The sequence below is a fragment of the Hoplias malabaricus genome, chromosome 17, assembly GCF_029633855.1.
Source record: "Hoplias malabaricus isolate fHopMal1 chromosome 17, fHopMal1.hap1, whole genome shotgun sequence".
NCBI lineage: Eukaryota > Metazoa > Chordata > Actinopteri > Characiformes > Erythrinidae > Hoplias > Hoplias malabaricus.
This window is the reverse complement of record NC_089816.1, coordinates 31568780-31629727: the sequence shown is the minus strand read 5'-3', so window position 1 is coordinate 31629727 and position 60948 is coordinate 31568780. Positions and strand designations below refer to the sequence as shown.

The 60948-nt window shown below is 39.0% G+C and overlaps 4 protein-coding genes across 5 annotated transcripts in view; 1 reads left to right on the top strand and 3 right to left on the bottom strand.

The window, feature by feature from the left end:
- Window positions 1–813: 813 nt before the first annotated feature.
- On the bottom strand, window positions 814–16469 carry sil1 (SIL1 nucleotide exchange factor). Of its 2 annotated transcripts, none has more exons than XM_066649408.1 (10): window positions 16361–16469; window positions 16091–16194; window positions 11499–11637; window positions 8117–8225; window positions 6666–6765; window positions 6384–6572; window positions 4517–4638; window positions 4334–4430; window positions 1382–1546; window positions 814–1226 (listed from the first exon to the last, which is right to left on the bottom strand). In XM_066649408.1, the coding sequence occupies exons 2-10, from the start codon at window positions 16166–16168 to the stop codon at window positions 876–878; spliced, it is 1350 nt and encodes a 449-aa protein (XP_066505505.1). In that variant the 5' UTR covers window positions 16169–16194; window positions 16361–16469; the 3' UTR covers window positions 814–875. The 2 variants fall into 2 exon arrangements, with proteins under 2 accessions (XP_066505505.1, XP_066505506.1); XM_066649409.1 differs by having other exon boundaries at window positions 6666–6735.
- A 7562-nt stretch (window positions 16470–24031) lies between these two features.
- On the top strand, window positions 24032–40824 carry tmem129 (transmembrane protein 129, E3 ubiquitin protein ligase). The gene is made up of 4 exons (XM_066649266.1): window positions 24032–24301; window positions 29104–29578; window positions 29671–29830; window positions 37749–40824. Exons 1-4 carry the CDS (start codon window positions 24097–24099, stop codon window positions 37998–38000), a joined length of 1092 nt encoding a protein of 363 aa, XP_066505363.1. The 5' UTR covers window positions 24032–24096; the 3' UTR covers window positions 38001–40824.
- A 5879-nt stretch (window positions 40825–46703) lies between these two features.
- Window positions 46704–57479, bottom strand: LOC136673729 (probable polypeptide N-acetylgalactosaminyltransferase 8). The gene is made up of 11 exons (XM_066649396.1): window positions 57239–57479; window positions 55121–55406; window positions 50729–50895; window positions 50010–50193; window positions 49351–49548; window positions 49025–49139; window positions 48419–48604; window positions 47893–48030; window positions 47633–47728; window positions 47313–47480; window positions 46704–46940 (listed from the first exon to the last, which is right to left on the bottom strand). Exons 1-11 carry the CDS (start codon window positions 57429–57431, stop codon window positions 46806–46808), a joined length of 1866 nt encoding a protein of 621 aa, XP_066505493.1. The 5' UTR covers window positions 57432–57479; the 3' UTR covers window positions 46704–46805.
- A 778-nt stretch (window positions 57480–58257) lies between these two features.
- Window positions 58258–60948, bottom strand: part of ndufa9a (NADH:ubiquinone oxidoreductase subunit A9a) — a 5597-nt gene continuing 2906 nt past the window's right edge. The window contains exons 5-11 of the mRNA XM_066649558.1: window positions 60785–60926; window positions 60541–60643; window positions 60370–60440; window positions 60170–60246; window positions 59494–59589; window positions 59336–59402; window positions 58258–58534 (exon numbers count right to left, since the gene is read on the bottom strand). Coding sequence (XP_066505655.1) covers window positions 58364–58534; window positions 59336–59402; window positions 59494–59589; window positions 60170–60246; window positions 60370–60440; window positions 60541–60643; window positions 60785–60926 — 727 coding nt within the window. The 3' untranslated portion in view covers window positions 58258–58363. The remainder of the gene's footprint in view (window positions 58535–59335; window positions 59403–59493; window positions 59590–60169; window positions 60247–60369; window positions 60441–60540; window positions 60644–60784; window positions 60927–60948) is intronic.

Below are 60948 nucleotides of genomic sequence, written 5' to 3'. Positions count from 1 at the left end.
CCCCCTGAGAGCCTTGGTTCCTTCCAAGGTTTCTTCCTCATGTGAAGGAGTTTTTCCTTGCCACTGTCGCCCATGGCTTGCTCACCTGGGTATTTTTACATTTCATGTCAAAACTTTGTCTTACCGGAATTCTGTGAAGCTGCTTTGTGACATCTGTTGTAAAAAGCACTATGCAAATAATTTTGATTGATTGGCATAGGATACATTATGCCTTATCCTGTGTATGATTACAATTAATCACCTTAAGAGGGGCTGGGAGGGGTGAGTCCCCTGTATTTAACCAACCTTTTGAGGTATTGTCAGACTGCTTGGGGTTGTAAGGCAGAATGCTTTTTGAAGCAGGCTACATGGTGTCATCTCAGATTGCTTGGGTGGATGCTCAGACTGCTTGGGGATGAGATGCAGACCCACTTGATTTATCTGCACTCTTTTCCAATTAAATATCTCGTCTGCTTACAACCCAGTGTCTCCTGACTCATTGGGAAATACCTACCAACAATCTTGACATCACAAACAACATTGGGGGTCTATATTCAATACAATACTGGCATAGCCAGCAGGATGGCCGGCCGGTATATAAACTTACAACAACAGACATGAGTCAAAGAAAATGGTCAATATTAAAAGTTTGTAAAAAACTTGGATGTGCTTATTTTATAATCAAATTTGACCCCAGCTAACACTGATGAATAAGGAGAACTGTATGTGTTTATAGTATAGTGTGACTTCTTCTGCAGTAGTGCAGTCCCATTGACAACACCAGTGACAATTCTTAAATTATTATTAGAAAAAAAGTATACTTTCCCATGCACACTCAAAACAAGCTTTTTTTTTATTGACTACTAAATTACACAACTGTAGGTCCCTTTGAGTTCTTAGTGTATTTTTACCACAAGAGAGTCAAGAAGGGACAAGATCTCATTAAAGTATCCATCCTTTTCACCCTGGGTTTCCTCTGTGAGAGCAAGTGTTTGGTATTCCTTTTGCAAAGAGATGAGAGAGTTGGTCAGAGAGGGATTCTGTTGATACTGAGTTTGACAATGTGGCCTCATGGCCAGAAGAGTACGCACCGCCTTTTCCCTCTGGTCATGATCAGTGGAATTCAGCAGTTCAGGCACTAGGTTGCACCATCCTTGTTCAACTAACATAGGATGGAGAGAATATTTGGCATACTGCTGCTGAGTGGAATTTGGCACAGCTTCTATATCAGTCTTGAACACCAGCTCCTAGAACACATAATATAAAAAAAATCCCAAACTCAAAGTCTCTGCAAATTTTAAATAATTGGTCTTAAAATAACATTAAAATATAATAAGATTATTGTAATATTTATATTTTTCATTTAAACAATGTAATAGCACATCCATGCACTAATACTGACCTTCTCTATGATCATGTCATACAGCATGGTGATGATTCTCACACGGAGACAGTCAACCCCTTGTTCTTTGAACAGGTCACCAAGCACTTGCATTCCTCCCAGCTCCACAAAGTGACTTTGAGCAAAGGGGAAGTGACGCAGCAAACAAGCCAAGGCAAACAGTGCCTGAAATTTTTTTTTAAAAATAGAAAATTATTTGCATGCGTTTCTGCACTTGAAATTGCAGTAAAAATTATTATATATTTTACAGAACAAAAACCATGAAAAATACATAAAACAAATTTTTGCTTAAAATAGTTTAGGCCCTTTAGAAAAAAAATACATAACTGGATGATCACAGCAAATATTTTCCAAAACTACTAAGTTATTTGGAAAATATTTGCTGTGACCATCAAGTAGAGTTCTTCTGCTAACCCACGACTGCTCTCCATCACACACCTCCAACCTCTTCATCAAGTTTGCAGATGACACAACTGTGGTAGGCCTCATCAGCAACAACGATGAGTCACACTACAGGAGCGAGGTGAGATGGCTGGCCTCTTGGTGCAAACACAACAATCTCTCTCTGAACACTGAGAAGACCAAGGAGATTGTTGTGGACTTCAGGAGAACTCGCACACAACATGCCCCTCTATCCATCAATGAGGCTGCTGTGGAGAGGGTGAGCAGCACCAAGTTCCTGGGTGTGCACGTCACAGAGGACCTCTCCTGGACCATCAACACAGAATCACTGGCCAAGAAGTCTCACCAACGGCTTTACTTTCTCCGCAAGCTAAGAAGAGCAAGAGCTCCCACCCCCATTATGATCACTTTCTACAAGGGGGCCATCGAGAGTATCCTGACTAGCTGTTTCACTGCGTGGTACGGGGCCTGCACAGAATCCTGCCGCAGAACCCTCCAGCGTATTGTGAGAACTTACGGGGACTTATACAGCACCTGCCTCCAATGAAAAGCCCTCTGCTTGGCAGGTGATCCCACCCACCCGCTACACAGCTTCTTCATCCTCCTGCCATCAAGGCGGAGACTGCGTAGTCTCAGGGCTAGGACCAGCAGACTGAGGGATAGCTCCATCCATCAGGCTGTGAGAATGCTGAACTCTCTCCCTGCTCTGCCCCCCCACACACACACTACTCAGCAACTTCATCAATTACCACCAATACCCAACTGTGACTTTGAAAATCAGGCAAGCACTCCCTTTAACCAGCCTCCAGGTTTCATATCCCTGTATTTGCACTACTGTTGACACCGGGTCTGTTTATATTGGTACTGCCACTTAAGCTCCTCATCAGACCCAACTGTGACTTTTTCAATCGGTATGCACTTGTTCACTTTATTTAGTTGTTATACGATTATCTTACAATTACCTACTTCCGTCTATTACAATTTTTTTTGCACTATTGTTTACACTGCCTTGTACATCCAGTATCCTACCTCCAAATCAGGTTATTGTCTTCAGTCAGTGTCCCATTGTCTCATGTATGTCTATCAGTGAGCTGCTGTTATCGTATGTCCTGCACTTGTCTTCTATTTGTTCACTTTCATATATGTATATACTTAGCTTAGTTGAATTTAGCCCATTTTTTGTAAATGTTACTGCATCTTGGAGAGGAGAGTAACGTAATTTCAATCCTTTGTATGTCCTGTACATATACAGAATTGACAATAAAACTCTCTTGAAATGACATGAAACCAAGCGTGCTGATGGTGAAACTGAACAAATCCATATTAAATGTTAAAAACTCGGTTTATTTCTAATGTTTTGAGTCAATTCTTTTCATTGCCAACATTCACCCATTTTCTTCCATTGCAAATCACATGACTGTATCAACTTGGCCTGGTGAAGACAAACACATGCTTCCTCTATAACAATTCACTAAATAGCACTAACACAATCAGAAGAACACAAAATGGGTAATTTTACTGTCATCTAAGGCTACATTCACACGACAGGTAAAAGTGGCCAAAATCTGATTTTAAGCGCAAAGGACGATGCTTCAGGCGCTGACCAGAAAGAAATGTCCATCTGTTTTATTCAAAGCACTTTCTTTTTTGAAATGAATTAATGGGACTCAACTGTGCAGCACGGTATCACAAAACCTCCCTTTTCTTATTCCATATGAGCTCTATGTTAATAACAGCATATTAATTAAAGACTGTAGAGAATATTAAAACATGAAACCATATTTCTTTCACTCCAAGCGCAAATCTCCCGCGTCTCTCACGAACACAAGGTCTCCAAAGAGAAGCAGACGAGTGCTGACATAACGAATTTAATATCTCCATGATCCACATTTATACAGCTTCATACCAAAAATATCAATATAAACTGATCAAGAACTACAAAAAAATAAGCTCTTATCCTGTATGTTTTATAAAGAAACCTTTAAACATGAGTTTTATTTTCTCATAAATGAGAGACAGAAACCTGGATTAAGGATTTTCACATGTTATTTGTTTCCCAATATTTTTTACAAAATGAAAATGCTTTTACTTGGCCATTTACACATCCTAAACACCTCAAATTAAAATGAAAAAATGCTTTGGACCGTTGTTCGGACATCATTCTCAGTGGCCGTTCAGACAGAGTGACATTGCCACACATAGGATAGGGATCAGATCTCAATACCACATATGAAAGTGGCTCAAATCTGATTTTAAAAAGTCAGTTCAATGCAATTTGTGCCGTTCACACAGCGACACAAACAACACACATGTTACATATGACAAAACAGACCGGATTTGGGCCACTTTTTTTTACCTGTTGTGTGAACGTAGCCTAACTTGCAGTTAGGGAGGGCCACCCTACTTATTCAGAGAGAGTCATACTCTGCTCACTTGTACTCCTTGAGTTAGGTCCTTGAGTTAGCAGTATGATTTAACACGATAGATAATGCTGGCTGAAGTGGAAACAAAGTCAGAACAACAATAGAGATTTTCAAAGAATAACTTTACCTTTTTCTTAACTGATACTGGATGAGGGGTTGCAAGCAAAGTCAGGAGTTTCTGTAAGGCACCACCCTCTAAGGCCTCAATTTGGACTGTTGGGTTACTGAAAAAAAAAAACAGTACTAACTAAACCAAACAATCATCTTCTTTCACTAAATATAGTAATACAAACATTCCTTAAAAACAAACCTTGAAACAGCTGATCCTAATACAAATGCAGCACTTTCTTGAATCCTAACATCAGTATTGTTCAAGGCATCAGTTACCAGCTTCAATCCACCCATTGACACTAGATTCTTTGCATTATCCACCTCAAAAATACAAAAAACAAAACAAAAAAAACCCTTCAGTACCCACTTAAATCTTCATACTGCTACCACTACAACCCCTGGCAAAAATTATGGAATCACCAGTCTCTGAGGATGTTCCTTCAGTTGTTTAATTTTGTAGAAAAAGAGCAGATCACAGATTTGACAAAAAACTAAAGGCATTTCAAATGGCAACTTTCTGGCTTTAAGAAACACTAAAAGAAATCAAAAAAAATAATTGTGGTAGCCAGTAACCGTTAGATTTTTAGGACAAGCACAGGGAATAAATTATGGAATCACTCAATTCTGAGGAAAAAATTATGGAATCACCCTTCAAATTTTCATTATAAACACTAACACCTGCATCAGATTAACGCTGCTCGTTAGTACGCAGGTAAAAAGGAGTGATCACACCTTGGAGAGCTGTTGCAACAAGTGGACGAACATGAATCATGGCTCCAACACCAGAGATGTCAATTGAAACAAAGGAGAGGATTATCAAACTCCTTAAAGAGGATAAATCATCACGCAGTGTTGCACAAGATGTTGGTGGTTCACAGTCAGCTGTGTCTAACATCTGGACCAAGTACAAACAACATGGGAAGGTGGTTAAAGGCAAGCGTACTGGTAGACCACGGAAGACATCAAAGCGTCAAGACAGAAAACTTAAAGCAATACGCCTTGAAAACAGAAAATGTACAACAAAACAAATGAGGAACAAATGGGAGGAAACTGGAGTCAACGTCTGTGACCGAACTGTAAGAAACCGCCTAGAGGAAATGGGATTTACAGAAAAGCTAAAAGAAAGCCATCACTAACAACTAAACAGAAAAAAAAACAAGGTTACAATGGGCTAAGGAAAGGCAGTCGTGGACTGTGGACGACTGGATGAAAGTCATATTCAGTGATGAATCTTGAATCTGCATTGGGCAAGGTGATGATTCTAGAACTTTTGTCTGGTGCCGTTCCAATGAGATTTATGCAGACAACTGTCTGCAGAAAACATGCAGATTTCCACAGTCATTGATGATAAGGGGCAGCACGTCAGGGAAAGGCAGTGGGGAGATGGCTGTCATTACATCTTCAATAAATGCACAGGTTTACATTGACATTTTGGACACTTTTCTTATCCCATCTATCGAATATGTTTGGGGATGAGGAAATCATTTTTCTAGATGATAATGCATCTTGCCATAGAGCAAAATCTAACGGTTACTGGCCCCCACAATTATTTTTCTTGATTTCTTTTAGTGTTTCTTAAAGCCAGAAAGTTGCCATTTGAAATACCTTTAGTTTTTCGTCAAATCTGTGATCTGCTCTTTTTCTACAAAATTAAACTGAAGGAACATCCTCAGAGACTGGTGATTCCATAATTTTTGCCAGGGGTTGTATTTCATCATTTCATTCACATTCATCACTGAAGGGGTACAGAATATCCCATGCAATCAAATTTACATCTTCCTATATAATGTACGTGATGTAGCACTTCTCTAAGTATGCGTCTTCTTACTGCACCTACGAATATATTTGTTTTCTGTCTACCATTTTATATGTTATACTATTACATTCATGTCAAATCTATAAAGATTTAGTGAAGTAACTGGGATTTACAAGGTGTGGGAGTCTCACTTAGGAAATAAGCAATAAGAAAAATAGCACATGTTGTAAATAATATGAGACTTTGAGGGTTAGAACATGAACTTGATTTTGGCTGAAGGGATGAGACTGTGAACAAAATTAGTCATTACCTGGTGAACAAGGTATTCTAGATCAAGCAGAGCAGTTACTCTTTGGTCCACTGTATTGCTGGTGCTGTTAAACTTGGACAAGAGTTTATGCATAATCTCAGCATCTGTTTCCATTAGAAATTCTAGTGCTTCCATGTCACGTTTCAGTTCATCCACTGAGCGAAACTGAGAACTTGTGGAGGTGTCAGCCTGTAATCAGACACTATTAATAAGCTCAAATCAAATGCAAGTATATTTCAGTACTATTGTTTAACCTTTATTAGATGACTAACACTAGCATACCTGTCCAGCTTCCTTTTTTGAAGGGTTATCTCCTTTGTATTTCTTTAGTGCCTCTTTTAGCTGCTGAGCTCTGAAAGTTGACTGCTTGTTAATTTCATGTCTGACTCATTAAAAGAAAAAAAAGAAGTGCATTGAATTAGATATAATACTCATAGCTACAAATAGGGACAAGGCAGGATAGGCCACATTTGCAGACAAATGAACATTATAATTACTGCATCAAAGAAACTGCCAGCTCAAATATATATTACATTTCCTGAAATTATATCTTAAGTTTTTTTTTTAAAACGTAAAACGGTAAAAAAAAAAAACATAAATAAATAAGTAAAATGTTAAATAGGCTTGTAAGCTACAGCTCAGAGTGCTTGGTTTGATGCTGTTCTTTCTTTATAAATTAATATTTATATACAAGTAAGACAGTGTCAGTGGAGACTTCCTTCAACATCTTTACGTCATTGCTATTTAAAAAACCATAACATAACTCTGCATTCCTATGATGTAGTAATGTACAGGGTAGGTCATATATATGGATACACCTTAATAAAATGGGAATGGTTGGTGATATTAACTTCCTGTTTGTGGCACATTAGTATATGAGAGGGGGAAAATATTTCAAGATGGGTGGTGACCATGGTGGCCATTTTGATGTTGGCCCACGACATTTTATTTAATATAAATAACAAGACTACAAGCAATTGAAAGCAAGGTGAGGGGGACGGTGGGGTTGCATTCAGGTCCTTTCTAGTTCCTTGTCCAGCTACCTGAAAACTGCTTATGCTTCATTACAATAACAGTGACATTGTGAGGGCTGTTTGCAGTTAGGTTATATTTAAGGTATTTTACTGCAACCCTGGAATGGAAGAATCAGAAAAGGTGATGATTTTATGTTTTTATTGGTTAGATTTATTTAGTTTTTTTAAACAAAGTTAGCTTCGTTATTTTTGTTGTTTTCTCCTATCCTCCTGTCTTCTTGTGTTATTTACATTGGGTTTTATATGCTCCAACCTCAGAGGGATTAAGACATTCTGCAATCTTTCTATTTATGTTATGGCCTAACCTAGACTGGGTAACAGCAAGGCATTTTAAAAGTTGTCCCAGTTCCTCATTTGACTTAGTGAGATTAGCTTAAACATGATGCTAGTATTTGCTTGGGATGAACTGTGTGTCATTCAGAAAATAGTTGTTCAACAGAAAGGTGAGAATTGTGCTGTTATTTGGTCCTAGTGGTATTTTTAGAGGTTAAAATTGTATTAATCAAATAATTTATTAAATCACCCAAAGCCATTTTTAAAAAGTTTAGTCAGATCAAGCCTGGCACATCAAAACCACTAGGAATTAATATAATGACAGCTTCATTATGCAATAAGAATCACTGGAGAAAATGGATCATTGATCCTTTCTTGTAAGCATTTAGCCCATGTGTTATCTGTTCTATATTTATTCTTTAATACCTCTGCCCATCTGTCCAGTATTTTAGACCTTCCTCTTCTCCACGTTTGGCTTCTCTCAATCCAGTCTGCATGTTCAACCTGACGTGAGAGCCTGGTGGTACAGCTTGATCTGTAATAGTGTGATAATGACATACATAAAATAAAGCCAACTTTACATCTTAATCTGCATTATACACACACAAGGCCCATTTCCAATATATCTGGGATGCTGTGCAATAACTAAATGCAAAGATCTTATCTTTTCCACTTAATCCATATCAGGCTTGTGGTTTAACACAATGATGTACAAATTATTTAAACTCTATATTTCATTGAAGTTCAAAGCCAACATTTAATTTTTTTAAAGGTTTTGCAGCAACATGCTGCCAAATAGATCTTGTCTTTTCAGGGAAGGCCTTGCTTATTTTAGACCAGGGGTGTCCTAACTTTTTTCAAAGGGGGCCGAATTGGCTCATATAAAAATTCTTAAGCCCTTAAGCCCATGTCTCTCTTATCAAACATTATTCAAAAAATATAAATATGAATATAAATAATTGTATTCAAAATGTGAAATACACATATTTACAAAAGACAGTTTAGATTTATTAGCTACTGAATTTCATTTAAAGCATTAACTGCTGCATGATATCAAAAAAGTGTAAAATCCAAAATTTTACTGCAGATTTTACTTCTCTCTCTCTCTTGAAATCACCTGTTGTCACTATCAACATTGTATTTTTTTGCTGCTGCAATCACCAAATGTCATTCTGTGAATTACTTTGCTGGCCCAGAGAAATTAATTAAAGTTTAGCTTAGTTCATTAACACAGCGGGGCAATATCCTATGCATTTGTGCACTGCTGCCATCATCAGGTCAAAGAAAAAACTGCCAAGTGACAGCAGTGCACTAATGATTCTTAAAAGTGATGCCGTGGGCCAACAGGCCGCATTTGGCCTGGGGGCTGGACACCTCCGTTTTAGACAATCCACTTTCTGTATGCATTACAAAGAGCATTGTAACATAGTAAAAGAGGTGCCAAACTATTTTCAAACATGCTAAAAACATTTGGACACATTATGAAATTAAAAATACTACAACAAGTGTTAAGTAGTTGAAATCCTATATCGGGCAAAAATGGGAAAACATTATGCTTCCAAACTAAAGCAACTGGTCTACACAGTTCCCAAACGTTTAGGAGTTAGCCTTTTTTTTGTCTTTTTAAAGAACAAGAAGCACACTCATTTGACAGCTGTGACTAACTCCAAGCACTGTGTTGGTTTCACAGACACAGAAAGTTGAGATTTTCTGTTGTGAATGAAAGGTATTTCATTTCTAAAATGCATTGCAATCCATACATTATCCACCGCTTATTCGAGTCCGGGTCGCAGGGGAAGCAGTCCGAGTAAAGAAACCCAGATCTCCCTCTCCCCGGCAACTGCTTCCAGCTCCTCCGGGGGTATACCGAGGCGTTCCCAGGCCAATCAAGACATGAAGTCTGTCTAGTATGTTCTGGATCTTCCTTGGGGCCTCCTCCCCATTGGACATGCCTGGAACATCTCACCAGAAAGGCGTCCAGGAGGCATCCGAACCAGATGCCCGAACCACCTCAACTGGTTCCTCTTAACGTGGAGGAACAGCGGCTCCACTCAGAGTCTCTCCCGGACGTCCGAGGTCCTAACTCTGTCTCTAAAGGAGAGACCAGACACCCTGGGGAGAAAACTCATTTCAGCCACTTGTACCCGCGATCTCGTTCTTTCGGTCACTACCCAAAGCTCATGACCATAGGTGAGGGTTGGGACGTAGATTGAACGGCAAATCGAAAGCTTTGCTTTTCTGCTCAGCTCTCTCTTCACCACAACGGACCAGTACAGAGCCCGCATTACTGCTGACGCTGCACCGATCCACCTGTCAATCTCCCGCTCCATATTTCCCTCACTCGTGAACAAGACCCCGAGGTATTTAAACTCCTCCACTTGAGGCAGGATCTCACTTACAACCTGGAGAGAGCACTCCACACTTTTCCGACTGAGTACCATGGACTCGGACTTGGAGGTGCTGATCCTCATCCCTACTGCTTCACACTCGGCTGCAAACTAGTCCAGCAAGAGCTGGAGGTCCCAGCTCGATAAAGCCAACAAGACCACATCATCTGCAAAAAGCAGACATGGAATCCTGAGACCACCAAACCAGACACCTTCCGCCACTTGGCTATCATTTGGACTTACTGCCAGCCACACGAACCAGACTCCTGCTCTGTTTATACAGGGACTGGATAGCTCATAGCAAAGAGCCCAGTACCACATACTCCCAGAGCACCCCCCACAGAATACCCCGAGGGACACGGTCGAATGCCTTCTCCAGATCTACAAAACACATGTAGACTGGTTGAGCAAACTCCCACGCACCCTCCAGGATCCTAGCGAGGGTAAAGAGCTGGTCCTGTGTTCCACGACCGGGACGGAATCTGCATTGTTCCTCCTGGATCTGAGATTCAACTATCAGTCGGACTCTCTTCTCCAGTACCCTGCATGGACCTTACCGGGGAGGCTGAGGAGTGTGATTCCCTATAGTTGGAACACACCGTTCCCCCTTCTTAAAAAGAAGAACCACCACCCCAGTCTGCCAGTGGAGATGGAAGACGTGCTGGTGGGGTTGAGAAGATGCTCGAAGTATTCCTTCCACCGCCTAATGACGTCCCCAGTCAAGGTCAACAACCCCACTGTATACAGTGTTGGTGAACTCTTTCTTCAGCTTGACAGAGCTCCCTCACCCAGGGTGTCCACCACAGAGTGCGGGGTGATCAGTTGACAGCTCAGCACCTCTCTTCACCCAAGTGTCCAGAACATATGGCCGCAGGTTCGATGATACAACTATAAAGTCGATCACTGAAATGCGGCCTTGAGTTTCCTGATGCCAGGTGTACTTGTGGACACCCTTATGCTCGAACATGGTGTTCAAAATGGACAAACTGTGACGGGCACAAAAATCCAATAACTGAATACCACTCGGGTTCAGATCAGCGGGACCATTCCTCCCAATCACACCCCTCCAGGTCTCACTGTCATTACCCATGTGAGCGTTGAAGTCCCCAGAATGAGTGTTCTCTTTTGAGTCGCCAATCCACCTACCAACATGTGTTTTGGACCGTAGAAGGAAACCGGATCACCCGGAGGAAACCCATGCGGACACTGAGAGAACACACCACAGATCTCCTCACAGACAGTTACCTGGCGTAGGATTTGAACCCACAACCTCCAGGTCCCTGAAGCTGTTTGACTGTGACACTACCTGCTGCGTCACCGTGCCTCTCACAAAAACAATTAATGAAAATAAAAAATTGAAGACATCACAGATTTGGCTAATTTCGTTTACTAAACATGTGTACTCAAATATGTGCACTAACTTGGTTTGAGAGTCTGCCATTCATCAGTAGGATTGAACACTTCAAGATCTTCAGGATCATGAGCCTCATGAGTGTTATGGCTCTCCTCTTTCTCCTCAAAGCGATCAGAATGCTCTCTTATTGTTAGAGCTGTAGGAAACTGTATGGGAATAAAATTCTAAAGTAAAGACAATTTATACACTCAGCACTTTGTGAATTAAATACACTAGGCCTTTACAGTTCATGGACACCTGCTCATTCAATATTTCTTTTATTTCCAATATTAAGGATATTAATAGTTAGACTGTATTGCCAAATGTTTGTGGACACATGCTTTACTACAGTTTAAAACAGTAAAAGCCTTGATGGTTATAAGAAACTGTACACTGCATACTATAACAATACTGTGGGAATTTTAATGCAGTGAGACACATAAACCTAGGTAATTTCAGGTTACTGAAGTTGGACGATTTCTGTAGGATTAAATGCCACCTCAACTCATCACAAAGCTACTGGATGGAATGCAGAGATCTTCAGAGAATGCAAAATGTTCCGAGAGGTTTTCCTGCCACTGTCACCTGGACTTGCTTAATTAGAGTAGCGACCTGGAATTTTGTATATCTGCTTTGTGAAAATTAGAGGTAAAAAGTGCTTTAAGTACAAGTGTACTCAACTGAACGTAATGAGAAAGGACAGCAGTAAAGACATTACTATATGCTATATCAGAATTATAATACATTTATCTAGTTATATAGTTATATATACAGCGGGTGAAGCAAGTATAGAACATGTCAGCAATTTTCTAAATAAATATATTTCTAAAGGTGCTATTGACATGAAATTCTAACCAGATGTCCGTAACAACCCATCCAATCCACACATGCAATAAATAAATAAATAAATAAATAAAACCATAGACTTGCATAAATTAAATTATGTGTGATAATCATAAAAAAGTCACATGGGAAATGTATTGAACACAATTACTGAAATTTATTTAAAATCATTGGGTGCAAGGCGGGAATACACCCTGGAGGGGGCGCCAGTCCTTCACAGGGCAACACAGACACACACACTCACTCACACCTACGGACAATTCTGAGTCACCAATCTACCTACCAACATGTGGTTTTTTTTTGGTTTTTTTTGGACTGTGGGAGGAAACTGGAGCACCTGGAGGAAACCCACGTGGACACGGGGAGAACACACCACACTCCTCACAGACAGTCACCTGGAGCGGGAATCGAACCCACAACCTCCAGGCCTCTGGAGCTGTGTGACTTCGACACCTACCTGCTGCGCCACCGTGACGCCCTTCAATAAGATTGCAAAGATCTTGAGAGAACTCACTGGTTTTACCAAGAGCCATATAGAGTGCGAGTTGCACCAACGGTCCAAAATGCTTGGTGATCACGTGACTCATGCAGACTCCAAATAGTTCCAGATGGCCAATTTGAATGCACACAGTCAGAAGAGTAATTGCGCATTTTTGGTCATTAGTCTTCAATAAATGCACCGATTTAAAATATTTTACATCAACCAGTGTACATGGTTACATATACTGTATGCTAAAAAATTTTTTATATATATATATTTCAGGAGTGTGAAAACCTGTTCAAATGTTACATCATACGGTTTCCGTCTTCTATACCTGGCAATACACTGCCATTCTCTTGGTCTGCACTATTGACTGAGGAATTTGCATGGATGTACCTTTAAATTTCACCAGCATGATTGTCTGTAATGTGTGGCTTTTGGAATACCAGTTGAGGAACCTGGCTCAAGATATTGTTTGTACACACTCTTCATGTCGGAAGATCAGCAAATCCAGAAGAAAACAGCAGCAGAATAGACTGGACAAAAAGAAAGCACATTAAACTATGATATCAGAAATATCGCAAACTAAAGATTACCTACTACGCAAATGGCTTAGACATTTAAGAAAATGATAGGTAATACTATGTATATGAGACAATTTCTAAGGCCTCTTGGTTTGTTAACAGCACAATGTAACTATGTAATTAACTATAATTAAAACTATGTATATGAGAACCAAAGTAACATTATTAAAGGAAAATTCCAATTTTTCAATTTGTCTGCAGAATTAATCAGAAATATAAACTAATTTCTTTCTTTACCAGACGAAACCATCAGTGAACATGCACATGCCTTCTGAGGTGTGTATGTATTGTTGATTATAATGAAATAGTGAAAAATCTCACCCCCCAAAAAAAGAAAAAATGCCAAAACACCCTGCATGAATGAATAGATTAAAAAAAAAGAAAGAAAAGTGTTTTAAGTCAACATGCTACCTCAAAAAACAGGTTTCAAATATTTCTAAACATGTCATGTCATAATTGCCTGTGAATAAGCTTTTAGTGGCATTAAATATCAGTCGGATTCTTATCAACATCACAGTGAACAACTCTGACACCTTTTCTTTAAAACAAACAACTCTGAATGACAACTTAACCATCTGATTTTGCAGAAAATGTTTACATTTTTAAGCTTAGCCTATTTGATGGAGTGTAAACGCCGAAGGTTTATCTAATAATTTATTGTGTGGAATCATGTTTTATATAGACCTAATTCAACAACATTTTTAAACTGTATCCCCTTAGAAAAAAGCAACCTAAAGCAAAACAGTCATAAATAAAAACATTGTTTCTCCTCAGTTTATTCAGTTCAGGTCATTTATTATTTTAAATGTAGCTAATGTGTGTAGAGGTTTTGTTGGTGTATACTAAATCCTTCCTTTCAGCACTGGCAAATTATCTGTGTATATCCTCTCTAAACAACATAAAAACCGAAAACACAAGATCCTTTCTACTATATACACACACACACACACACAGAGAGAGAGAGAGAGAGAGAGAGAGAGAGAGAGAGAGATGAGGACCATTTAGCAAATAAAAATGTCAGGTAGGTACCATTAGTTGAAACATAATCAAAGCCTAATATTCTGACTTAATAAACTCAACAGAGCAAATTACAATTGTCAGCTATGGGATGAACACACCTAAGAAAAATTCTAATTCTGTGTGGCTATTTACAATGTCACGTTTCACATCATTGTCATGTCATTTTAATCTTAACTATTTAATTATCAAAAACATTTGAAAACATTTTAGATTATTCCCTATTAACCACAATAACAACAGAAAGTTTGCAGATTTACATACATTTACAACCAGATTTTTGTGGTACTTAGTGACAAAAATAATTTTACATACCTTATAAATACCTAATAAATTATATACCTTAACTAGAAACATGTTTATGTTTCAGCTCCATGGATTGTTTAAATTAGGATCTATCTTTTTAGCTGGATTAGGTGTGTTAGAGTATTGTCTTGGATTGACACAGAGAGAATTGTCATTCATTCATTATCTGTAATCCTTATCCAGTTCAGGGTCGCGGTGGGTCCAGAGCCTACCTGGAATCATTGGGCGCAAGGCAGGAATACACCCTGGAGGGGGCGAGAATTGTCATGTGTACCACCCAAATTTGCTCTTAAACTGTGTCCTATAGCAGTGATCTCATGCACTTGCCTTGAGCACCTCACTCCTTTTAATGTAATAACAGGTTTTAATATTATTTACAGGTTTGTTTTCAAGACTGGCTGAAGAAGCAAAACATTGGAGAAGCACATTTGAACTCAAGGGCAGCCAAAGTTGGGAAATACATATCAGAAAATATGATGGACATTAACAGATAACTTTTTTCAAAAGAGACAACTTAATTTTTCCAAAAGAAAGAACACAAACTGTAGATAAGCAATATCTATGCAAAAGGTTCAATATGTACTCTATATATATAAAGTATTTACATAGATACAAAATACTTCAAATTTATTATATATTTAAAATGAATCACATGTAATTATGTCTTAGCCTAGCACTAAACATACCCCTAATCTTAATATTAATAACTTGTTTTCTCTGATGTCATACATGTTGTTTTTATTAACATTTTGGAATGTATCCCCCTCTTGTTTTGTTTGATTTCATTTAGTTCAAGACAAAATCTTGTCAAATATGCAAATCCTATGAAGCTGGAGTTAAATGCAGAGGGTATGCTGCCCATCACATATCCTCATGGTTACAGTTGACACTGCTCAAGCTGGTAATCAAGCTGGTTGACCAGTTAAAACAAGTTCTAGCTGTTAAGCTGGTAAACCACTTTGAAGGCTAGACTGTCAACTGGTAGATGGTCAAGCTGGTCAACCAGGTCTCAAAACCTACCTTAAACTGGTAAACTGGTAACCAGCTTAAGCTTGTCACACTGGATATTCCAGCAGGGACAAATTTCTGATAGATTTCAGCTTTTTCCCTATGTAATTTTCCATTATTACACATAATTTATGTACCTCTATGGTTTGATTTCCTTGCATGTGTGGATTGGATGAGTAGTCACCGACTTCTGGTAAGAATTTCATGTCAATAGCACATTTAGAAATATATTTACTGGTGAGGTGTTCAATACTTCTTTCACCGGCTGTATTATTTGGGGTGGAAATAGGTTTCCATATTAATAACAATAATAATACCAAATAGATTTCTTTCCTCGTCTCAAACATGGTCATAACAATAACGTATAAGAATATCACTAACCTTTTCTGTGTGAGCAAAAGCGGTGTGTACAGAGAGAGAGTACCAGACAAGTGCCAGGTTAAGTAGGCTGGTTTTCATTATGCCTAAAATTACAGAAATAACTGCTGTTGAAAGAAAGAAAGAAAGAAAGAAAGAATCGAGTATTAATCGCAGCAAACTGTGCCCATTAACACGAATAAAATGTAATTTCATATATTCGAGCAAGGCTATGTTAGGTTGCAGTCACGGAACACTGAGATAAACAGAAATAAGAATACATATTTCTCTCACCACTCTTCACCAGCTGGTTACGCCATTAAACAACGCACACTAGTGATGTGTCGGTCGCGAACGAACCGATTCAAAGAGCCGGCTCTTGTAAGTGAACGATGAGAGCCGGTTCCCGTCTAAGACCGAGCCATTTTTAATAAGGCTTGTCATTCAACCAATCAGAGAACAACAAGCAAGTTCCAACCCTCCAACCCTCCGAGCGGAGACACTTGGTTTTCCTGAATGCCAATCTGCCTTCCAAAACATAGTTGAAGAAAATGTTAAATCAGTTAAGTGTTTGTTGACAGTTGTGGTTGTTTTAATCACTACCGTTGAATGCTGCTGTTTTGCACTTTGCAGAGTATTTGTTTATTTTATTTCCCAGAAATGGATGATTATTTAATTTAATAAGCTATTTTGTAATACCTACCTTTCGGGTTCCATTGGCCTTACTTCAGAGTTTACAAGTGAGTTTTTATTAAGGTGTTTAAATAAAAATCCAGTTATTTATACAATTGAATGTGTGAGTGCAATCAGTGAGTTATTACAAGACAGCCATAAAACAATTGGCCATTGCAACACTATTTATTATTTTTAATATTGAACAATAATATCTTGTCCATATAGTCATGTAAAATGTAGGAAATATTGTTCTGTACCAGTGGAAATAAGTGGTAAAACAAAGAGCCATTTAGGAGCCGAAAGAGCCGGCTCTTCATGAAGAGCCGAGCCAAAAGAGCCGGCTCCCCAAAAAGAGCCGAAATTCCCATCACTAACGCACACAACAGTCGGCGAACTTCCGCATGCGACAATAACACCAGAACCAATCAAATTTCACCAGACGTCAGACATCTGTGGCAAGCCGTTTTAACATTAAATCTTGTGACTGGATTTTCATTAGAGATATTTAATTAATTTATTACTAGACATAAGTCTAAATTAAAATATCTCTAATTATATTTTGACTAGTGTAAATGACGTCACATTTACCATTGATTTCAATGGAAGCTCCAATTCAAGATATCTGAAATTCGGTGACTATCTTAAATTTTCATTTCAGATATCTAAAATTAAACTATGACTAGTCAAAAAGTAAATTAGAGATATATTGCCTTTTGTTCTGACTAGTCTTAACTCCAATTAAAGATATTTTAAACCCTTATTTCCATGACTAGTCAGAATGTGATTGTAGATACATTTTAATACGTAAATTATTACTCTGACTAGTCAAAACGTAGCTGACTTACATAACACATTTTCGCGCAAAGTAAAATTTGCTAGGTCTGCATATTATAATGAATTTTGGTTTTATATTTACAGTAAATTAGCTACAAATATTGGTAGTCGTGGGTTGTTGTTTTTAGCTTGTAGTTGCCTTTTTGGGCTTGTTTCATCTACAGAGATCATCATCATCCTCTTTATCATCATCTTTTCCATAGTATCAAATTCGAATTCGACTAGTCCAGGGGTCGGCAATAGTGATGGGAATTTCGGCTCTTTTGGCTCGGCTCTTCATAAAGAGCCGGCTCTTTCGGCTCCTAAATGGCTCTTTGTTTTACCACTTATTTCCACTGGTACAGAACAATATTACCTACATTTTACATGACTATATGGACAAAATATTATTGTTCAATATTAAAAATAATAAATAGTGTTGCAATGGCCAATTGTTTTTATGGCTGTCTTGTAATAACTCACTGATTGCACTCACACATTCAATTGTATAAATAACTGGATTTTTATTTAAACACCTTAATAAAAAATCACTTGTAAACTCTGAAGTAAGGCCAATGGAACCCAAAAGGTAGGTATTACAAAATAGCTTATTAAATTAAATAATCATCCATTTCTGGGAAATAAAATAAACAAATACTCTGCAAAGTGCAAAACAGCTGCATTCAACGGTAGAGATTAAAACAACCACAACTGTCAACAAACACTTAACTGATTTAACATTTTCTTCAACTATGTTTTGGAAGGCAGATTGGCATTCAGGAAAACCCAGTGTCTCAGCTCGGAGGGTTGGAGTGTTGGAACTTGCTTGTTGTTCTCTGATTGGTTGAATGACAAGCCTTAGAAAAAAAATGGCTCGGTCTTAGACGGGAACCGGCTCTCATCGTTCACTTACAAGAGCCGGCTCTTTGAACCGGTTCGTTCGCGACCGACACATCACTAGTCGGCAACCTTTACCACCCAAAGAGCCATTTGGACCCGTTTCACACAGTAAAGAAAACACTCGGAGCCACAAAGTCCTTTTGAAATTCTAAATTAAATAACACTGCATATAACAGGTTTTTTTTTTTTTGCCTTTGTGGTATGTATAAACAAACAATACTGTGTTACATTTATGAAATTAATGAACGACTGCAGAAAAATGAAATAACATTTCTGCATGCAACAAAACATTTTTAACTCCGAAAAAAAGACGTTGGGTTGACGGTTAAGTAAAATAATCAATGTCTATTTGAGTCCTTGTAGTAATGGAAAAAAACGCCGAACTGAAATTATCCACTGGCAGCAAAGAAAAACGCTGTCCTCTCTCTGCGTGACGTCATTATTTCACTGGCGCCGTGCAGTCAACTGTCAAAAAGTTCAAGAAACCACACACTGGCGGGTGTCGCACATTGGAAGTTGTGACGTGTATTAAGAGCGACAAAATATTTTAAATATTAAATATTTTAGCTGTTACAAGATCGACATAATCTTCATAGAATTACATTTTGAAAATGAACGAACTAAAATAAAATACATTTTAATTAAATACTCAGTAATTATTTTCAAAAGCTGAGCCGCATCAGAGGGATCAAAGAGCCGCGGGTTGCCGACCCCTGAACTAGTCAAAAAGACATTTCAGATATCTGAATTCTAGTCTATTTATTTTATATTTAAATATTGCACTGTGGGCACTTTAAAAGAGCAGCTTCCAATTTCGTTGTACTGTGTATGCTGTGTATAATGACAATAAAGGCTTTCTATTCTATTCTATTCTATTCTATTCTAGTCATTGCGTGCTTGGTCCCCCTCATGTGCTTCTGTATGGTTGCCAAGTGTGCTCATGATTTTGGGCTCATTTTTTCTGTAGAATTATAAGTTGCGTTTTCATTCCTACCCTTCCCAACATACATCAAAATTAATCATAATAACACCAGTCGATGCTCCATCAGTGAGAAATTTTTATAAGCCTATTTACATGTCAGGGACTGGGAGAAATGCAGAAAAAATCTACAACGCTGGTTTCTTATTCCGACTTTCTGTTCCACCTTAAATGGTGCAGTAATGTCAATCTGTCGCCAATAGAACATATGAACATGACTTCCATACCGTGGAAATATTGCCCAAAAGTGCAACTACATTTTAGAAACAAACTCAAAACTGCAACCCACTACTACCAATATTTGTAAGTGACTTTACTGAAAATGTCAAACCAAAGTCTCCTATAATATGCAGACCTGGCAACTAGAGGTGGGCGATACCGGGAGTTTTGGTATCGATCTGATACCAAGTAAATACAGGGCCAGTATCATTTATTGATTTTTATGTACTGTTTGTATACATTGCCATTGCTGTATGTTTACATTGCTTCAAGGTTGTATGAAAAGCACAGTTACTGATCTCATTTCATTTAAATTGGCTTTAAAAATATGTATGTAAATTATTTAATAACATTAACTTCTGGCTCAAACTTGGTTGTGGTCCGGTTATCGTGATTCAGTTATGGCTTGCTGGACTAGGGCTGAGTTATTTGAGCCGTGCCTCAGCCGCAACTCTGGGCTGAGAGTTCCCCAGACTCGGGCCAGAACTATCAGCCGAGACAATGCCAACTCCGCGTGCCAGCATGCGTAATACGGCCCAAGTGTGGGCCGATATAATGGGTTGTGTCATGCTCTCAAATGCTCTTAAATGATGACATTTCTATCTATTTTATACTAAATTTATTAAATAGGAATTTATATCATTTAAGGCATTCTTTGTCATTGTAAAATAAATGCACTTTACGTTAACGCATTTCTGTAACTTTCATTTCAAGTATAGTTTATTATCAAAAGGACAATTTTACCACCTATATAGAGGGAACATATATAAATATAGTATTGTTTTAAGGTTTAGTCATCTCTTTATATTCCTAACTTTTTTTTATGAGAATAAAAAATATAGTATGCCAGTGGTGTCCAAACTTTGCATAAGTCTGACAAATAAAAAAAAATATTTAGGGGAAATCTATTTTATTTGATTTATTAGCCTCATTCAGAAAGTCATAATGTCTTGGTTGAAATGACAGCTTTCAAATACCTGACATTCAGCTTTGCTACAACCATTTCAGGATTTCTACAGGTGTAGTGACTGTGATTCCAGAAGTGGAGAATGAGAGTGGAGAAAGAGGCAGAAGCAAGTGAGACTGTAATGTCTCACTGGAAGTCCTGATCAATGTTTTGACCACAAAGACCAAATAAATAAATAAATAAAATCCAAGAAGCCCTTCTTTCATGACTTTTGTAAAATTATGAATCAAATTCTTGAAATCCTTGATGTAAAGTCTAGTTTAAATAGATTTCGCTCCTGTGTGATATTTCCAGCAGATGTTGCAAATGGTTACTCGTTCCAATCCTCTGTTATTCAGACACTTGATTAAGATGTTTTAACACACACTACAACACACAGCACCTCATCAGCTGACAACAGCATGACTGATCGTGTAATGGCTCATTTATTTACAAGGCAGAGAGCCACAGCAGTGGGGCTGAAAAGATGCGGGTTGCCGACACTGGATCTAGTCTATGACCAGGGTAGTTTTAATGTATTAGCTTACTCCATCTTAAATAGCATTCATTAAATCAACAGGTTAAAAAATTATTAAAATTAACTCTTTACTCTAACAAATGACAAATTCTATTCTAGCATCACCCAAAAAGTGCAACAAACATGATGCACGGCCTATAATGTGCAACCTTTTAAAACACATCAATTTATTATTGTATAAATATTTATAAATAATAATCCATTCATTCATTATCTGTAACCCTTATCCAGTTCAGGGTCGCGGTGGGTCCAGAGTCTACCTGGAATCATTGGGCACAAGGCAGGAATACACCCTGGAGGGGGCGCCAGTCCTTCACAGGGCAACACAGACACACACACACCTACGGACACTTTTGAGTCGCCAATCCACCTACCAACGTGTGTTTTTGGACTGTGGGAGGAAACCAGAGCACCCAGAGGAAACCCACACAGACACGGGGAGAACACACCAACTCCTCACAGACAGTCACCTGGAGCAGGAATCGAACCCACAACCTCCAGGCCCCTGGAGCTGTGTGACTGCGTCACTGTGCCGCCCTATTTATAAATATATTTTTATTTAATTTAACCTTTATTTAACCAGGTTAGCCCCAAGGGAGACCTGGTCAAAAATGGCAGCAACACAGAGTTATAACAAATAATACACACAAAAACATATCCAGATAAATACCTTATATTTTATACCTTATCTAATGTATAACATTTACACAGTGGTAGTCTGGACTCAATGGACTTCACCATAGACTTAAAACTGTTCAAGAATAAAATATTTTCAATCTTAAGTGTGTTTTGTAAATTATTCCAGGCAAATGGTGTGGAAAACATGAAAGCTGTTTTTCCCAATTCAGTCCGAACTTTGGGAATAACAAATCACAGCACATCAAGAGGACAAAGATGGTGGGTTCCATGCTTCACATTTAAAAGAAAAGAAAAATGTTTACCAAAAATGGTTTTGTATATAAAAACATAACAATGACTGAGATGCTGTGCACCCAAGGAAGACCAATCCATTTTTTAATATAACACACAATAATGCGCAAGAGGACCACACTTTGTAACAAACCTTAAAGCCCCATGATACACACTATCACATATATGTAGACACCAGTGGCGGAGGCTGGTCTTTCAAGGAGGGGAAGCTCAATTTCGGCCTACATCATAAAATGTGTCGGTTTATTTATACGTAAATTCTACCCTCAGTTCCTTTTTAAGAAAATGATCTGTGACCCTGTCGTACCAACAAGGCGTCTTTTCCAGGGACTTTACTAGTGTCCTCTCAATGGCCAGCAGAGCTAGGCTGCTTAAACGGCCTTGGCCCATGTGAAGTGTGTCCGCCTGTGAGTGCTTTGTGACGGTGGAGGGGCTCAGCAGCACCCGCTGGACAGAAACTGCGATAGAAGTCAGAAAGAGTGATAGAAGTCAGTCTTCAAACACAAGCAGCTACAAAAAAACCCACCAGAAATAGAAGCTCGATTTGTCGCTTTTTAACAAAGAAAATGCTGCTAAGAGGATTAAGAAAGTCTCTGGTTCAACTCAGAACAGAATGAAAATGTAATGCTCCCTCGGATCTTTACACCAAAGGATCGCTGATTCGCTCATTTCACTGTCAATCAAAAAGGGATTCAGCCTCAGACAGATCATCCAATCATCATGCAGAACCTGAGCGTCCGGCCCAGCCGAGGCCAGCCCACTGCCCCATAGACCCCCAGAGACGCTGAGCGTCCGATGGGCGGGACAAAGCCCAGCATTTATCCAATGACTCGTCTCGTTTCGCTGCACTTCGCTGCTTCGCTATTGAACTCTGTGGACGGTCAGCGTCCTCACTGTTTAAAGCACCGTGAAGCTGCGGGAACGATTGAGAGGAAAGCCGCGTCTTTACCAGTGATAAGAAGCTGAATCTGAACAAAAGTTGAGTGCGTTGTAGTGCATATTTATTCAATGACATGTACACACAACAGTATATATTTGATCACTTATTGTTTTACATTTTAGGGGAAGCTGAGCTTCCCTTTCAGTCTTAGAGCGATCGCCACTAGTAGACACTGAGCAGAAGCATTCTGTCACACTTTTGCCCTGTGTCTTGTTCTAAGCTCTGTTTCTGTTTTCTTGATTGCCAAGTGCTCAGGAGCACATAACTGTTTGTTTTATCCCCTGGCTCCACCCTCTCGTCAGTGTCTCCACCTGTGTCTCCTGTAATCCTGCCCCCTCGACATTTATTTCAGGTCTGCTCAATGAGTCCCTATTTAATTTTGTATAAGATGATTTTAAAAGTTGGGAAAACTTAACTGCTGCTATTAAATTGAAACCACACTATGTTTCCACAACATTTTTGATGTCTGATTTTTTGGAGTGTGGATTTCGAATGAGATGACTTTCTGAGTACAAAGCCTAACATTATTCTGGGTTTTGGATTTGTCAGCTGTGTGGCTATATTTTCATGAAAAATAATATCCCTAAAAATTAATTAATATATGTTGAATGGTAGGTAAATATCATACACCTTAATCAAAATCGTATAATTCCATTCCTGTTTCAATGTTTTCAAAACAGCACTTCTTGATTACGTTAATTTGTAAAAAGCAATTTTTTTTATCATCTATTGGAAGAAATATTTCCGTGTAAAGAAATAATTCTTCTTAATTATTACTGTGTAAAATCAAATATGTGAGATGTTTATGTTTCAGGATTGTTGTATAGGTGTTTTGAAATTTGAAAAGAAAAAAAACAAGCGGGGTGGGGAAAAAATCCAAATATTGATTACTAGCTGAGGTCATGTCAGTCCTGTAGTCTGCGAGACTCCTACATGTGCAGCGCTTGTTTGGTAGAAAATTAATATAGCAATTAAAATAGCCATATGTTTACTAATGTGAGTGTCTTTTATTTTGAAAACGCACTTCCTGTTGACGTCTGAAAAAACTAGCTAATGTTATCGCTACTGTGTTCACGTTGCTTGCAAGATTATGGATCGCTCAGATGCAACGTTTAATTTAGTGTATATCGTATTTGTTATCTGTATTGTATTTACACCTAATGAATTTCGCTCGGCGGGTTTGACGATACAAAACCTTTTCTCAGAATGGCTGGGCAGCGAAGACATGTCATTTATTCAGTTCCACACAAGAAGAACAGCTCTAAACGTATTAATCCACTGTTCATTACCTCTGGGTAGGCTAACGTTTACATTCTACTGACATTTAAATTAAATATAATTTTCATTGAGTGCTTGGGAATAGTGCTCCACGATGATATTATTTATTTGTAAAACGAACGAAGCATATATGTGTGGTCTTGTATTTCTCGGACTGCATAACACCAAACCTCAGTATTTTAAAATGTTGTATTCTAATCACACGACTGGGTTCAACGTTTAGATTTGAAACTGATTTTCTCAATCCGACCAGGTCCATTTCTCATCAATTGTAAATGTTCTTGCTGTCCTCTGTTTTTCTAGGTCTCACTCTCACCAGATATATGAGTCTAAGCTGTTCACCTATGTAGTGATACCTTGACAGGAATCAATTATGGAGTTATATTAGCAAAACACCTGAGCACCTGTGACAGGGTAATTTGTAGTTTTAGAAAGTCACAAGTGTGTATCAGGAATTTGAAGTGTGAGAGGAAATCAATATCAATATATATATGTATATATATTGCATGTATATTTATGGCTTGCATAAGGTTAGGTGACATATATATGTAAGAAACAAAGGACTGCTGGAAATTTGTATTCCAGTTAGCAATTGTAACACGTGACACCAAATATTACTAATATGTGTTTTTGTTATATCACTTCAATTTTCACATACACACGTCAGTGTCAACTGGCGTCCCCTCCAGGGTGTATTCCCGCCTTGCGCCCGATGATTCCAGGTAGGCTCTGGACCCCCCGCGACCCTAAATTGGATAAGCGGTTACAGATAATGGATGGATGGACACGTCAGTGTCACTGCAGTGCTGAGAATTATCCACTACACAAATCATATCCGCTCTGTGCTGCCCTTAGAGGAAAGCTTTTATCTAGGGATTGTCAGAAGACCAGAATCAGTGGGTCTGAGTACACTGTAAGAATACCCTATTCATGAAATGATTAATTGTTTTAAAACTAAATCCTTTGTAGTGCACATCGTAGGGCATGCAATAATGGATCCTGCCTTTGATGTAGTGCAGCGTAGGCTGAATTACAAAACTCGGTTGTTTGTTTACATCTTTCATTCAAACTAATGTCTTGTCAGATGTCCACATCCCTGAAAAGATCAGATTTGAGTCACATTAGTGAAAAACTATATAGATATTTGTAGATAGAATTGCGAAGGATATATACACAGTAGTGCTGGGTGGTATGAACAAAAATGTGTAATTTTGTTTTTAATGATTGGGCTTTTATATAGGTTTTTGGTTTGTTCTCCTGCCAGGAGTATGTAGAATATAAAACATTGATGCTTTAAATGAAGGCTTTGATTACTATAGGGTTCAGTTTGTGCCACAAAATTTCACAATACATGAAGGAATCAGTATGCATTTGCTGAAAAACAGTTGCAAAATGTAAAATATTTTTATGGTGCAGACTGCAGCGTATTCAAAAGTATCAAGTCCAAGTTGATTCTTAAGTCTCTTATGGTTGAAAAACATGAATGCCATCTCGACCCAGCGCACATTATTGCATTGCTATGAGTTTAAACATGCACAGTCATTTTTAGAGCACACAACAGTATCAAAACTGATCAGATATATGATCCATTTTAAAGGTATGTTTTAGTGAAAGATGTAGAAGTTTTCTTGGCTGTGTAGCTCAGGCATCTCATGCCTAATGTTTTTCAGTGTTTGAAGAAAAAGAACTATTGTAAATAGGACTTTGGGGAACCAATTTTTTATTAGATTGTTAGAGATTACTGTGCACGGCACGGTGCCTCATGCAGCACATCTGGTGGAAACTAGAAGAAAGCTGCGTTTGCCTTGTGCTTGTGTTTGACTCACGGAACTGTCGAATAATCATGGAGAGTGTTTTGTGGGTGATTTATGCTTTTAATTCGGTAGATTGTGTTGTGCTGCAGACAGCGTAGTAAAAATAAACATCAGTCTGCTAAATTAACCAGATAATTACAAGTGGATATATACAGCCTATGGGCTAGTACTGTATTCCAGCAAAATGTAATCAATAATAATAATTAATAATAAAAAGTATATGTTATAAGCAAATTCAGTTACAAAAGGCTCAGCTCCAGCGGGTGAATTTGCTGCTGCCGTGGCCAGTGCTGATGTCTGTAGTTGCGCGCATGTGCTGAGTTGCGCATGGCATGGTGGGAAATGAACACAGGTCACCAAACAAACACAAAATATATATATTAAGATAATGATAATAATAATTATAAATTACATTGTTACACAAAGATTTCTTATCAATCCCAAATCTTCAGCGTTTTAATCATTGCTCTTAACCCGTTCCTCTTGACTGTCTGTAGTGGGACCATTTCCTTGCTCAGGTGGATTGTTACTGCATTAGTAATGTCGTTCCATCGCTTGCTTTTCCTTTCATATGCAGTGCCTCGAAAAAATGAAGCGATGTCTGATCCTTTGGCTCAATGATTTCACTGCCACTACTTGCTGATAGTGTCAATCCTGACAACCGTAAGCGCAAACATTCTTGGTATTCCATCATGTTTTCTCTGAGGTTATGGAGTAAGTTGCTAGTGTTACTACCAGCGGCAATGACGGTGGCTCCAGAACCTTTACAATATATAGCCTTTTGGCCTGCGTCTGATTTTTCAAAGCCAAAAATCTTCCAACGTGTAAACAGAGCTCCTATCTTGGGCACAAGTTCTTCTTTTGCATTTCCATTCTCACTTTCTTTATACTCAATCTCTGTTTTCTGTTCTTTAATCTACCCTCTCCCAGCTGTTAACTAACAGGCTTTTATGCTACCTAGCTAGCTAATGAGCTGTCACATTAAAAAGAAATGCCACCTAAAAAGTCTCCCATTATATTTAGATTACCTCATTCAGTCCGCTTGTTAAGTGTGACGCTACGCGTGCCGTTTTGCCGTTTCCGGGTCCAATTGCGCTTTTGGTCCCATCTCATACATTCATGTTGAGAGGGATGTTTATGGTTTGAATAAAGCTGAACATCTTAATCAGTTATGTCATCTTGGATCAGGGGTTCTTCAAAAGGAATAAATTAAAAGTGAAGAGAAGCAGACGTATATTTGGCAGCACTGTTTGCACATTCGAAGCACATTCTGATCTGTTTGATCTGTTGTGCGGACTGACTGACCTCCACCTTTGGGGGATAGAGCTGCTGCAGCTCTGTCTCTGGGAGCCGATGAACTGCAGAGAGAGAGCTGTCTCTATGTGTATGAGTCTGTGTGTGTTGTGTATGAGGGTCTGTGTGAGAGTGGCAGTTAAATGTTCCGGAAAGTTCTGCCATTCATTTCCTATGAGGGGACCATGTCCTGTTTGAACGGGCGCTGTATGAAAACTGTACCCCACATTGCTAATCTAATCACTTTTTATGAGAAGGAACCCTTTGTTGGTAGGGTTGGTGTAAGACTGTGCTGACTGAGCAAGAATTGTTTGTGTTATGGCAATGTAAACACACACAAACATTTTTAAAAAAGGTGCGCTCACACAGTCAAAAATTGAAGTCTATGGGGCCTGGGACCCTCTCTAGTGCTGAACAAACACTCGTAACTCAAAAACTCTACTGTGATGTGCTTTCAGATTTATGTGTTAGAAAGGGAAATTTTCTAGTTTCTAGTCACAAGTTTCTATGTGAAAGTATAAGGATTTTAGAAGAAAACGTTTGGATGCACATGGTCCTCCAGAATGGTTTGGTAGTCCTTGGCAGTGACGCGCCCATCTAGCACAAGTGTTGGGCCAAGGGAATGCCGTGATATGGCAGCCCAAACCATCACTGATCCACCCCCATGCTTCACTCTGGGCATGCAGCAGTCTGGGTGGTACGCTTCTTTGGGCCTTCCCACACCGTAACTCTCCCGAATGTGGGGAAAACAGTAAAGGTGGACTCATCAGAGAACAATACAAATTTCACATTGTCCACAGCCCAAGATTTGCGCTCCTTGCACCATTGAAACCAATGTTTGGTATTGGCAACTTTGTTCTTTGAATCTTATTTTTTTTTTCAATACAGTCCTAGCTCCTTTTTTATGTTTTTTATTTTCCTTTTAAATGCACAGATTTTTTTAATATGAGATTTTTTAATGCTCATATATTTATTTAATGCACACATTTTATAATGTGCACATATATTTGATGTGCATCTTTATATTTAAATGTGCAAATATGCAAAATATTCAAAATATGCTTTGTTTTGATGTGCATGTTTCTTTTAATGTGCCTCAATTTTTGTGCATCCATATATTTTTAATGTGTGTCTATGTCACACATGGGCAGTACATATTTTAACATGTAGTTTTCATGTGCATCTATTTTTTTAATGTGCATCTATACATTTTTAATGTGCATGTGCCCTTCAGGGCCACTGTACAAAATATTTAGTTCTCATGCAGATGGTAAAATAGAAGAAGTAGAAATGAGGAACCCTGAAATATTTATCTTTCTGTGCACCTATGTCAGTCATTACTGACTACCAAATAGTGCCATACACCCTACATAGTGCTACCCAGTGTAGTAGTTTAACAAAAAGACATGAAATGGCCGAATATAAGATTTTAATCTTATTAATAAGCATTTACACCTCCTCATGTGACTATTTTCTGAATTGTATCATGAAAAAAGTTTAGCCACATGCAATTCATCTAACAATATGCTTTAATTACCTCATTAAGGTATTACCTAATTACCTTACTATACATTTGTGCTACACTGTGAAGCCAGTTAATCTTTTAATTTTTGTTAATGACTTTTTAAAGTATTGTAAGCATTTATTAAGTATTTTTTCATATATTTTGCATGTGCTTTTATGTGTTCAGCTACTTATGTTATCTTTTGCAGGTTACTACATAGGAATGTGTTTTGCTGCACCAGAAGAAAATCTTTTGTACATCCATCAAGCAAGTCAGGGATGGCAAATTTATTTTGGACTGTCGATGGCATTTCTGCTTTTGAGCTTTGCTCTAGTGTTCTATTGGGCTAAAAACCAATGGTCAAATCATCCGATATCTAAGACCCTTGCCATATATGCATTACCACAGTGCAGCTGGAGGGCTGTTGCATCATCTGTCAACACAGAATTTCGCCGGATTGAAAAGTTTGCAACAGGGCCACCTGATGCCAGAGTGATTGTCACTGACACTTGGGTGATAAAGGCTACAGTTTACCGCTTGCATATTATTCTACAGCAGGATGCACACTTAACTGTGATAGACTCAAGGCAACATGACCTCTCTCCTGATTCAAACGCTCCCTTTCAGATACTTACGATTATGGTTGGCAGCCTTAATCCCCAAGTCAAAAATTTTGATATAAGGTACATGTACACAGTAGCAAGACTTCAGCTTTTTTCATTCTCATTCTGAGTCTTATTCAAATGCATAATTAATTATCTCTTGTTTTCTCCAGAATGTATTCAACAGAGTATGCAGAGTTACGTGAGAAATTGAATTCCCCAATCAGAAATGCTACCAATGTCGTTGTCCATTTGACTCTGAGTGAGCTCTTCTTGCAGACCTTTATATCTCAAGTGGAGATGAATCAGATATACAGATATACAGGTGCACAGGTGAGATATGTCTTGTTTCTGTGTATATTAGTTTGCTTGCTTTTTTAATGTGGTAGTGAATTAATCAGTGGACAGGACACTGCCTGCAGGATGCTGTTGGCTGGATATTTTGGGTTTGTGGCCTACTCTCAGTCCAGAAGTGACACAGCAATGAGGGCTTTAAAAATGGCAGCAGCATTACTTTGTCTGATCGTTTCATATCAGCACAATACACAATAACACACTATCAACACATTAGTGTCATTTCAGCACTATGAACGATCCAGTACAAATATCATACTTGCTATGCTGTAGAACATAAGAGAAGAGCAGGGTGAAAGGGGGCAAAACTGCAGAGCAACAAAAGAATAATAAATCTGTAGTGTGGTACTTATGACAACTGGCACGTTATAATCATCTTCTTGTAGTTTTATTTATTTTAAAAAATTAGAATATCTTTATTTGCTGAGTGAAAATTTCAGGGGGAGTTATAGCATTGAACATATTATGAAGCTCAAACACAGACACTTTCATGAAGAAAATTATCTACTGCGGTGCAGCTTATGGCTCAAATATGCCCCAGTGTGCCAGTGTGTGTTTGTAAGTTTTCGTGACAGTGAGGGAGAAGAAGGGATAGGGGTAAGAGTGAAAGTAATAGTTTCATTTTAATTTGTCTTTAATGATTAATTATTCCAGAGTAATTATGTAAAAGTTACACTTTAAAATAAGAACCGTTCCTGTGTAGTAGGAATGTAAGTATTGTGAAATTACAGAAATGTATAATGGATATAATTAGCTTACCATGTTACAACACAGTTATTCTTCAGTAATTATGCAAAAGTTACACTTTGAATTAAGTGGACAGTTCCTGTGTAGGTACTGTGTAATAATTGAGTGGTAATATAGACATTGCTTAAGGGTAATAATGCATTTTCATAAATGATACACTGAAATAATGGACATCCACTGAAATCACATTACAGAATGGTTTAAAGCTGAAACTGGTTACAATATCTCGTCAATAACATAAATATTAGTTAAATGTTAGAAACTAGATCACCAACCACCACAACAATAACTCTACAGTGCATTTCCCCACCTAGTCTATGTTGGCCTTATCCACAACCAGCAATAATAAATAGTGAACAGGCTATGTACATAAATGTTATACTGTTTATAAATATATATTTGACAGCATGGGAACCTGACCTCAAACTGCCTCCTGAAAAGAGCTGTGCCCATTCTGAGGAGAGTGTAAAACGCTTTACGTGTCTTAAAGTACTAAAACAACAAAAAGTGCTCTCTAGAACTGAATCAATGAACCTGTGACACAAATGGAAAGTAACAGTTTTACATTAAGCTTTTTTCCCATTTTAACACATTGTAAGGAAACAGCTTAAATTTATTTCTTTCCATTTGCGTCAAAGTTTTATTGTTTCAGCAATAGGGAGCATGTATGATCAGTAGTGATTTAAAAAATGTTAGTGTTCCTAGGTCATTTTTTAGTACATTAAGCCATGTTAAGCTCAAGTTAAGCACTTTAGACTCTCCCTTTGAATGGTGCAGACCTCAGGGCTTCTGAAGCTAAAGCTCACTTCACTCAGGAATATTTATGGCCATATTCTTTGAGGTTAACCACATTTAATGTGAGGTTCACTTTGTCCACTTTTGTGAACTTTTTTTTCCGTTGGGTTAAGGTTAACTTGAAAGTGGTTGGGAAGAACTACAACTCGAGTTGTCACAAAGTGGTAGGCCGTATAAAATGACAGAGCAGGGTCAGCAGATGCTGAGACACGTAGTGTGCAGAGTATGCAGAGTCAGTTGCTTCTGACCTACAAACTTCATTTGGCCTTCAGATTAGCTCAAGAACAGTGCGTAGAGAGCTTCTTGGAATGGGATTCTATGGCCGAGCAGCGGCATCCAAGCTTTACATCACCAGGAAATGCCAAGCATCGGATGCAGTGGTGTAAAGCTCACTGCTACTGGAATCTAGAGCAGTGGAGACGTGCTCTCTGGAGTGATGTATCATTCTTCCTCTGGAAAGCCAATGGAAAAGTCTGGGTTTGGTGGTTGCCAGGGGAATGGTACTTGTCTGACTGTATTGTGCAAAGTGGAAGTTTTGGTGGGGTGGGGGTGGTTTCATGAGTTAGGCTCAGAATATGTAAGGCTCTGATAGTGTGCGGGAGATGGGGCGCATACCAGTAAATCTCGCCTGACCTAGTGCAACATCCGGAAGGTTTTGCCATAATACCTCATCATGTTCTAGGTATTCAGGGCGGCATGGTAGCGCAGCAGGTAGTGTCACAGTCACACAGTTCCAGGGACCTGGAGGTTGTGGGTTTGAGTTCCGCTCCGTGTGACTGTCTGTGAGGAGTTTTTGGTGTGTTCTCCCCGTGTCCGTGTGGGTTTCCTCCGGGTGCTCTGGTTTTCTCCCACAGTCCAAAAACACATGTTGGTAGGTGGATTGGCGACTCAAAAGTGTCCGTAGGTGTAAGTGAATGTGTGTGTGTTGCCCTGTGAAGGACTGGCACACCCTCCAGGGTGTATTCCCGCCTTGCGCTCAATGATTCCAGGTAGGCTCTGGACCTACTGCAACCCTGAACTGGATAAGCGGTTACAGATAATGAATGATTGAGTACTAGGTATTCCTACACACTACATTACGTTGCATACAAATAACAACCTCTGGCAAAAATTAAGGAATCACTACTATTACAACCCCTATTCCAATGAACTTGGGATGTTGTCTAAAACACAGATAAAAACAGAATATGATGATTTGCAAATCCCTTTCATTGTTTTTTTGCAAATATTCACTCATTTTGAATTTGAGGCCTGCAACACGTTCCAAGGGAGTTGGGACAGGGGCAACAAAAGACTGTGAAAGTTGAGGAATGCTCAAAAAAACACCTGTTTGGAACATTCCACAGGTGAACAGGTTCATTGGAAATAGGTGAGTGTCATGATTGGGTATAAAGGGAGCATCCCAGAAGGGCTCAGTCGTTCACAAGCAAGGATGTGATGAGGTTCACCATTCTGTGAACAACTGCGTGAGCAAATCGTCCAACAGCTTAAGAAAAATGCTTCTCAACGTACAATTGCAAGGAATTTAGGGATTTTATCATCTACAGTCCATAATATCATCAAAAGAGTCAGAGAATCTGGAGAAATGTCTGCAAGTAAGGCAGAAACCTGTAACCTTCGATCCCTCATGGCAGATGAATGTTTTATTGATTTCTAATAAAAGAAATTTGAGTTTTTGGGACTTTAATACTTAGAATTTAGATGGTCAACTTCAGAGACATTTGCCATTCCACCAAATCAGATTGGAATCTGATAAAACACCCAGAGAGTGTCGTAAAATTATTTGATATTACATTTAATAAACCAATTATATGATAAAACAAGTCCTTGGTTATTTGTTTGTATGTGAACCTTTCTTGTACTGAATTATTACTTTTGGGTCAGATTCAGTTTCAGAGCAAAGAACCTACAGAGGATCAATGAGCATAATAATTCATTAATACTAATGAACTAATTTTGCTATATTATGTGTAATGTCGCTCAGCATTATAGCCTACTTGTCCAAGCTGACACTGGACAGGTAAAGACACTACATATTACTTAATGGCTCCCAACCATGGAGCTTAACAAAATGAATTAAATAATTAATTATTAATAAAATGATAGTAAATTATCACTCTGCTACATCGGTGAATAGTTTGTCGCTCCATTTACAAGTGCAAAACTCTACCATGCAAAGTGACAGCCATATATCAACAACACCCAGAAATGCCTCCGGCTTCTCTGGGCCCAAGCTCATCTGAGATGGACTGACGCAAAGTTGAAAAGTGTGTACTGTGGTCTGATGAGTAATTGTTTTTGGAAATTATGAACATTGTGTCCTCCGGACCAAAGAGGAAAAGGATTGTCCGGATTGTTATCAGCACAAAGTTCAAAAGCCAGCATCTCTGATGGTATGGGGGTGTGTTAGTATCCATCCAGAATGTGGGGAGACGAAGCGTAGATACGGCTTAACTTAGCACGAATTTCGATGTCTGCTATTTACACTAATGGTAACTTGCTAAAGCTACAATGTGCTAATCTTAAAAGCTCACTATAAAATAGCAAAAATGGAGTCAGTTCTTTTTGGAGATTTTGGATCCTCGAGTGGTGGTTTCTTTTTGCTGATGCTGGACTTTTGCTGTTGTGGTTGACTCTGTAATTGCTGTTGTTGACTCCTCTCTCACTCACTGTTCTCTCCGACTGACTCTCCGCTTGACTCAACTCTGATTCTGACTGACTGGAAAACAACTGGACAACTACTGCTGCATGACCCTTTTTCAAGAGTTCTAAGTTTCTGTCTCAAGGGAGGAGTCTGTGCACCGATTTAACCCTGGGGGTTTGGCAGAGCCGCAGGTGATTGGCCCAGAGTTTTTCAGTCACAGCTTAGTCCTAAAGTCCTGCCCTCTGGATTTGGTGAGAATTTTAGACTAAGGGATTTGTCAGGCTGACTTGCTAGTACCATGATCCTGTAAGATTTTTGTGATAAAAATCTTAATCACTTTATATTTCTCTTGGTGGGTTATCCCACATGTCATTGCACACAGCATATAAAAAAACTTTTTTAACTCAAATATAGGATAATACATGAAATACGAGAAAGGATTTCTTTAAAACCAAGCAATTAGAACTCTATCCATTCACGTGATTTAGAATACATTTCTCCTGTCTTGGATTGCTGACTGGGTCATTGATCTTATTAAAAAAATATTAACACTTGGTAGTTGAATACTTTTTTTATTTTTTTTTGCATTTTTATAGCAGAGCTACGGCAATAAACACAAGGGCAGAAACAGCAAATTCCAACTTATAATCTTGATGAGTTACTCAGTGACTCAGTGAGTTATTTTCTTATGGTTATATAACCTTAATTTAAAAGACTTACTCATATTACAACAGAGGAGATATATGCAAAGAAAGGTATACATGAATTGCATCAGTGCAGGAACAAAGGGAATTCTTCACGTAGCATTGTCTCTCAGGGTGCATACTGGAGGGCGCTCTCGTTCCAAGTGTGTATGTAAAAAGACTTGAACAAGTCTTTTTAAATATGCTGGTGGACCTCTTGGCTCTTAGGTTGTCTCAGGTGTATCTCGAGGTGTGAGAAAAGAGCTCTGAGATTTTATTCAAAGTGTTAGGGGAATGTCTCCCCTAGACTTTGATCTTGGAAGGAAGCAGACAGTGATTTGACCAAAGGAGTCTGCCCCCTCAAGATGAAAGAGATCCTGATCAGATCAGTCCTAAATCCATTACAATTAGCAAGAAAACGACACAGACGATTATTCTCTCCTTACATATCCTGATTGTTTCTTAGGTTTTGCATTTTCTAGGCGGTACTGGTAACAAGAGGTGATGCCTTCACCCCACTGAAGTTGCACAGTTAGTCCAGCTCTTCCAGGATGGCACCTCCAGTTTCAAGAGCATGGAGGGATACCAGAAAATGGGTTGTTACACAAAGAGAGCTGGAGAGGGCCCTAAAAATCATCAAACTTAACATCTGCTCCTTTGTGCAACAAGCAGCACAAAATTACCTCCATACAAAATTACCTCCTGCAGGCTACTGGTGTGTGTGATCAAGCTGTCAGAAACAGATGAGGGTGACAAGAGGGCCCTCTACTGGGACCTGTGCCCACAGCCCAGCACCACCAGAATTGGCAGGTCCACAATTGTGGCCCGGTTCTCTTCACAGATTAGAGCAGATTCTCACTGAGCACATGTGACATATATGAAAAAGCCAATGGTTATGGAGTGAGATCATTTTGCGAGAGTGCAAAAACGACACTAAATCGAGCAAGTCAGACTCAACGAGCGCACAGAATCAAGAAAACCAAGCCAAAACAGCGACAGCAAGAGTAGAAAAACAAGCACTGTGCTCACTTCCTGTATCTCCGCGCTTGTTTCACTGTTTTCAGTGCACGTTACAGTTTTTTGCGCTCGCTTCTCAAAAGTCTGCTCACTTCTCAGTTTTAACAGGAAATGTGTCACAGATTCAAGACCTGGTAACCGATTCCTCAGAGCGTGTGCTGGACAGCTAGTCCATGACTTTACAGATATTTTCAACATGTCACTGGCCCAGGCTGTTGTTCCCACATTCTGAAAGACATCCACCATTGTAACGGTGCCTAAATGACCAGCTGCGGCATGTCCAAATGACTTCCGCCCTGTTGCACCCCCAACAGTTTGCATACCCCACAAACAGATCAACTGAGAATGCAATTTCTACTGCCCTCACCCATCAGGACAACAGGACGATATATGTACGTATTTTGTTCCTTTAATTCAGCTGCGGTTTCAACACAGTTGTTCGCACCAGGCTGGTCATCAAGCTCAGTGTCCTGGTTATCAGCACCCACCTGTGTAACTGGGTCTTGGACTTCCTAACAGACCCCAGTCATGAGGTTGGGCAATCACATGTCCTCCAGCCTCACTCTGAAAACTGGTGTGCCACAAGGCTGTGTGTTGAGCCCTCTGCTCTTCTCCTTGTTTACACAAGATTGTGCCCCGCAGATGCAAAGTCATCATTAAGTGTGTAGATGACACCACTGTGACCGGACGCATCAGTGATGATGATGAAACAGCCTACAGGGAGGAGATCCTGGACCTGGCTGTCTGGTGTTCCACCAAGAACCTCTCACTCAACATCAGCAAAACCAAAGAGCTCATTATGGACTACAGGAAAACCAAGCGCTGCACACACTCTCCTTCAAATAAATGGAAAGTGCGTGTTTCCAACTTCAATTGCCTAGGTGTTCACATCCCTTTCATTGATACACACAGCACATCCCATCTGGTTAAAAAGTGCATCAACCTCTTCTTGAGGTGATTGAGGAAGGACAGTCTCTCTCCTCAGATCCTCACAACTTTTTACCACTGCACCATCGAGAGTGTCCTGACCAACTGTTTAACAGTATACTATGGCGGCTTCACTGTGGCTGCCTGTAAGGCTCTGCAGAAGGTGGTGAATAATGCCCAGCGCATTATTGCTGTACAGCACCCTGCCATTGGCGACATTCACCACTAGCGCTTCCTGCGCACAGCCCACAGCATCATCAGGGACTCCTCCCACCCCAACCACACACTATACATCCTCCTACCATCTGAAAGGAGGTATAGGAACATTAGTGCCAGAACCAGTCGGCTCAGGTCCAGCTTCTTTCCCTTCACCATCACCCTGCTGAGCTCCATAATAAACCGATAATCACTACTGACCAGAAACTCAACTGTCCATACACCGGCACATACTGTAAAACCTAGATTTATTTATTTAGCATTCACATATACAATACATGTATCAATACACACACATTTTTAAATAAGAAAAATGTATTTTATAAATAACAAATAATGTATAAAAAGTAATACGGCAATATCAAAAAACAGCAATGCCTTCACAGCAAGATAAACAAGTCAACTGAATGCTTGCTGGGCTACCTAGTGACGGGTGGCATAAGCTCACTCTGTCGTAACTCAGATCTCTGCTTGCATCATAAAACAAAACATCGACAGAACAATGGCTTGTATTTTTCACTCGTAAGTCAATGTTTCACTGTACATGTTTAGTGTCTCATATCTTGTGTATTTTATGTATTATACATATATAGTTTATATTATGCATTGTATACTTCACACACACACACACATATATATAATGCTGAAATCCTGGTACATTGCCCAAGAAACAAGTGCCCACTGCACACATCAAGTTTATCCTAATTAGTAGTTTATATTTATTGTCTTAAATGTGTGTTAAACAATCAAAGTTTACATAGAGCTATTATACCATTTTTTTCTTTCTACTTCACATAAAACTGGGGAATACTTGATGTTTAAATTATTCCTAAGTTAACCAAAATTTATTCTCTGATTTTTGTCTCAGGAATTGGAGCCCTGTATTGGATGCATGCAAGTGAACGCCAACATAAAGCTTGTTCGATCCTGTCAAGATGATAGCGCTGATGGTGAATGCCAGCAGTGTTACTGCCGCCCCATGTGGTGCCTTAATTGTATGGGCAAATGGTTTGCCAGCCGCCAGGACCAGGCCCGACCAGAGACATGGCTTAGCAGCAGAGTTCCATGTCCCACTTGTAGAGCTAGGTTCTGTATTTTAGATGTTTGTCTTGTTGAATGAATTCATTTTTATAATAAAGATTTAAAGATCCCTGGCAGTAATGCATATATATATGTCAAATAATTCAGATTCATTTTAAAATCCAAAAATGTTTATCCTCTTTAAAATATAATGTTCTAGCAATATCAAATTCTATCATTTGCTGTATTTTAACTTTTTTTTTTTTGACCTGTAAATGATTGGTAAACGACTGATCAGTATATACTTGAGAAACCAGTACCAAAAATTTGAATAAATATAAAATAGTCTTGTGTATGAGATGTTTTTAATGAAAATTTTGTAATATCATTTTAATATCTGAACTAAAACGAACGTGTGCATGAATTTAGTTCTGGTCCCTTGCAGTATGTTCTCAAGTGAAATTTATTGGTTTTCCAGGTCTTTTATAATAGACTCAGAGTAATTATCTTTGCAAAAGGAGGGAGCACAAAGTATTATTAAATTAACTGGTGCGTCACACCAGTGTATTTCAATGAATTAGAATATCATCAAGATTTTAATTCATTTCAATAATTAAATTCAAAAAGCTAAACTCGTGTATAGATGCTTTACAAACAGAGGGATCTATTTCAAGTGTTTATTTATTTTAATGCTGATGATTATGGCTTACAGCCATTGAAAACCCAACAGTCATTATCTCAAAAAATTATCAACACATGCAAAGGTTTCCAAAGCCTTTCAAATGGTCCCTTAGTCTGGTTCAGTAGGCTACACAAGGGGAAGACTGCTGACTTGACAGATGTCCAGAAGGCAATCATTGATACCCTCCTGCTGTATCCAAGCATATTAATGGAAAGTTGAGCGGAAGCAAAATATGTGGTAGGAAAAGGTGCACAGGCAACAGGGATGACTGCAGCCTTGAAAGGATTGTCAAGAATAGGCTGTTCAAAAATTTGGGGGTGATTCACAAGGAGTGGACTGCTGCTGGAGTCAGTTCTTAAAGAGCCACAACACACAGATCCAGGACATGAACTGCCGCAATTCATGATGCAAGAAGCGTCTTACCTGGGCCAAGGAGAAAGGACTGGACTGTTGCTCAGTGTCCAAATTCTTGTTTTCAGATTAAAGTCAAAGTCAAAAGTTTAGAGGCACACAATCCCAGCTGCTTGAGTCTAGTGTGAAGTTTCCACAATCAGCAATGATAGTTTGAGGAGCCATGTCATCTGCCATCTGTAAATTTGTCGTATATAATATCCTAATCATCAAAACTTTAAAAGAAATGAAGGCTTGAAATATATCACTCTGTAACGAATCTATATAACATAAGCATACCTTACTTTACTATAATGTATACTGTATGTGATCAGCTACCTAGCAAGTTTAGGTGCATTATTTGATGGTAAACGTTTTAAATACATACCTGTCAGAATTAGACTGAAAAGACCATAAAATGAAAATTCCATGGTGACTTTCACACCATTATTAGATATTTATTTTCTTTTATGACCAACTATTGTTAGGCTACTTAGTATGTGTTATGGCAAAAACTAAAAATATTCTTTAAGTATCACCAGGAAGGAAGACTGATGTTCAAAGAATTCTTTGGGGAGACCAGAGGAATAAAGACACTCAGTTAAAGATTCTCTCTTATCTCTCATTTATTAAACAAATCATGCAGTATATATATATGACCCCAGTCACGTACACCATCATGCGTTATTACATCAACCCAAACATTCCCTTATTGGTGGATCCTAGTTTATTACTGTCAGGAGAACAGGTTGCAGGTGAGGGGTGTCTTTCAGTTTGTTGACTCCCTTCTTCCACTCTATTTAGTCTCCCCAACTACTCTTAGAATTGCTCTTTTAAGCACTTTCCCACAGTCTCCGCTATCTCCTAGGTCACAGTAACACAACACAATGTAACAAGAATTTATCAAGATTAATCAATACCATTCCCTGAATATATTGTATCATTAATATAAATCATTCGTAATCATTAACCATTACTCATTAGTGTTAATCTGCATTTTTCCATCACATTATGGAGTTCATTCAATCCATATATTCATGTGTTTAGAGAACACTGGATGCAGTATGTGGTTTAGCATTATCTTGCTTAAATGTGCATGGCATTCTCTGAATGTGACCTTGTCCAGATGGGAGCACATGTTGTTCTAATACTGTTCAGCATTGATAGCGCAATTCCAGATGTATACCCTACCAGTGTCATTAATTCAACCCAATACTATCAGAAGTGTAGGCTTTTGAACTGTGTGCTGATTAGCTGGATGGTCCCTCTCTTCTTGAGTCCATGGTTTCCAAATTTTGATAAATCTCACCACAGAACAGTTTTACATTTTGGCTTAGTCCATTGTATATGTGCTTTGGACCAGAGAAGATGGTGTTTTTTCTGGATTATGTTGACATATAGTTTCTCCTTTGCATGATTCAGCTTTAAAGGAAAATCCATAAGATATTTACCGTACTTACTAATAACACGCCCAGGGCGTGTGGTAATAGATTAATGAAACAGACTAAGTTGAAGCACTGGCATCCTTGATAGCAGTGTATTCTCTTTGAAAAGTGCCCAGTCTGGAACAGATCTCTACTGGAATTTCAACCCGAGAGCCTGCCTTCTGTCCAATCACATTATAGTTCCACCCCACCAGGTTGCCAGGACCACAGACATAGTGTCTTGCAGCTATAAAGTGAACAAGTGAACAGAGATCAATTTAGATTTTCCTAGACCCAAAATCCTCAGTGCCCTTCTAAAACTTTCCATGACCAGAGACTGTGTAAAATGAGAGGAAGTGCCTTTTACTTAAGTAGTTAAATATTTAGTGACATGATGTGCAACTGGTTTGTGTGTTTAAAATGGATAAAGTGGAATAAAGTTTCTTCAAAAAGTTTCAAAAGCTTCAACGTCTTCATCTTCAACTGTTAAGTTGGAATTCAAGAAGTTAGCTAATAATGTCTATAAGACTTGTAATTTGTACATGCTTCATGTGAGTATTATGGATTGCTTCTTTAACTTACATTTGTGGATTGCACAGCAAACTGTGTTCACAGACAGTGTTTGTGAATGTAGAAACCCAGTTACCTGTCACTCATGAGAAATTGTATTAAGTGTTTTTATAAACAGACATCTGAAGAACTTCTTAGTAGTTCTTTATCAATTTCATATTGGTATGAAGGCTGCTCAAATGTGGATCAGTTCATGTTTTAATAGTCTTTTATTCTTTCTTTAATACTGTAGTCTTAAATTTCACATGGTTTTCACATTCATATGGAATGAAGAAAAGCGTAGAAAACTGCTTTGGATGGAACAGACGGACATTTCCTTCTGGTCAACGAGACCGAAGAATTGTCCTTTTGCACTTGCAGGTCAGTTTAGGAACATGAGCTGTTCAGATTGATGTCAGATACAGGTCACGTTAAATAGTTAGTGTCAGCTGGGCCACTTATACCTGCTGTGTGAATGAATAGAATAGAATAGCTTTTTCTGCCCAAAGTACTGCAGTAATTGTAGTGAATTGATGTTTATGTCTTTTCCTGATGTTATGACTGTGTATTTTGCAGATAACTGTATATAATTCGTTAATAGTTTTAATTTAACTAATAGTTAGCTCTGTTTTGTTTTTCTACCAGTTAATGGATATTCAAAAACTCATTGTAAAGGCAGCAGATACTTGTGTACCTACTCAAAGAAATTTGCTGCTAAGAGGTAATTACCGCTTGTAGAAAAAAATGGGACGTCTCTCAAAGACTGATGAAAAATGGAAAAGACTACTAAAGCAAGCACTAGCAAGATACAGTGATGTACAGTGGATACAGCAGAGCTGGACTGAACATCGACTAATAGAAAAACACAGCATATATAGATTGAAAATACCACATTCCCATAAGCGCCTCCTGTGAAGGATGTGATGTCAGTTGTGTCTGAATATATATGCAAATACCACTCTAGTTCTAACTATAATGAACTTAGTAGAAATTGAGTTCTGTCAGATTCATGTTTAGACTAGTTCCCTTTGTCTGTGATGGTTGTTGAAACTCAGTTATATTTGGGTCCATGCTGTAATTTCTTACACACTAGACCCCCCCAGGTTAAATGTTATCCCCCTAATCATACATCTCTAGTGATGGCCCTATTGCTAGCTTTTCACCGGGGTCATCAGGTAGCCACCTTAGTGTTTTTTTTATTAAGCCTCAGGAAGGCTCAACAGTCCAAGACCAACCCCTGTCCAAGCTAGCTATACCATACTCCATGGTGCTTTTCCACCGCATGGGTCCAGCTCTACACAACTTAGCACGGTCGCAAAACCCCAGCTCGTAAAATAATCACTGGCTTTGAAAACTACAACAACACCAGTGGTAAAGTTAGGTGTTGTTTACTTATCATGTATTCGTGGTTGTTTTTTGGACTGAACCTGGCTCTGCGCCTCAGTTCTCACAGATCAGATTTACTTGTTGCACATTCAGCTTTCACAGGAAATGTTCATCTGCCATTAGCCCAAGGAGCATATAAACCTCTTCAAAACCCCTCAAAGTAATGTTACGAGCTGCTGTTATGAATCTGATAAAAATAAATATGTGAAAGCTGCTGTAACTTAAGAGATTTAACAAGCCATGGTTTGCTAGATTTGAATGAGTTTTGCATTTCGTGGTGATAGACATGTCCAATCAGCACTCTGTAGGGTTTACACGTCACCGTTTAGTACCTACTCGGCAAGGTTGGAACCCAGAGTGAGCTGGGACTGAAAACTGAAAACCAGGTACCAGACTTGGCCAGCAGAAAAGCAAAAAAGCCATGCATAGTCGAGTAGATTCATGTAGATTCCATATGCAGTGGAAAAGCACCATTCAAGTCCCACTGGAACCATTATTGCATGTTCAGTGCCACCAGTTACATGTGGACTTTATGCAGTATATGAACTGCTTGTACTATCAACAACCCTGAAAATCAGACTGGCCACCCTTGCAACTAAGGCTGTACCAGACGTGTCATTGATAATGCAATGCAACAGTTCTGTGTTAACTTTACGTGATGCAGCACTAACAAACACTGTAACACAATATCATAATATCTAATGCTAATTCATAAGAACATTGTATATACAACTAATACTGCACATGCTAATATTGCACTATAAATGCCCTCTCAAATATTGAGATTTTTTTTTGGACACTCAGAAAAAATATAGAAAAGTTTTAGATAAGCAATAAACATTCATAATGTTAAACCTTCATAGGCTATGCTAATTGGCAGACCCAAACCCTCATATGACCTTTAATAATGTATGATAAAAAGGGATTAAAATATGGAGTGTATTAATACTACTGGGATGTAAATAAGAACTGAGAACTAAGAGTGGTACATATTTCTCAAGAATGGACTGTATTGGCATTTCAACCCTGAAAAACAGCTTGAGAGCCTTCCAGAATCACATAAGGATGAGCTTTTCACAGCCACAGAAGGTTCAAGACTTAAAATGTAGTCAGTTTTTCAGAGAGTTCTCTTGTGGAGTTGAGCTGCTTTGTTGAGAAGTGTGAGCTGTGTTGTTCTGTTGAATATGATTCCCAAAGTCGATTCTTTCTCTTCCTAGTTGACTCACCAAACTCCAACTCCAACTTGTGCTCCAACTGAACTGAACTCTCTGTGCAAGGTTTTTTAATGGTTCTTTGGCCCCATCCCCATGATTTTTTTATTCCTAAAGGAAGCATTATTTTGAAAGATTTCTCATGTGTTTCAATTTTAAGCTTTTACTTGAAGTCCCAGTGTTTGGTTGAAGTGTACATTCTGTAATATTACACATAAGAGAAACTTTAAATGAATCAAGTCCATTTGATCAGATTTGGTCAGAAAGACAGATGCTATTCTGATAAGTTTTAAAAACCAGTGTGGCACCTAACGCTGCATGTTTATCTTGTCTGGTAGAAACCAAAAGAATGTGCCTCACGCTCTGGCTCTGAGTTTGACTCGCGGAACTGTGGAACATGGAGTGTGTCTTTGTGCATGAACTCTCACGTGGGGAATTAGAACTTGACTGAGAGGGCCTTGGACCAATGTGGGCTATGCCACTGCAAGTCAATATTATTATTAAATTGACTGTTTCTTTTTTTTTAATAAACCCCAAGCAAGTATAAAAATATAGTAATATGTTCCCTGAGTTTTTCCAGCAAGACGGTGCACCACCACATTATGGGTGTCATGTCCGAGAATTCCTAGATGAACAGTTTTCTGGAAAGTGGATTGGTCGTCGTGGGCCAGTTGAATGGCCCCCAAGGTCTCCTGATCTGACCCCCTTAGAGTTTTATCTTTGGGGTCATCTGAAGGCAATTGTCTATGCTGTGAAGATACGAGACGTGCAGCACCTGAAACTACGGATACTGGAAGCCTGTGCTAGCATTTCTCCTGCGGTGTTGCTATCAGTGTGTGAAGAGTGGGAGAAGAGGGTTGCATTGACAATCCAACACAATGGGCAGCATTTTGAACAAATTTTATAAGTGGTCAGAAACTTGTAAATAACTCATGAAAGAATAAAGTTACGTTAAAAAGTTTGATGTGTCACATGACCCTCTTCCCATTGAAAAAACAAAAGTTGGATCCAAAATGGCCGACTTCAAAATGGCCACCATGGTCACCACACATCTTGAAAAGTTTTCCCCCCTCCCATATACTAATGTGCCACAAACAGGAAGTTAATATCACCAACCATTCCCATTTTATTAAGGTGTATCCATATAAATGGCCCACCCTGTATATATGCAGCCTATAGGCTTAGTCCATTCAATATTCATTCATTCATTCATTCATTGTCTTTAACTGCTTATCCAGTTCAAGGTCACGTTGGGTCCGAAACCTACCCAGAATCATTAAGTGCAAGATAGGAACAAACCCTTGAGGGGATGCCAGTCCTTCAAAGGGCAACACATTCACTCACACCTACAGACACATTTGAGTAGCCATTCCACCTACTAACATGTGGTTTTAGACCGTGGGACAACCCCACTCCCGGCGCAAGTGGCAGATTCTGCACGGTTCCTAAACAGAGAACACGCTTTTCATTGGTCGTCACCTTTATTTAGCCAATCAGCAACCAGAGTTATCTATCTATCATTCTGTTTCTGCATCCAATGGAGTCTCAGTCCCTCCTACAGGGGTTTGTTTTGCAGTAGCGCTGAAACACTGGGAAGTACAACTCTGTTTTAGATAGAAGTAATGTTATTTTAGCTCCTTGTGGCTTTGCTTAATCAGCACCTCAAAGACTTTTGCTGCTATGAAGCTTAATCCAACTTCTTTTTATTGAAAACAATTTATGTCGGGGCGGCACGGTAGTGTCGCAGTCACACAGCTCCAGGGGCCTGGAGGTTGTGGGTTCGATTCCCGCTCTGGGTGACTGTCTGTGAGGAGTGTGGTGTGTTCTCCCCGTGTCTGCATGGGTTTTCTCCGGGTGCTCCGGTTTCCTCCCACAGTCCAAAAACACACGTTGCAGGTGGATTGGCGACTCAAAAGTGTGAGTGAATGTGTGAGTGTGTGTCTGTGTTGCCCTGTGAAGGACTGGCGCCCCCTCCAGGGTGTATTCCCGCCTTGCGCCCAATGATTCCAGGTAGGCTCTGGACCCACCGCGACCCTGAACTGGATAAGGGTTACAGATAATGAATGAATGAATGAATATTGCTTGGTTTTGAAACACTGAAAGAGAACGTTTTTTTATTTTGAGAACAATAAGTCTTCTTCCAGTATTTACAAATGTGGCACTATATTCATCTGATAGATACATATAACTCTATAATTCTATTTCTAATAGGACTAAGACCTTAAACATTTAACTCTCTACATTAAAACAAAAGGGGAGAATGAATGTATCTGAAGAATCTGAACAGCACTATGAAACTATCAATGAAAGTCAACCAGATCACAGAAATGGAGGGAGTTTGGGTGGAATAATTTAACTAGATATTTCATTACCCCGACCCCCTCCCTGTATGCTGGAGGAATTGTGGAAATCAAAATGCAACATGTACCACATGTTCTGGGTTTGCCCTGTTATCAATGACTGCTCGAAAGAGATAAAACATGACATACCCAAAAGAGCAAGACCATGTATCTCAGCTGTACACCTCAGAAATGGTTGAAAAAATGTAAAATCTTAATGAAGATACTGCTGGGGCCCACAAAGAAAGCCCTTACTGAAAAGTGTTTATTACAGGAGAGTTCAGCCTTAAAAACATGGATGGAAATTATAAGTCTTCTATGAAATGGAAACATTTGTTAATTACATAATGTAACAATTCGACATGTATTGGAAAAAATTGATCAACTAAGTAGCATCCCATTGGCCGAGTTTTACTCACAGATGCTTGATGTAAACCAGGGGTTTCAAACCAGATCCACGGAGGGCCGTGTGGGTGCAGGTTTTCTTTCCAACCACGCAGAAACCACACCTCATTCCACCTGTTTTTAATCATTGGATCTAATCAATAGATCTTGACTTTCAGTAGTGTGGGGCTTTTGCGTGGTTGAAAAGAACACCTGCACCCACACGGCCCTCCGTGGATTTGGTTTGACACCCCTGATGTAAACAGATCACTCCCTTTGTGTATAGGTTTCCCTCTTTCAGTGTAACTCTGAAAAGTAGGTATGTATATATGCATGCATATGTATGTATTACCATATCTGACATTTATCATTTAGCAATGTCAATTTAAAGTAAAGATTTTAATATTCTACTAAACAGTACCTTATCATTTTGTGCAGGAGTAACTTTGGCAATATCTTCAACTTCTGAAAATGAATGGATCCTAATTTTATAAGCCACTGGTGCCAATCCAGTAGCAGACATTTAATTCTGTCAGCTGGTTAAAAGTCTTTGATGACATTGTGTATCCTCCAGTGTTGCCCACTGCACGTCTGAATGACAAGATGGTAATAAGAATCGAGTCCCTGGGCTATCTCCAGACATCGGTTTGAGTGTTTGTTCCTTACTTCTTGACCCTGGAAGTAAAACATACATCAGGCATTGTTATATCTAATAATTACTTTCATTAACTATTTGCCAGGATACTGTTTTTTTCCAGCACACACTTTTTGCCACAGATGTCCTGCCATGGTTAGGACATGACATTACTGTGATTCATGTATACTGTATAAACCATAGTCCCAGACCTCTGTTCATATTTAAATAATGACTTTATTACTGGAACTAAGTATGATACTACTCTATGCCACGTGAACGCTCATGCTCGCCAGCTTTTACAGGAGGGTGATCTAGGAAAATAAGCTACAGATCTAGGAAAATAAAAGTAAAGGGAATAAGCGTTTACATGGTTTAGAGTACTATGCAAAACCATTGTCAAAATTAAACACCTGTTTAAATTCCCAGTACATGTGGAATCCTTTCTGTGATGCTACTTTACAGTCATGCAATCCAGGTACATGCCCTTCACCAGGATCCACAAGGCAACGGTTACTACTGTACTTGTGAGATTTAATGCCTCCAATGTAAAACTCCCCACTCCTCCTGTAGTAACACATCTGTATAAAACAAAATCAGAATATGAGCTGAGAGATAATGGAAGTATTGGAAGTTTTCAGAATAACTTGCATTTAACTTCTATTAGGATGCAAGTATGATCTTTTGTTAAACTGTTGTATGAACATTACGGTGGGAGAGTTGAAACACATACCTGAGGGCTATAGAAATGACACGGATGCAGAATAGGAACACTTCCAGGAACAGGACCCTGATCAATGCAGTTATTCTCAGACAAGTTATTCCGCATCTGCCAAATGGCAACACAGAACCAGATAAGTCTTCAAGAGCAGTGTCTAGTGGATTATATTATTTACAGAAGAGTGCCCTAGAGTTCCATGCTGTATCTTGACTATTTACAAGTCTGAAATTAAATAAACGAAAAAAGGATAAAAAAAAAATAAAGTGGCTTACAGCTCCATAGCTGACAAGATCTTCCCAAGTATCCAACTGAGGATACACATTGTCCATGTACCACTTGAAAGGCTTACACTTTAATTTCTCCCTCAGCTTCTTTCTCTCTGACACATCCCCTATATCAATTCCATGATTCTGAAGAGCAACAGATATAAATTATTTATGCAACATGCTTTTGCTTCAGTATGAAGCATTAATGTATCTGACATTAAGAGATTTGGTCAATATGCTTTACCCATGAATGAAAACAATTATGAATTTAGTAGATAGTGTTCATAAAGGGAGCAAATATCTTTTTATTTTTAACACTGTAATCTTATAAATGATATAATGTCTAAGTATCATCTGTGATATTGTTTAAAGCCTTACACACTCCATTTAGAATACTTGGGGTATATGTGGTTGTACATAAACATTTCTGCAACATCTGTTCAAATAACGTTTTGTGAAAAAATCCATTGCACAATGTAAGGCCTATTTGGTTTGGTTTTGAATTTAATTGAATTTAATTACTACTACAAACCTTTAAGGGGAGGTTCCAGCTAATAAGAACATTATTTTTATAGTCATCCATCCAGACTTCTGCCACCCTCAGGGCATTTCTCTTTAGTGAGATGCTCAGGTCTAGTGCATAGGGTTTATGTGCCCTCTCTATGTGAGCGATCTTGGAGCAAGGGACAACTTCAATGCTACCACCACAGGTCCAGACCTAGAGAAAAGCAATAACCACATTAATCAAACTCTCAGATTAATTAACTAATTAATGTATTTAAATGCTTACAGTACCAGCCACTATATATATATATCCAATCACGTAAGTCATTGTTCCTTTTCAAGCTTTTGCTAACACAATGCACTTGTCCGGCTTCACATGCTTGGAATAGAATATTAACTAAGTCAGCTAATGAATGTGTGCATTAGCTAACCTTGCCCTGATTGGTGACAATATAAAGGAAGAGGAGACAGGTCAATAAATAAAAAATGAAAGATCATAATTCTCAACATGAGAGAAGTTGTTCCTTTAAGGCACAGAGAGTGAGGTCAGTTACACTTCCTGTGATTGTGCTGGCACCATCAGGCCTTGAATAACGTTAATATGGTGATCTTGCAGAATCCAGACACCACCTACTCGTATTCCAAGCTCTACGTTTTCACCTCCGTAAATCTGCATTCCTTTGTCCAGAACTCCGATTTCTCCCAAGAATAACCGGTCAGCAACAAGGATCCCCATGACAGATGGACTCCTGCCAACAATTACACAAATGTATGCTTGCTCAGAGAGGGAGAACAACATGACTCCAACAGAGTTACCCGCAATTTGTTCTGGCTAACTGACAATGATTGAGGTCAAGAGAAAACAGCATCAGTTTGTTTTTAAACCATAACATTGTTTTATGCATTGCAAGTCACAGGTATCAGCTTGTGTTTCATGCTCATGAGCCAAATGTCACTTACTTCCCTGGCTCTGTTTCATCATGGCGCTTGTACCACTCTGGCCTGAAGGACTCATACATGCACCAGAGCTTCCAGTCAAAAGCATGAGCAGCTGGGATATACTTAACCACCTGGAGGGTGTCAAAATTCACTTTGTCAAACACTGGAGAGAGCACCACTGTCCTGTCTTCTTTGATCCTAGCCAGGAGTGGTTCAGCCCTACAACCACAAGGAGGAGAAAATGTATGAATGTGGGACTGATTAATTAAGGAAAATATCATTAGACCAACACTGTAACTATTCTTCAAATAATGACTCCTTCCTATTAAATAAAATCTGTTGTTTTGTCTAAGAATCAAAATCTGGCCAAGAAGTCCAATGCTGTCATTTCAGGAGGCCCATGTCAACTTTCCCACATCAAATTTAAGATAAGTCTGCTGATAATTGATGGTTTATTTAAACTTGTGGCACTTAGGACCTGAAAACTCAGCCTCTTTAAATTTCAGCTTAGATATAAAGATAAAACAATGTAAATGTGAGGACTGGTTTTTTGAAGAGGTACCCCCTATGATTATGGCTAGCAGTGGTAAAACACCACCACATTAGGATTTGAAGCAACCATAAACCCAGCAGTGGATTACTGATGAACATTTATTACTAAGTGTAAGAATTATGTTTACCATTGTTTATGGACTTCAATATGGGCATCCAAAATGGCCACCACGTCACTGACAGCTGCATCCCATCCTGAAATACGCGCTTGAATCAGACCCAGACTCTCCTTGTGTCTCACTTTCTTAATCAAGTCAGGCCTCTCTTGATGAATTACCTCTATATATTCATCAAGACTCCCCTGGAGGTCATCTACAAAAAACAAACAAACAAAAAAATAAATCATTAAAACAGACAATTATTTTTCAGAATTATTCCAGTTCAACGTAGAAACCCTTTTTGTCTCAAAATAGTAATATAACAATATTAATACAATTAGTCGTTTTACATTTTATTCTATAACTTGTAACTCACATTAGATTCAGACTAATATTGCTTTCAAGTCCCTGAATAAACCAATTTGTGCCACAAGGAGATGGAAAGTCCATAATTATGTGATGTAGGCCACTAGGTGGCAGTATAAAGACTTTTTCATACACTTAAGTGAATAAGAATCAACAGAGAAAATGACTGACGACTCCTTTAGAACAGGTGTGTAATAAAACTCGCTGTTGGTTGGGTATGTAGGATACATATCCGGATTGTGCTGAAGTTCAAGATAACACTCTTTATGAACTTAAAGGCAAGGCCACTGCAGTGTTAACTTTGCACACAGCAACACACATTCCTGATTCATACTGATCATGACCTAAAGACTTATTATAATATCCAAAGATTAGTTACAGACCATGGGTGCTGTGGTCATCCACCAGTACGATCTCCTTCAGCAGGTGAGCAGGGGTTTTGTCAATAATGCTGCGTATGGCTCTCTTTAAGATGGACAAAGCCTCGTCCAGGTAGATCAGAACCACACTGATTGTGGGGAGCTGCTTCGGATAAACCTTAGTCGCACACCTGAGTGGTTAGAAACAAAATTTCCCTAAAGCATCAGCTGGTCACAAATTTGATGAAATAGGTATGTTTGACTGACTCTTTAATGAGGGAGCATAGTTTGAGAGGCCCACTGACCTGCATTTGCTTGTGTTTTCCTTTCTCCCAACACACTCAGTCCAACTAATTAGCTCATTAACATCCCCTTATTTTGTTAATAGGGAAAACACTAAAATGACCAGAGCAATGGGCCTCCAGGACCAAGAGTGAGAAATGTGTCTTAAGAATATATTTTTAAATCCATAAAACATATGGGAAAGTGGCAAAATAAAATAATATATATATATTTAAATGATATGTATTAATATATGCAAATATATTACATATTAATTATATGAAGTATATTGTGTGCAGATATCACAACATCTGGCCCTTCATCAATAACACCACTTTACTTGGCTAGAAGAATTTGTTTCCCCCTACGTTCAAGTATCTGCCCAAAACCTTCAAAACCTTTGAAACTTTCCTCCCACCAGAGGGTCCGGAGCCTACCGGAAATTACTGGAAAATTACTGTTTGTTTATTGTGAAGCACTTTGGTTTTAAATGTGCTCTATAAATAAAATTTTACTTACTTACTGGGCACAATGCAGGAACACATCCTGGAGAGGGCACACATTCACACACACCAAACTGGCAGCGACACTACTTGTTGTGCCACCATGCTGTCAATCGTTTTTAAAAATTTTTACTTTTCACCTTTCAAAGCAGCTTTACAGAGATTTGAGTCCAAGCCTCCTAAGAGCAAAAAGGGTCAAGAATGGCAAGGAAAAGGCGCAGCAGGTAGTGTCGCAGTCACACAGCTCCAGGGGCCTGGAGTTTGTGGGTTCGATTCCCGCTCCGGGTGACTGTCTGTGAGGAGTTGGTGTGTTCTCCCTGTGTCTGTATGGGTTTCCTCCGGGTGCTCCGGTTTCCTCCCACAGTCAAAAAACACACGTTGGTAGGTGGTTTGGTGACTCAAAAGTGTGAATGTGTGTGTGTGTCTGTGTTGCCCTGTGAAGGACTGGCGCCCCCTCCAGGGTGTATTCCCGCCTTGAGCCCAATGATTCCAGGTAGGCTCTGGACCCACCGCGACCCTGAATTGGATAAGGGTTACAGATCATGAATGAATGAATGAATGGTGCCTTTCTAGACAGCCATTCAACACTCAATCAACAAACACACAAAGTCGCAGAGCATACTTTCAACCAAGAACAACTGTCCATTTGGAGGACTGGCCCCCACTCTGGGTGCTATTTATTAAGTGTTTTCCTACCTGTAGATGGGCAATTACCCCACCCCACCCCACACCGGTTAAAGCGTAGCACCCCTAATCATGAATCTCTAGTGACGGCAGAGGTAAATAATCATCAAAACTCTTGCCTCTTCAATCACATAATATTAAATCACTGTGACTGAGTGTTCAAGTTACATTTTAAATACTGACTTATGAAAAAGCCATTGATTAATATTAATAATAATAATAACAATAATAATAACTATAGCCGCAAGCGGCAATTCCCGGGGTCCAAGCTGGTATTCGCTGGTAGAAGAACAATTAGCTAGCATATGAGCTGTCCTGAGAAAGAAGGGGATATTTGGGGAAGTTTGTGTAGTGTTTGTAAGGTGGTCCTTGGTGTTCTGGTGTTTCTGTGGCATTGTAGCGTGAGATGGAAGAGTAGCGGATGACAGAAACAGCATACAGCACAGAAGTCACTCTGGAGTTGCACCCTGGTTTCTCACCCTAATGTTCAGGACCCCTAAACAGCAGATATGATGTGGAGTTGCTTGTACTCAAGTCCGTCATTAGTGGACCCAGGACACTGTCTGCTGGATGTTTTTGATTGTGGACTATTCCCAGTCCAGTAGTGATGCTGAGGAATTTAAAACTCCAACACCGGAGTCATACCTGCTGTATGGGTTTCCTGACCATTGAAGACCAGAGTGAAAGCAAGCAATCTTTGCAGAGCAAGAGGTTAACACAAGACATTTCCTGATACAGGAGCCACGCTTTAAGATAGATTTTGTAGTGCTTTAAAATGTGGTCATTGGTGTTCTGGTGTCTCAGCAGAGCTGGTTTGTAAGAAGAAGGGGTAGTGGATGAGTGGGTGCACTTCTGGTCTGCAGACAGGTGAACGTGGCAGTGTGTATTTTTCTTTTATGAGTAGATAAGACACAGCAGTGCTGCTGGAGAATTTAATACCTGTTTCCACTCACTGTCCACACTTTTAGATACACATGTTTTATTGGTCCAACTTATAGATATGAAATCAGAGACAGTAGCTCATACATTCTCAGCACTGTAGTAACACTGGCATTGTGGTGATATGTCCATGTGTATTCTGCTGTTATGTGTGGATCAGAGAGGGGTTGAGGGGGGATTCTGCATAACAGAGATAAGTCTGCAGGCATAGATGGGATGTAACAGATATTGATTTGATCAAGAACTAGTCCCAAAATAATAACCCAATATGGACATATGTGGTATCATGAGAATCATAAGAACTTGAATTTTAATAATTATCAAAATCTATGTGGAACTTTCATTACTGTGTGATTGCAGCCTCTGCTTAAAAAGAGCTGTGCAGCTTACCTTCAAATCTTTGCACAAAATTAGCTGTAAATCAAAAGTGCTTTAAGCCATATGTTATGAAAATTCACACGCTCCTTTCCCATGGTCTTCAGAATATATCTATCTCATCTTGCTGGTACTGCATCTCTAGGTGGCAGTGTAATCAATTAATAACCTATGCAACCAGTTGTTGTTTAATTGTAGCGCCCCCTTTCTGTGCAATGTGGTCATATTTAGCACACTACTTCAGAGTAAAGACATACATAGGTGTACCAAGTTCTGTTTGATTTGGGTGACATTTGCTGTAGTTATAGCTCAAAGAGTGCATCGAGCCCCCCACCCCAAGCATATTTGTTAAATAACTGCCACAACAGCGTGTCAAAGGTTCCAACTTTTTAAAATAATTATTTACCTACAGTCTATAAAGATTTCAAAAATACCAGTTGTTTATTGATAAGACAAATGTCCAGGGAGGAGTTCGAAAAGCTCCATTTTCATAAACCTGACTATTGTGGATAAACTATGCATTTTTTGACAATAGTTGTAATTGCAAAGTTGTAAGACACTATGCAGAGTATGCAGTAAAGTAAACTGCTTGTTGATAAGTTTAATTTTCGCTGAGATATTCCATATTTTCATGTTGAAAATTTGAATTGTGCCCCTAGTGGCTATCGTTATGAAAATGTTTATGTGCTCAGGAAGTGCTGCCATGGACATACCATGCAAGTCTCATGATGATAGGACCTTGTTAAGGTCATGAAACAGCTGCTGAAATTTGATTGGCCAATGGCGGCCATGTTTTTTTTTTAATATGACATCATCGTCATAGAATCTGAGTCAGCTCATCACCCAATACATGCCTACCAATCGGCATGTCAATCAGACAATCCTGTGAAGCGTAACAAACTTTTTGTTGTTATAGCGCCCCCTAGTCTTGCAGTTGCACAACCAAGTATTTATGTCTTCCAACCCTTAAAGGGATCAAACATGTGAAGTATCGTAAAATTTGGAGAAAGCGTTTGCGAGTTATAGCTGTATTTGTCTGATTTTTGAAACGCAAACTCCACCTCTGTATTTGGGCGGAGTCTGGAAGCCGAGCAGTGATGAAAGTCTAACTTTTTTTTTGATAATTATTAAAGTTCAGGTTCTTAGGATTCTGCTGATACCACATATGTCCATATTGGGTACATTACCAGAGACTAGTTCGCGCTCAAAAATTTGTGTGATTTTGCATATTATGCAAATTAGCTCAAAATCTAAGTAGGCGGGGCTTATGGGTTCTTGAGGCTTTTTTGTAGGATCTGACCTGAGGAATCAGGGAAAAAAAGAATTTCGTCTCTATGCCATACGGGGGTAGGAGATACAGGCAGCGATGCGTTCCACGTCGCTATAGCGCCACCATCAGGCTGATCGGGCTGATTCTTTGCGCCTGAGTAGCGGGAGGGTTTACTACCAGTTGACCAAACAAGTCTGTAGGACCTACGGTTGCCCATTGCGTTTCATCGGAGTAAAAAGAAGAAAAAGAAGAAGAAGAAGAAGAAAAATCGGAACAAAAACAATAGGGCTCCAGCACTTGCAGTGCTTGGACCCCTAATAATATACATTTGTTGAACACGTGTTCCTCTGTACTGACACTAACCTGGGGTTTCTGGTGTCTGGCAGGCTTCTGTTGAGTGGAAGTCTGTCACTGAGGAAAACGTTATAACCGTATTGTACAAAAGCCCGCTCTGCAGCCCTCTGCTCCTCCTCTGAGAGGTCTTCTCCCCAATTAGAAAACAGGAAAGAATTCGGGAACAGCTTCTTCGCTTTCTTCTTCTTTGGTTTTGGCTGCGGCTCCGGTTTCTTGACTTCTTTCAGTTCCTTCAGCTCTTTCTGTGGCTCTGCTGCAGGTTCCTCTCTCCTCAGTCTGTGTTCCAGAGACTCCACTGAGAAGAACAGCACAATGAACCAACTGTAATGCAGTCGCATGCAACACATTTTCATTTCAACAATTACTATTTCGTGAAAATGACTTACTTCGCAGTGAATTTTATTTTCCACGTGTTTATTCAGCGAATGAAAAGTTCCCACCTTGGGGATTTGTTTTCAAATTAACGACAGATATTTGCTCTAAGTATAGGATTGATTGATTAATTATTCATTCATTCATTCATTCGTTCATCCATTATCTGTAACCGCTTAGCCAGTTCAGGGTCACGGTGGGTCCAGAGCCTACCTGGAATCACTGGGCGCAAGGCAGGAATACACCCTGGAGGGTGTACACACATTCACTCACACACTCGGACACTTTTGAGTCACCAATCCACCTACCAACGTGTGTTTTTGGACTGTGGGAAGAAACCGGAGCACCCGGAGGAAACCCACGCTGACGCGGGGAGAACACACCAAACTCCTCACAGACAGTCACCCGGAGGAAACCCACGCAGACACAGGGAGAACACACCAAACTCCTCACACAGTCACCCGGAGGAAACCCACGCAGACACAGGGAGAACACACCAAACTCCTCACAGACAGTCACCCGGAGGAAACCCACGCAGACACAGGGAGAACACACCAAACTCCTCACAGACAGTCACCCGGAGCGGGAATCAAACCCACAACCTCCAGGCCCCTGGAGCTGTGTGACTGCGACACCTACCTGCTGCACCACCGTGCCGCCCATTGATTAATTTATTTATTATTATTATTATTATTATTTTGACAGTTCGTGTTTCACTCACCTCAATGTGATTAAAACATTTTATTATAATTTACTTATATATTAAAATACGTATGAATTTTATATTTCCAATATTACGTGAATAAATTCTTGTTAATTTGTAGATCTCTCCTGATACCTCTTGGACAGCCCTTATTTAGTGAACTTTTTTAAAGTGTAGTCTTCAGTATCTATGATTGAATGATTAATTCCCTGATAGAAAGGGGACAGCGGACCACGGCTGCTCCACTGAGGGCAAAGCTGGAGGTCCACTAGTGTTTTGCACAGCGTTTTCTGGGAAGACCACCGGTGATTAAACAGATATCTTAGACAAAAGACCACATTTGATCACTTTTACATTCACAGTCCAATTTACTACTTTTTCCTTCATTAGGTTCTTTTGTTATTCTTTATATATTTAATTAGTAAATAACTTTAATCCAGCACAGTGTCAACATTTTTAGCATAATCACTTTATATCAGGCTTATAATCATTATTATATCTCTCATAGTTGTTGGTGATATTTGTATTAGTTTGTATTCCAGAATAAAAGTCTCTGTGAATGTAAAATCTGTTTGAGGAGATTATAAATGAGTTATATCTGGTACAGGGCAGTAATCTGAGTGGTCCGATGGTGGACCAGCAGTGGTCTACAGTCAGTGGTGTGCCAGCCGTTTTACGCCAGTGGACAGATATACACTCACTGTCTGGGCTCCAATGAATACATTTTAGATTTAAGCCTATTGTGGCCTATTTAACAGTGATCATATTCAATGCCCTCACACTGAGGCAGAAAACATCGGATGAAGTTCACTTGGGAATGTTATATCCTTTTTTTTTTTTCTTTCCACATTCAACATAAAGTCAACCGTGACCCTGAACTGAATACACAGTTAATGTATGAATCAACATGTCAATCTGAGGAAAAATGGATAAAAAAAAATCAAATCAAAGATAACACGCTTGACACCTAGTGTTAGACGACTAATACCTTTTATATAACACAGTTCTCTCCTACTTTGTGTGACCACTAGACCAAGCACCTGAACACTCACCTATTTTATTAACACGTCCCTCAAGTCCCTCCAGTTTCTTTAAGATAGTTTCCTCTGCTGCTGCTCTCTGGACACTGCTGCTCTCCTTGGGGTTCTGCTGGTTTCTGATGAACATGAGATAGGAAACTGTGTACAGAAAAAGGGCAAAAGTGCCCAGTAAACCCAGTCCTTTTATCACTCCACGAATCCTCATTTTTAATCACATTTAAACTCTAGATTTAGAGCAATTATTCAAGTATGATCTTCCCCAGAACCTGAGATTATAACTCACACTCCTGAGCCCAGATATCAACTCCAGTGTGAACTGAACACAAAGCTATCCAGATAAGATACAAGGGCGTGGTTTCCATTAACATACATGTAGATTTGTGCAGCAAACGTACACGTGTAAAAGTGTCCAGCCCACAAAATATACATTAAAACATACTTAAGTAAATACAGTATTGAACCGATGCATGAAACAGACATTACAACTGTCAAGAAAAAGGCCCTCAAGTCCTGCAGTTGTTTGTAGGCAAAACTCTTGAACTTTGAACCCATTACTATGACAACTCAGACCGATGAAATCTATTCACACACCGTTTTTATTTTGTAAGCCAGAGAATAACAGATTGAAATGTAATTGACATACTGTTGCTTGTAAAGCCTTGTGTGCCTAGTCACTCTCACACTTCTATACCATTTAAGAGTTGTGAGTAGGCACTCTTACGAGAACATCTAAATAATATGGTCATACCTGACCACATGCAAATACCTGGCCACATGCAAAAACGACCCACTGTAGACAGATGATTTAAATACCTACATTTCCCATTATCCAACCGCTCAATCATTCAATTTACATAATGTCTTTATACTTAATAAAAAGTAACAACATTAAGAATAAATTGCAAACCAGTAGTCAATTATCCTTAACAATTCTTAAATCTAGGTTTAAGCTTAGGCTTAATCTGGGGCGTCAGAATATGGTGCAAAGCATTTCAAAATAAGCATGGTCAATCAAAAATTCAAGAACCAAGATGTAGGATGAACATTATTTTATTTATTTAATTTATGTACAGAGTCATAGTAAAACAAGACAGCACAACCTTAGGAGGAGTGAGAGACCACACCCTAAATTACTGCTCAGATGTTGACTGTTTTGGCAGGTTTGGTCTCCCCCATCTCTGCTTCCAGGAAACGGAAACGGCGATGGCGACGCAACACTTCGATGGCCTTCTGCTCCACAGAGGAAGGCGTGATTCCAAGATCCTCAAAGCCTGGGAGACCTGGATACTTCAGGTCTGTTGTGTGAAACTGGCAGGGAGAGAGAGGAAGACAATATTAAGTTGTTTTTGATATTGAAAACCAGTTGTGAACATCACAGGTTGTTAGCTAGGCGGTGTCACAATCATTTATTTAGCTCTAGCACAGACGAAGTTTGAAAACAAACAGTAGGGATTCTGAAACAAAATGCTCTTGGACCAATCAGGGACAGGTTTCTGATTGATGTTCACCCCATACCGGGTCAATCATAACTTTATGTTTATGGTGTCACAGAACAAATATTGCTCTTTCAGTAGAGAAAATGATAAATATACACAATTATTATGAATATAAAAGTAATTATACTCTAGTAACCAGAAATATGGTGGCAATGCAAAAGGGTTTTCTGTTGCTATAGGTTACATTTTTTTAATATTTACACACTAAAATTTAGTTTCAAGTGCAGTAACACAAGAATTAATCCTGGCCTGAAAGTGGGCTTTATCCATCCATGTGGTTTTGGTTTGTTGAAAGTTTTAGTTAAATATTCTTCATTAGACAAATACCTAGTCCAGTAATACCAATGGTCCTTCTGAAACAAATCAGGTGTGTGGAAGGGCACTGTAACTAATATTCCAAGTTTCAAAATTCAGAAACAATCAATCTGATCTGGGTTTTGGATTAAAAAGAAAAAAAAATCACCATAGATATAAACAAAACTATGTACGAAATACATATACACAGAAATGTCATGCAGCCGTTTGTCAAATGCCAATACATACCAGAAAATGTGCCTAAGGATTTACACTTAACGTATTTAATTTATCATGGTTGTATGCTGCGTGTACATACCCGGTCAACTTTGTCACGAGTTGTCCAGGGCTCAAAGGGGTTAATCTCAAAGAACCTGGCAATGAGACTAAAACCAGAAAACAAAGTTTACTATCTTATTACAATGAATACTCCAACTGCCTACATAGGTCTACATAAGAAAATGTGATAATGCTTACTGATATAATGGGCGTGGCATAGGGTAGGACACAAAAGGTCTGTAGGCTACAGCGTACACGTACTCCACCAGGTCATGCAGCAGATATCGGTTGGGCCTGACAGGTGGTGAATATCACTCAATTTAAACAATATATCACTTTGTTTAAATAATATATAACAGCTATTTGATCTGAAGGTATCAGGAACAGAGTTAATACAAAAACAGAATGCATTATTTTCTTTACGTTATGTGCTTTGAAACAGGTAATTTAACAACTTTTCCTTGGGTAGAATATTTTAAATAAAGACTGCCAATCACATTAGTGTTCAGCATATTTTGTGTTTATACTTAATCACATAAAACACAAGCAATTTCTTAAAAGCGAAATCACTTCGAAGAGTGGGCAATACATATCCCAAATAAAATAACATTTGCAGTCTTTTGTCAATAACATTAATATATCTTCTAAATTAATTCCACACAGGTGGAAGTACTATTAAAGAGCCCATATCTAAAATTGACGACTGAACTTTTGGGCCACGGCAAAAGTATATATAATAAATATGTATATATAATCTAGGAATAAAGTCAGAATACTTAGAACAAAGTCGGACCCAAGCATTAAGGTTGATTGTCCATTCAATTGCAGACATTAAAAGAAAAGTATTATATTACAAAATGTGGTCACTACTTACCCAGCTAACGCATATGTCTTTCCATTAGAATCAGGATCTTTGATGGCATTGACAATGGCCTTAGCCACATCCACCACCTACAGACAGGGGCAAAGGAGCCAAGAGTACACACATATAGGAATGACCTTAACGTTAACAAGGCATGCTGTCAGACTCTACCAAGAAAAATGACTGAGGGTATTACTGTGTCAATTACTCACATGACATGGTTGTTTTTCTGTTTTCTTGCCCATTGCTATAAGCGGCACAGCCTTGCCAAACCAGCGCATGTCTACACACAGAACAGCAGAAAAAGTTAAAGCACTGTAAGTCAAAAACAAACCTAACAGTCCCATTTTAGATACGTATAATGTTTAGAACTAGACACATACTCGCAAAGTGGTTGAAAAATCGATCCTCTCTTCCAAAGAACTCGGATGGCTTCATGATAATGGCATCTGGGAATTCATCTCTCACAGCTGTCTCTCCAACAGCCTGCCAGGACACACCACATTATACTGAGTAACATGCCTTTTTCACATTCTACAATTTAGTGCTTTCTATAATCAACTTCAGGTAATGTGATTATTATTATTATTATTAATTTATTTTTAAATGGTGAATGAAACAATGTACCTTATTTCTCAGATATTTTGAGGGGCTGCGAATGTCTGCATTAAGGTGGGACATGTGGACAAACTTTGACACTCCAGCTTCACGCGATGCCCTTGCAATTTGTTGAGGGATGGTCACAAACACGTCTTCAAACTTGTAGTTTCTAGAGATAAAAAAAGAACATC

Excerpts from the sequence above, each read along its gene's own strand:
- sil1 (XM_066649408.1), bottom strand. The coding sequence starts at position 16,168 with ATGAAAACCAGCCTACTTAACCTGGCACTTGTCTGGTACTCTCTCTCT. Across the intron at positions 11,638-16,090 it reads CTTTTGCTCACACAGAAAAG|TTTCCTACAGCTCTAACAAT; the intron begins GTTAGTGATATT and ends ATTCCCATACAG. Across the intron at positions 8,226-11,498 it reads ATGGCAGACTCTCAAACCAA|ATCAAGCTGTACCACCAGGC; the intron begins GTTAGTGCACAT and ends ACACTATTACAG.
- tmem129 (XM_066649266.1), top strand. The coding sequence starts at position 24,097 with ATGGATCGCTCAGATGCAACGTTTAATTTAGTGTATATCGTATTTGTT. Across the intron at positions 24,302-29,103 it reads CCACTGTTCATTACCTCTGG|GTTACTACATAGGAATGTGT; the intron begins GTAGGCTAACGT and ends TATCTTTTGCAG. Across the intron at positions 29,831-37,748 it reads ACAGATATACAGGTGCACAG|GAATTGGAGCCCTGTATTGG; the intron begins GTGAGATATGTC and ends TTTTTGTCTCAG.
- LOC136673729 (XM_066649396.1), bottom strand. The coding sequence starts at position 57,431 with ATGAGGATTCGTGGAGTGATAAAAGGACTGGGTTTACTGGGCACTTTT. Across the intron at positions 48,031-48,418 it reads GCTGGAACCTCCCCTTAAAG|AATCATGGAATTGATATAGG; the intron begins GTTTGTAGTAGT and ends GTTGCTCTTCAG. Across the intron at positions 47,729-47,892 it reads ATCTTGTCAGCTATGGAGCT|ATGCGGAATAACTTGTCTGA; the intron begins GTAAGCCACTTT and ends GCCATTTGGCAG.